Source organism: Henckelia pumila, chromosome 2, assembly GCF_033568475.1.
Source record: "Henckelia pumila isolate YLH828 chromosome 2, ASM3356847v2, whole genome shotgun sequence".
Classification (NCBI taxonomy): domain Eukaryota; kingdom Viridiplantae; phylum Streptophyta; class Magnoliopsida; order Lamiales; family Gesneriaceae; genus Henckelia; species Henckelia pumila.
In genome coordinates this window covers 82,989,569-83,061,657 of record NC_133121.1, presented here as the reverse complement: position 1 = coordinate 83,061,657, position 72,089 = coordinate 82,989,569, and the positions used below count along the sequence as shown (strand labels likewise).

Below are 72,089 nucleotides of genomic sequence, written 5' to 3'. Positions count from 1 at the left end.
TGGACCATGTCTCCGGTGGAGTAAAGATCATCCACCTGGGTTGGTTATCGGTGATCATATTGCTCCATTACGTACTATGAATCAAATGAGTAATGAATTATTGCATGCAGCATTCATATCACAGCTAGAACCTAAACAATTTGATGAAGTCTTACAAGATGCTAGCTGGATTGAAGCAATGCAGGAGGAACTAAATCAGTTTAAAAGAAACAAAGTCTGGAATCTAGTTCCTCGACAGGATAATCAGAACATCATAGGTGCCAGATGGGTATTTCACAATAAATTGAATGAGCATGGCACTGTGATAAGAAACAAAGCTAGAGTGGTTGCTCAAGGCTTTAGACAAGAAGAAGGTATTGATTTCGATGAGTCATTTGCTCGAGTAGCAAGACTTGAAGATATTAGAATATTTCTTGCATATGTGATAAGTGTGTTTAGTATGCATTATTTTTGGTGTTATTTTATATTTATTGCGCATTCATTTATTTTATTTTTGTTAGTTTTGTTAGTATTTTATTTTATTTGCATGCATTATACTCTCTTGGTTGGATTTTGTAGATAATGAAGATTTTTGGAACTATCTTTGCGGAAAAGGCACGCGCGCGCGAGGTCTACTCCTCGCGCATGCGCAGAAGCAATCTCCAGAATCATTTGAGCCAAGGCGCACGCGGCCGAGCTCCTATGCCTCGCACGCGCAGAAGGAATGGACAGAAAGTTTAAGGGAAGCCGCGCGCGCGCGAGCTTCTTCCTCGCGCGTGTGCGAGGCGTTCACGAGCCGCTGTTTTATTAAGGTGCGCGCGCGCGAGCATGCCATGCACGCGCTCGTGTTCGAGACTGTGCACTGTTCATGAATTATAGGTCAACGAGGATTCTAATTGGCGCGGACCATATAAATAGAAATTTTATGATCTTTTTGAAAACTTTTTGTCTTTTTGAGTACGCGCGAAGCTGACGGCGGCTGGGAATAATTCTTCAGATTTTCTTCTATTCTAGTATTTTTTATTTTATGATTTTAGACTTGGTTTATTTAAATCGTGTTTATTAGTGAGTAGTAGTTTTTATTTGATCAAGTCCACGTGATTGGGCCAGACAATTTATATATAAAACTCGTTTGTTTATTTGAGATTTTAGGACTTGATTTGATTTTATTGTTTATCGAATTTATATTTGTCTTGTGAATTTCCTGGCCAGTTATTTGCTTGCATGTTAATTGATTCCAATTCGATAGAGGATGTTTCGATTTTGATCACTTCGATAATCAACATAGTGTAAAACTGACTAGAAATAGAATTCGGTTTCATTATGCGGTTTAGGTGTTTACTGAATTTTCACAGTTATTCATGCATCCAAATTTGATTAGAATGACGAAAGATTAGTTCATCAATATTTGAATAGGTTTGATTGTTCTAGAAATAGTCCTTCGAACAAATTAGGAAAATTTCCGTGAATTAAGATTAAATCTGATGTCTTAGATCGCCTGCTTGTTATATGAATTGTCTGGTACCTACGTGAGTCCTTGATCGAGCTTTTCCCATATTTAAATTAATCCAAATTTTCCAGCTGCATTTTATTTAATTTAATATTAATTGCAATTTTTAATTATTAGTTTAAAATCTGAAATCACTATTTTTGATTAGTCTAGATTAAGTAGAAATAAATATATTCTGGTAGTCATAATTATACAGTCCCTGTGGGTTCGACATTCAAATTTTATTCACTATCTATAATTTGACCTGGTACGCTTGCCAGTTGATTTTTAATCACACCGATTTAGCCGGTCAATATGCTGCCTACAAGAACTTTAAAGTCTATCAAATGGATGTGAAGTCAGCCTTCCTAAATGGATTCTCCAAGAAGAAGTCTATGTTGAAAAACCACCAGGTTTTGTCAATTCACCAACTCTTGATCATGTTTTTAAACTTAAAAAAACACTTTATGGCTTGAATCAAGAACCAAGTGCTTGGTATGATACATTATCAAGATTTCTGCTAAATCATGACTTTGTTATTGGAACAGTCGATAAGACTTTCTTTAAATTTACCAAAGGAGATCATATTTTGCTTGTTCAAATCTATGTGGATGACATTATATTTGGCTCAACTAATCCTCAATTATGCGAAAAATTATCTAAGCTTATGCAGGAACAGTTTGAAATGAGCATGATGGGCGAGTTGAATTTCTTCCTTGGATTACAAGTGAAACAACTTAAGAATGATAAATTCATCAATCAAGCCAAATACACCAAAGAACTTATTAAAAAGTTGGCATGGAAAATTGTTCAACAATGTCTACTCCTATGAGTGCTTCCATAAAACTTTACAAAGATGAAGCAGGAGCACCAGTAGAGGTAACAATGTATCTAGGACTTGTCGGTTCACTATTATACCTAACTGCAAGTATGCCTGATATTATGTTTGCAGTATGCTTATGTGCAAGATTTCAAGCATCAACAAAAAAGTCTCACTATATTGCTGACAAACGAATAATCAAATATCTTAAGGGTACTCCTAATGTGGGTCTTTGGTACTCCAAAGAATCAAAATTTAACCTAGTTGTCTATTCAGATGCAGACTATGCAGGATGAAAAATTGATCAAAAAAGTTCAAGTGGATCTTGTCAATTTCTGGGAGATAGACTAATCTCATGGTTCAGCAAGAAGAAAACATCGATTGCTACCTCAACTGCCGAAGCTGAGTACCTAGCAGCTGGCAGCTGTTGTGCACAAATATTATGGACACAACAACAGCTTCGAGACTATGGAGTGCAATCAAATGAGGCTCCCATATTTTGTGACAACACAATTGCTATTGCAATCACTCAGAATCCAGTAATGCATTCAAGGACCAAACATATCGATGTACGACATCACTTTATAAGAGAACATGTGTTGAAGAAAGAGATTCAGATGATCTATATATCTACTGATCAGCAGGCAGCCGGAATCTTCACCAAACCATTACCGGACGCTAAGTTTTCTAATTTTCGCAATATACTTGGATTAATAGATTTAAATTAAAATTAGCACAAATTTAGGGGGAATACTGCATGATTTCATAAAGATGTTCAAAACATTGAACACATACACACAAGATGAATACATATGTTTAAGAATGCTGATATGCTACACGAGCTGCAGCTATATGCTGATATGCTGCACGAGCTGCAGCTATTTTGATTTTCATTTCACGACTCCATTCAATCATCCATAGAGTGAGTAAGTCCTGGACATTGCAGACATCATCCTCAAATAAAATGTTCTGCATCTCATCTCTCTCTGTTAAAACCATCAAAAGTCTCACTGTAGCAGGTTTGAGCACATCACGAGTGTTCTGTGTTCGCAAAAGAAGCTTGCATCGATTTAATCCCTCAGCATAACGTGGTTCCATGACAGCTAAACCCCGAGGAATGTTGTGGAAAATTGTCTCCAAGAAAGACCATATTCGCATTCCTCTTACAATCACCCTGTCTCTATATCTATTTTTCTTGATCTCGCACTCCAAATTATTCATATTAATATTTGAATTTGACATTTTGCTTGAAATGATTTATTTTGTTGCTTGTTGAATTATTTATAGGTGAGAGACAAAGAAGGTGAATGTTCATTCATGTAAACAGTCACCTATACACAGTATCAATGCTAACTTATCTAAACAGATCTCAACACAGAGACTCTGATAAGTTTATCATTCTTGGTATCTGTGCTTCACGCATTTAATAAAAAGCTGCAATGAGCTACTTATCAATAGTAATTTTCAAAATATTACATTAATATTTTTTTAAATCAAAATTACCTTACGTGCTCTTAACTAATAGCATTGCTTACAACTGATATATTTCAATCTCGGAGCCGCAAGATAGTTGTCTTCTCTATTTCTCTGTCTACAGCATCACTCCATTCAAGCATCCAATTTGTCACATTGAAAGGACTGGTTGCATCGTGTTGATCATCAAAGAAATAAAATTGCTCTAAGCTCATCTTCTCAATATACATCATCAAAATAAGGCAACCCGATGGTTTGAATATATCTCGATTGGATTGAGTTCCCAACATTCACCTGAACCGACGAACTCTAGCAGAAAACCTTAAGGCCTTCTCAACTGAAAATAAAGAAGGACTAGATGACATATGATGACCAAGTGCTTGCACCTGATCATATATTTTTATCACCCGTGCAAGTACTTTATCTTGATAATATTTCTTTTGAAATTCAAAGACTTGAAACTCCATATGTTTATTATCCTCTAATATATCTGTTCCCATTTTTACACTAACCTTCGTGTGTTATTTATAGGCAGATTAGACGGAACATAATAAAGCCTGAGAACTCAAGGGTCAGCATCATGTCCAATCAGTAACCGTTGCACATTTATTACAACACAGTCGTTGAGTCTTACAAAATTAACTCTAATATTTTGTCTTATCATTACCTTCATTTATGTCACATCAATATCTATTTGTTGATATTCTATGGAATTTCGTGCTTGATAGAAAATGAAAATTCACTAGAAACAAAAGATCGGATATTTTATTTTACAAAACTTTTTTGTTAATATGTTCTAAATAGATAAATTGTTCAAAATGTCTAGTTTCTTCATTCACATTAACTGATGAGTTCTATGAATAGTTGAAATCAAACCGATTAGCAAATAAAGTACAAAAATTAGTAATTCTTTAGATGTTCACTTAAAATTTCCAAGATAGCTAACATCTTTATTACAGGAAGGATTAACTATCATCTTTTACAACAAGGCATCAAAGGCTAGTTCAACCTTATGTATCTCTCTGTCTACTGCCCACCGCCACGATCGAACAAACGTAGAAAGTTTTACTGTCGGAGACCGATAAAAACCTATATCATCTTCCTAGATTCTCTTCAACTCATGACGCTCTGTGTAGAGCAACAGTAAAAGGGTTCCCTCAGAGCTGAAAATGTCTCGCTGAGTTGCCCACAACAAATCCTTATATCTTTGCTTTAAAGCCGTAAAGAGACAGACAGCTTCAGCAGATGTCGGTAGCACATCTCCAGATAGATGAAGACGCAATCGTTCAACAGTCTCGCAGTCTGCGCAAACCTTTGCAGCAACTCGTTCCAACAGATGTCGGTAGCACATCTCCAGACAAATGAAGACGCAATCATTCAACAGCCTCCCTGTAACACCCCAAAATTAACTTAATGGACTTTATTTGAGATAATCACGGATTTTAGAAGTCGAGGGCCGATTCGATTATGATCAGGGACTAGAATGCAATTTTTGGAATTTTCAGGGACTAAAATGCAATAAATGGATTTATTAGATATTTAAGCATGTATTTGACTCATTATTCACTTCATCCCCTTCCTCCATCTCACCTCCCACCAAGGAAACCGCCCCATTTCTTTTCCCAAGCTTTGGGATTTCCATTTTCGATCGATCCGTCCGATAGAATTGATTTCTGACTGGATATCTATGATCACAGCGACGAGTGCTCCGTTTGGAAGTAAGTATATCTTAATTCTGAGAAGTTTGAATTTTTGGACATTGTTAGAATTGATTTATATTCGGAGAGGATGATTATGAGATATCTGTGATAGTATATCTAAGGCGGTTCGAAGAAATAACGACGATTGGAATTGATATGATTTTTGTTGTGAAATTTCGAAAATGGAGCTTTTAGATTTGAAGGATTTGAATTGTTTTGATGATATTGAGATGATTATGAGTATTTTGGATAATTGAATTGTTGTCTATGTTTCCGGTTTGATCAGTTTATAGCCGTTATGCCGTCAGTTTGAGTTTTGGATATCGTTTCGATGTTTTGATCGTATCGAGTTTGATTGAGCTTTTGATGTCGATATTGATCCTTATGACTTCTTCTGATAGATTGAAGTGAAGTCAATAGAGTTGCGAGATAGCAGCTTTGGTCAGTTTGGAAGATTGAAGTCGGTACAACATCGATTTTCTTATTTATCAATCGAATAAGTTTGATTGAGTTTTGAATGAATTGATTGGATATTGATTATTATCCTTATTATTGATTTTCAGATTGAAGTACCTTCGAAGTGAATAAGGTAAAAGGCGACTTAGATTTGAATGGAATGATTAACTCGAATAGGACTTGATTCGAGTGTTCCGAATAAATCACATACTTGCATGATTGAATGCTTATTTGAAATCATGATTGAATGTTTATTTGAAATCATGATTGAATGATTATTTGAATTGATGAATGAAATCATGATAGAATTCTCAATTGAATCGATGATTGAAATGATATTTGAAGGCATGAGATGACATATGCATTCATATTGAGCCGATTGATTATTCATTTTGAATTAGACGTTCTGGTGATTATAGTTGAGTGGCCTTGTAGGCAAATTACTACATGTGCGGAAATAACTCTCTATAATGCTCCGGAGTCTAGAGGATTAAAATATGCCTCGTCCACCTCGAGAGGGTAGTCGGTGTGATTGTTGGATATTTTAACCTCGGGATCCCAAACAGAAGAAAGAAAGAAAGAAGAATTCCATTTGATTATCTGAGTCTGATAATCCAGAAGTTTTAAAGACATGAATATAATTTTAATTCAGTACTTGAATGAATTACTTGAATTATATCTGAAGTTGATATACGAGGTGAATTGATGCATATCATGTTTGATATGTTTATTTGATATAGCATGTTGTCTCTTGTACTGGGAATTGTATTCTCACCAGATTATCCGACTGTTGTCTTGTTTTTGTATGTGTGCATGGAAACAGGTGGGGCAGGACCGAGTCAGAGATGACAAGGATAGATTGAGATCGAAGATTAGAAGTGAGACTTCGGTTTAGAACGGAAGAGCATGTCAATCTAGTCTTTTGTTTTAGGTTGTATTTGTGTCGAACCTAGAACCGATGCATGTTCTCTTCGCCGAAGAAATGTATAACTCTAGAACTACCATGTATGTTGAATGATGTTTAAGCATGGTTGCATGTTGTTGTTTATGAATTATGAGCATCTAGATTGAGTTGAATTGATGATTGGAATAGAAGTGCATGTTCTAAATTTTCAGATTTTCTGGGCAGACCATGCGCTTGATCGCACGAGTTCGTGGGATCGAGCGCGGCCCCTTTTTATTTGAGGCAGAGACTTGCACAAAATGGTTCGCTCGATCCTGGCTTTTTGTCGGATCGAGCGCGGCACATATTATTTTCTCGGCAGAGAGTTTCAAAATATGGTGCGCTCGATCCTGCACTTTTATAGGATCGAGCGCAGCACTGTTCATCAGAAAAATAAATTTTTTTTTGTTATTTATTTAATGTCTTATCTTTTGGCCTTTGATTGATTATCGATAGGACTAACTCTTGATTAGATGATTAGAATCGGGGTCTCACATTAAGTGGTATCAGAGAAATAAGTTTCTGGATTTTATTTCTAGAAGTGAGCGGGGTAGATCGAGTCCGCTTGAATTTAATTTCTCGCATGTGATTGATTAATTCTATGATTGAAGAATATGCGAGTATGCTTTATGATTGAGAATTATTTGAACTACTTGGATATGTGATTTAAATTTTAAAGCATGAATTAATTGAGATACAAACTGTTTTGGGTTACTGGTTACATTGGTTACTCTTGAGATCGAATGAGTATGTCGAGCTGAGGTTGTTGGACACCGGATAGATGTATTTGAGATGTTGTGTCCTAATCCTCTTGAATAAGATTTTCTACTCGGCAAGTTTTGAACATGATTCAACTAGTAGCGAACTCGATTGTACAGAATTGTTCTGTGACTGAACTGATGGATGTCACTCCAAACTGATGGGAGAATTACTGATGAGATTTCAGTCTTTTAACCCTTCAACTCTAAGGAGTTCTGAGAATGAGTTTGGGTGTGAAAGCTGATTAGAAGAGATCGATCAGTTGTTTGATTCTCTAGACTTCACCGACGAACGATGGATTCGGTTAATTGGGTACCAACTGCAAGGCATTGTAAAAAGTTGGAGGTTATCGAAGAAAAAAGCCTTAGGGAACAAGGTTTGGTCGTGTTGTGGAGTTTTTTAATCCGAGTTTATGCAACAGACTTTAGTACTTGCTCTTATCGAGGATTCATAGACTCTAATTGCTCATGACGATGACGAAGCAGGGCAACCGAAGTTGATTTCAGACAGTTGCCAGATTCAGATCCGAGACGATAGACAAATGGATTTCCTTCGGTAAGAATTTCTGAATTAAGAATTCCTTTCTTATTGTTTGTTGATTACCGTTTGTTACAGAAAGGTACGGAGGAATGTTTGATGTATGTAGATGATGTCTTCAATCAGCCCGTGTTGGTTGATTTAACAGAGATGTTAAGTTTGCTGATGTTGTTCTAGTTGAGATTCCAGATTTGCCTCCGAGTCGAGAGGATGAGTTCAGCATTAATTTTTAGATCAGACATCATCGACTGATAATCTGAAGGGAAGAGGTTTCAGAGATTGAATTCGGAATGAGGTACGACCGATTTGAATTTTAATCGTACAGATTGAATTGGAATTGCATCTACAATGTTTATGAGTCCTTTGAACCGAATCTTCCAGAGATTTGTAGATGAGTTCTTGAGTATTCTTATCGATGAATCTCTTATCCTTCAAAGAGCTGTATTGATCTTTCAGATTCTTTAAGTATTGTTCGCAGATTTTCATGTCGATCAATTATGCTATTATTTTGACGTCTGAATCTTGTGAGACCGAGTTGTATTTTCCTCGATCTTTTATCTAGGAATAATGGAATTTTATTGAATACCTCAAGACTAGAGCTGTTATGAATTGATCTGGATCGACGTCCTTATCTGAATTTGAAGATTTTTGGATTTAGCGAATTCTATCGCGAATCCTTTGAAGAATTCTTATTGTTAAGAAGACGATTACTCAGAAGATTATGTTCTTCTGTTTAGTTTATAACTTTGAGACCAGTTCTTATTGAATTGAAGGAGATATTGACCAGCACCTCAGTATTATTGATTTCTTCGGTATTGATGACCTTTCGGTGCTTTGTACTCCTTCTTATTGAGAGTTGAGACTTATTCTTGTTCAGAAGAACTCCTTGTTATCTTGAGCATCGAAGAAGTTGAAGACGCTCGAGATGCAATGTTAGTTTCCGATTTGAGTCTCACAGAGATCTTCTTGCTTGGAAGATCTAGCATCTTTTTATAATCTTGGAAGATAGAAGTTTTGATTGTCGCAGTCCGAACTGATTATGAGTTGGGAAAGAGAGTTATAGAGGATGATTAATCTAACTGCGAATTCTATTGTTATCCAGAGAACTGATTGTAATAGCTAAGATTTTAGGCTGAATGATCTGATCTTATTTTATCTACTTCAGTTGTCCTCTTTGATAGGTGATTGCTGCACTTCTGATAGAGTCTGGAACAGATGGAACATTTATCTTGATTCCTTCATTCGACTTCGAACTAGAGTTGATTGAGAAGATTGAGAACTCTTTGGAATCTGATTCGACCTTTCAGAATCCGGTGAAGATAGATCAGATCTGAGTATAATCTGAGTTTCAGGTTTATATTGATGCCTTATTAGCGAATAACTTTTGTTGTGCCAGATGTTTCGGTTTGAGATAGAGTATCAGGAGATTGGCACTTTGAAGTTTATTCAGAGTTCTTCCAGATGATCGGAAGATGTTTGATGAATTGAGGAATCAGATCGAATAGAGGATGAGGAAGCATGAAGTTCGAAGTATGGCTTCTGATATTTTGAACTGTCAGCAGTCAGAGAGAGAACAATCCAAATTTCTGTTGTACAGTCTATTCTGATTCAAAATGGAATTGGGATCACTATTCGATGATTTTTGTAGCAAGGCTACTTTTTGAGTCCGAGATGAGATGTCATCTGAGTATCGTTGATCGAGTAATGGAATATTCCGTTAAGAATTCTCGATTCTAAGAATTCTTGATTTATTTTGTTGAATGACTGTTGTTACAGAATAGTATGAACGAACTCTCGAAGCTTTACCGTTGATGTATTGGATTGTAACCTGAACTGGTTGATGTGCCAGTGTTTATTGAACGACTGAAGTTGTTCGGAATGAACTTCTAGATTGGTCCTGATTGTCAGAACAAGTTTGACACTGAATGAGGATCCGAATTTTATCTTTAGGAAGTTCGTGAAGAGAACTTTCTCAAAATCGTTTCCGAATTGAGGTATGACCGTTTTTAACTTTTGACAGGCCATTTGATTTGAAGAATAATCCTATATTGTTGAAGAATTTTCTGTTGACCGAATCTCTCAGAAGTATTAGTTGAAATTAGGAATTGTTATTGAAGAATTTCTTGTTTTCTGGTTATGAGAATTGTACTGATCGTACAGAGCTTTCTTCAATATTTTCAGAATTGTACGCCGATCAGTTGTTTGCTAAATTCAATGTTTGAATTCTGATTGGACCGAATGAATTTCTTTGATCTTATTATCTGATGATGGAATTTCTGATTATCCGCTCTCGTGTATTCTAATTTTCAGTGCTGATGATCTTTCAGTGCTTGGATTTCTTCTTATTGAGATTTTGGAATTATTCTTATTTCATCTACTGTCTGATTTTGATTGATTGATTGATAGAATCCGTTTCAGTTTTCTGTACAGAATGATTTTTTATGAAGAACAGAGGATTGATATCTGGTCAGAGGTTTTCAGATGTCATGAATTGCCGAAGTCTGTCAGTCTAGACAGAGATCCTTGATGTAATTGTTCTTTCGGCATAGACATATAAGAGACTTTTTATTGTTGATTCAACTATTTTCGATTCGATACCCTCAGAACGACGTACAGCCAGATCAGTTGAATCGAACTTTAGAGGAATAACCATGAGTTGTAGTGCTCGACTTAGCACTAGTTGGCAGAATTCTTGATTTTTTTTAATGGAAACTTCGTACAACGATAGCGATCAGATGATTATTGAAAGAACTTTCTAGAAGTTGTACGAGGAGAGATGAAGATCTCCTTCCTTTTGATATGAACTTTCTGTGTCACAGGAGTTAGAACGAAAGAAGATTCGAATTGTGACTGAAATTAGAAGGATTTTCTGACGAGGATGAGTTGAATTTTGATAGACGGACGGAGTGTTGATGAATTAATCAACTAGAGCTTCTGACATTCTCTTTTTGTTGAGATGCCGAAATGATTGAGACGAACGATTCAGAGTTAGATTGGAAGCAGATTCTGGAATTAGTTCTGAGATGTAAATTCTTATTGCAGTCCTTGATTCAAGCCTCGACCTTGTGATAGAATCATGTTTGATTTCGAGGAAGAAATCGATTCTTAGAGGGGGAGAATTGTAACGCCCCAAAATTATCTTAATGAACTTTATTTGAGATAATCAGAGATTTTAGAAGTCGAGGGCCGATTCGATTATGATCAGGGACTAGAATGCAATTTTTGGAATTTTTAGGGACTAAAACGTAATAAATGGATTTATTAGATATTTAAGCATGTATTTGACTCATTATTCACTTCATCCCCTTCCTCCATCTCGCCTCCCACCATGGAAACCGCCCCATTTCTTTTCCCAAGCTTTGGGATTTCCATTTTTGATCGATACGTCCGATAGAATTGATTTCTGACTGGATATCTACGATCACAGCGACGAGTGCTCCGTTTGGAAGTAAGTATATCTTAATTCTGAGAAGTTTGAATTTTTGGACGTTGTTAGAATTGATTTATATTCGGAGAGGATGATTATGAGTTATCTGTGATAGTATATCTAAGGCGGTTCGAAGAAATAACGACGATTGGAATTGATATGATTTTTGTTGTGAAATTTCAAAAATGGAGCTTTTAGATTTGAAGGATTTGAATTGTTTTGATGATATTGAGATGATTATGAGTATTTTGGATTGTTTAATTGTTGTCTGCATTTCCGGTTTGATCAGTTTATAGCCGCTATGCCGTCAGTTTGAGTTTTGGATATCGTTTCGATGTTTTGATCGTATCGAGTTTGATTGAGCTTTTGATGTCGATATTGATCCTTATGACTTCTTCTGATAGATTGAAGTGAAGTCAACAGAGTTGTGAGATAGCAGCTTTGGTCAGTTTGGAAGATTGAAGTCGGTACATCAACGATTTTTTTATTTATCAATCGAAGAAGTTTGATTGAGTTTTGAATGAATTGATTGGATATTGATTATTATCCTTATTATTGATTTTCAGATTGAAGTACCTTCGAAGTGAATAAGGTAAAAGGCGACTTAGATTTGAATGGAATGATTAACTCGAATAGGACTTGATTCGAGTGTTCCGAATAAATCACATACTTGCATGATTGAATGCTTATTTGAAATCATGATTGAATGTTTATTTGAAATCATGATTGAATGATTATTTGAATTGATGAATGAAATCATGATAGAATTCTCAATTGAATCGATGATTGAAATGATATTTGAATGCATGAGATGACATATGCATTCATATTGAGCCGATTGATTATTCATTTTGAATTAGACGTTCTGGTGATTATAGTTGAGTGGCCTTGTAGGCAAATTACTACTTGTGCGGAAATAACTCTCTATAATGCTCCAGAGTCTAGAGGATTAAAATATGCCTCGTCCACCTCGAGAGGGTAGTCGGTGTGATTGTTGGATATTTTAACCTCGGGATCCCAAACAGAAGAAAGAAAGAAAGAAGAATTCCATTTGATTATCTGAGTCTGATAATCCAGAAGTATTAAAGACATGCATATCATTTTAATTCAGTACTTGAATTATATCTGAAGTTGATATACGAGGTGAATTGATGCATATCATGTTTGATATATTTATTTGATATAGCATGTTGTCTTTTTTACTGGAAATTGTATTATCACCGGATTATCCGGCTGTTTTCTTGTTTTTGTATGTGTGCATGGCAACAGGTGGGGCAGGACCGAGTCAGAGACGACAAGGATAGATTGAGATCGAAGATTAGAAGTGAGACTTCGGTTTAGAACGGAAGAGCATGTCAATCTAGTCTTTTGTTTTAGGTTGTATTTATGTCGAACCTAGAACCGATGCATGTTCTCTTCGCCGAAGAAATGTATAACTCTAGAACTACCATGTATGTTGAATGATGTTTAAGCATAGTTGCATGTTGTTGTTTATGAATTATGAGCATCTAGATTGAGTTGAATTGATGACTGGAATAGAAGTGCATGTTCTGAATTTTCAGATTTTCTGGGAAGACCATGCGCTCGATCGCACGAGTTCATGGGATCGAGCACGGCCCCTTTTTATTTGAGGCAGAGACTTTCACAAAATGGTGCGCTCGATACTGGCTTTTTGCCGGATCGAGCGCGGCACATATTATTTTCTCGGCAGAGAGTTTCAAAATATGGTGCGCTCGATCCTGGACTTTTATAGGATCGAGCGCAGCATTGTTCATCAGAAAAAATAATTTTTTTTTTTGTTATTTATTTAATGTCTTATCTTTTGGCCTTTGATTGATTATCGATAGGACTAACTCTTGATTAGATGATTAGAATCGGGGTCTCACACTCCCACTCTGCGCAATCCTTTGCAGCAACTCGTTCCTCAAAGTCTCTCCTTCGAGACTGTGTCATAGCAGCATTGAACTCAGTTAGCATATCTAAATGAGCCAATTTTTTATCTTATGCGAGTAATTGAAAACACTAACTTTGTTTCAGACGTGTATTTATAGGAAGTTTCAAGAAGATAAAGGGTCAGCAGTCCTACATCTCAACTGTTTGTCTTATATCGGTCTAAAGTTGCAACTCATCATTATGGGATTTGACGACTTATCCCAAAAACCTCCTTATTCTCTTTGTCATCAGAATTGAACAGACATTGGATTTCGTGTTAACTATCATTATTCATTTTTATGATTTTAATATATCGACCGCTCAAATTAAATTTTAAAAGAAAAAATTTCAATATTTGAATTCAAATTTCAAATTTCAAAATTTCTTTTGTCATGATATTTCTTTTATCTCACACAAACATATATATTTGCAAACACTCATATTGTCGTAAGTATAGTTTGTGCTAACTATATTGTGATTTCTCTCTCGTTTTTATTCATACCACCTAATCGTGCTATTTCACGTGTCTCTGAATTTTAGAACAACACAAAGATATCAATCCCGAAGACATGTTTAGGTATTAACTTTGAGGAGATTTACTCTATCAACAACCCAAAAATATCAGAGATATTTCGTATGCCGGAAGCTTCAGGACTCCGAAAATTTCTTGGTCATTTTTCAACCATCAACTACAAGCTGGTCAAGGAATTTTTCACTTCCGCACAAATCAATCATGGAAGCATTACTTGTATTATCCAGGAGCGAAGAATTGAATTCAATCAGCCATTCTTCGATGAATCATTCGAGTTGCCCACCAAGGGTTTGACAAAATGCGCAGATTTACCCAATGGAAATGCTACTCATTGGGCAGCTTAGTTCACTTTGGATGGTGCACCCATCAAATTCAATGGACTCAAGCAAAGTTTGAAGCCCACATATCGCCTGTTAGCTAATATTGTGGAAAATCGGTGCTCGCCAAAGCAGGCTCTTATGACAAAATCACTCTTGAAAAGCTTCAATATATGGTCATCTATTTTATACTCCACACTTTGTGAGATGATTCGAGAAAAAGGAAAATCTGAAGGGTTTTCTTTGCATATTTGTCATATCCTTGGACTACTTGGTGTTGATTCATCATAGTTTGAGCCATTGCATGTCTCAAAATGGCTCAATGTGGTTACCATTCCTGTGTTTCTGCAAAAGAACAAAGTCACAGCTGACCATCTAAGAGTCATTAAGCAGGAAATCGGATCTGAACAGCAGATGGCTACTGTTGGTACACTAAAGAAGCGCTCCAGAACTAGTAGACGCATTGCATATTGATTTCGATGAAGCCGGAGATTCTATTGACAATTCTCCATTGGTTCAAGTTTTTGGCAGCCCTTCTCCCTCTCCGAAGAAGAAAGAGGTTTCTAAAGCACCTCAACCGAAGACAAAGAAGCTAAAGCCTCTGTCAACAGTGAAAACTCCAACTTCACATATCACTACCTCGTCTGTAGGAGTATCCGCACCCTCAGCACTGATCATTTCTTCATCATATGATGAACCTACTTCATTCAGTGAATTTCCAACATCATCAGTCGCTCAAGTACTATCGCCTTTACAGTAGATACCTGCACCAACTGACAGTACTATATTTACAATTGCGCCAATTTCATCTTCAATGCTTACAGATTCTACTCCATCTACTGACGAGATGACCACTTCTATTGCTCCACAAGTCAGCTCATCTTTTCATCCGTCCAAAAGCATTACCATTATTGAGCCATCTGCTCAAAATACTGGTAGTAAAACCATAGCCGATCCTCTAGACAAAGGCAAAGACGTTTTTATACCTCCATCTAAGGCGCCATCAGTTGTTAAAATAGAAACAATGCTCATTATTTCCAGCATTCTCAGAGCAGTTCGATTCCGATTACGAGAATTTGATGAGTGATTTCTCTACCGATCACAAATTTCATATTCTCAAATTCTTCAAGAGAACAAGTTGGAATACTTGGCCAAATTGGAAGATAAGATGTTTGTTCTTACTGCTGCTTCTCATCTTGAAACAGCTCTCAACAGATTCAAACTTGTTGATGTTCAACTTCGTGATAGCCAAACTTGTTTATGGATTTTTGAATAATGAATTAAGAAGAAACAATGGGCAAAAATTCATTTTTAATGATAGACAAATCCAAATCCGATCTCCATAGTTAAAATTACATTTCAAGATGTTTTGAAGCTTCTGTCCAAATTTCGGCTCGATCCGACAACTAGAATTAGATATATGATTTTTTCAAGAAAACTGCGCATTGGAAAGTACACAAGCACGGACCCAGGAACGGACCTGGAACGGGGTCCGTTCATATCGCAGAAAATTAAGATCTTGGGCACAAAGTTGCTCGCTCGGGATTTTCTACCGCTTGAGCGAGATATCGCGCATATCATAAAATCAGAATTTTTGGCAATTAAAAGTCTTATTTTGCGGGCTTTATTTTATGGGCTTTCAAAGCCATATAAAAGGGGACTTAACAGCAGATGAAAGGGGGTTCGAAACGCAGAGATCGTGAGGCGTCTAGGAGGATTGGAGATTGGAGATATGCTCCGTCTTCTTTAGAATTTCTTCTTCCTTTCTTCTTCTTTTTATTTTTGAATTATTGTTTCTAATTATTGAGTAGTTTTTATTCAACCGAGACGGTGTGATTGGGCCAAAAAAGTCTATGTAGAAAACTTGGTTGTTTGTTTGGGATTTTTCAGATTTGGTTTTATATTATTGATTATTAGATTTATATTTGTCTTGTGAATGATTTGGCCAATTGTTTGCTTGCATGTTAATCGATTCCAAGTCGACAGAGGAGGAATTGATTTCGATCACTCTAATAATTAACACGAGGTAAAATTGACTAGAAATAGTATTCAATTTCATCGTGCGGTTTTAGGTGCAAACTGAATTCTCATAGTTCCTAATGGATTTGAGTTTGATTAGAATTATGAAAATTAATCCGTCAATATTTGAATAGATTTAATTGTTCTAGAAATAGACCTTTAAACAAGTTAGGAGAATTCACCGTAATTTAATATTAAATCTGAGTCCTGAATCAGGTACATGTTTCATGATTTGTTCGGTACCTGCATGTGTCTTGGTTGACTTATTTTAATTAGAATTATTATTGAGTTCCAGTTTCTAGTTAATTTCATTATTATTTATTATTTTAAATTCTTATTTTATTCAATTCATACTCCTTTCTATTATTTTATCTAGATTAAGTAAAATAATCAAATCTTGAGAATTGACAACAGTCCCTGTGGGATCGATACTTGGACTCTCTGTCCATTTTACTATTACTTGACCTAGTATAACTGCTAGTAGAAACCGATTTTAGCGATCAAGTTTTTGGTGCCGTTGTCGGGGATTGTTTAGTTAATATTAGGATAGATTATTTGCTTGAGACTAGACATTTTTTTTTCTTATATTACTTTTATTTTTAATTATTAATTTTTTTTTCTTACTTGTGAGGTACTTGGAGATGGATCATCGACAAGTGTTCACAAGGTTTGACCAACAATATTCGGAACCATTTTATGCTGTTTGGGGGAGATTCAATAATTTGGCAGACATATTTCACCACCATGATTTTTCAAACTACACGCTAACTCAAATTTTCTATGGTGGATTGGATGAGAAAACAAAAAGTTGGGTAGATTATTGAGCTTTGGCCACTGGAAGTCACTTGTTCAACCGAGATTACGACAGTGCGATGCACTTGTTAAATGACATGGCAGATTTCAAATATCATTGGTATTGTGATCCTTCACTGCAGGGTTGGAGTCACCAATATCCTCCAACACCCCACTACCCAAAGTTTTCAAAGCAACCTCTTGAGCATAACGTGGAGAATGGAGCATACTCTGAAGAATTTTTTAATCAGTTGCATGACATTGTTAATAAACAATCAGAGATCAACCAGAAATTTTCAAAAACTCACATCAATTCTTTGAGTTTCTTGGATGAACAAATGAAGCTTCTGATGCAATTCGTTCCTGGTATCAACCAAGAGAATGAAGCGATTTGTGTTGATCAATTTGCATGGGAATGTGATCCTGCAACCTTAATTGAGCCAGATCAAGAGGAAAATTTATTTGAGGAATTTGAATGCGAAGATGAGCCAAAAGTGACAGTGGAGGAGGAAGAAATATACAAGAAGAATGCTTTGACCTCGTCAATGATCTTTAAATGGACACCACTAGAAGATCCATTATTGCCATTAACTCCACCTCCACAGTATTATATCCTCGATGAGCTTCAGTCTAGATTAGGAGTCTCCTTCCAAAATAATCAGTTCATACCGAGTATTGTTGAGGCGACGTGCTTCCCATGTCAATATCACAACAAGCTTGAGGGCATAGGAAATCAAGACCCATACATAGAGTCGTATGATTCTTACTAGGGGCGGCAGCCGCTCTTCGATGGCTGCTACTGGAAAGTCGGGCAATAGACTATAAACTTAGCGCTGACTGGGAGGCAACCCAGCTTTTTTTTTCCTTTATCTATTTATGTTATTTTATTTTCTATTTTTTTTTTGTTAATCCACGGCCTTACCCGTCTCCTAGTCGTATCACACCCAAATTAACACAACTCAACTCAAACAAATAAATATGTAGTAGCGAGATTAGAGATCGTTCCCACGAGGAAGGTGCAATTTATTGTGTTCTTAAAAATACTGAAAATAAATGAAAATATGGTTTTTGAATTTTAATTTAACTACCACGAATTAAAATCAATTTAAAATAAATATTATTAACTAGCATGCAAGAATTAATATTATGGAAAATCAATAAATTAACAAGTCTTGGTATCAGTCGACTACACCCTTGAAGTTATTCACTCGATCATCGATTCTCTAAAAATAATTAATTAACATTTGAATATTCATCATTGGAAATTTAATTCCTATCTCACCTTAATTTTAGTTAATTAGATACAAGCGTTCTAAATTAACCCTCACCAATGAATTAACCAAAATACAAGAGATTAAGCTAGGTTTAAACCCAAGGTAGCATTCAAACTAGTGAAATTGATGAATCTAGACAACACATACACAAGCGGATGTATTTAATCTAGTCAATCGTTGTTCCTATGAATTAACAAATTCACAAGAGGAAAATTATTAATCATAGTTGCTTTACAAATTAGATGGTTCAAAAAATTACAGATTTGATATCTAATTTAGCAGTAGATTGTATGAGAAAATTATCAGATAGTCAGCTAATAATCAAACACACAAACATAACAATTAATTTCAAACAACTATTGATACTCAAATAAAAATTAAACAATGAAAATCTGAATCTCACAAGATAAATAAAACTTCAAGAGTTTGTCTTCCTCAACCAAGAATAAAACTTAGAAGAATTCAAGAAAGAAATTTAATCTAAGAACAAGAAAGATAAAACCTAGCCGCCAAAGAGTTTCTCTCACGTTCAGCTGTCCTAACCGCCTCTCTATCTCCGCGTGTGATCCCCCTCATCTGATGTTTTATCTTCTATTTATATGGCTTTGAAAGCCCACGAAATAAAGCCCGAAAAGTCAAGGATTTTAATTCCCGAAAATTCCTATTTCTGAGTCTGCGCGAAGCCTCGTTCGATCGGTTAAATGTTGTGGATAGAGAGAAACATTCTATGTCCAAAAAAAATATTTTTCCACCCCAGATCTCGCTTGATCAGTAGAAAGTAACCGATCGAGCGAGCAACATTTTGTCCAGCGCGCAACGATTCTAAAAAATTTATATCTAGAGTTCTAGCCGTCGGATCGAGCCGAAATTTGGACAACAGCTTCAAAACATCTTGAACTTCATTTTGAATGGTGGATATTGGATTTGGATCTTTCAAACATCAAAAATAAGTTTTATATCATTGCTGCTCCGTAATTCATTCTTGCACAATAGATTCTCCATCTTTTCCTCTCAAATTCATCTACCTTTTGCTCATTCTCCTTCTTCTCCTAAATAAAACCAAAAACAATAGTTAGGAACTATGCAATGAATTTAATCAATGTAAATTCTCCTAATCATACAAATTAACTCAAATAAATATAAGACAATATCACCACATCAAAATCCCCCATACTTAAACCTTGCTCGCCCTCGAGCAAGACATGTAAAAATAATATGAACACAAAAAAAACATAAGCAAGGATGAATTATAGACATCACAGCCTCAGAGAAATTCCAACATACAAAACAAAATTATGAACTCTCTCGATTTTCCATAATACACCATTAGTTAAGCGTGAACGTGTGTGTGTGTCATGTTATTCCAATTACATGCAACTTCAAAAGAATCCGTTTTATGACTGCTTAACGACCTATGACAAATCAGTGTGAGTATCACAATCAAAGGATCCTTCCTCCTAACAATCCCTAAACAAAAACACGACTTTCTTGAGATTTATTACGCACCACCGGATTTTGTACCTGGTTTTCTGAAGCCCCAATAATTACCCGCAAACTTAGCTATAACTGTGATAGTATTAGAATTTCAATCCCCTCGTCTATAGCTCGGATGGAGCATCAATCCCATTGAACCCGCAAACTTAGCCATGGAAAAGTGATTAGAATTTCAATCACTTTTCAAGCCCGGATGGAATTGTTATTTTAAAATTTTTCAAAATTTTAACCCCATTTTATCCGCAAACTTAGTCAAGAACAAGATGATTAGGATTTCAATATCTTGCTCATAACCCGGATGGATTTAATTTTATTTTTCTCGAAAATTTCATTAAAAAGTTTTAACAGGTGCGCCCAATATCGTACATGCAATGTCATAAAAATCATTAGAACTCAAAAGACACTATCAAGATCAACAAACACATATTGTCGTGCAATGGTCCAACAGATACAAACATCATCAATTACTTCGCTACATTTCACTGGTCTAACATGTGTGATTAAGATTATTCACAATTCAACCTACGGTTCTCATGTCCAATCAAGAGGAAAAATTTTCACAAAAATAATTTTTTAACAAAACTTCATCATCATAGGCTAGTGAATTTCAATAGTCATATTCATCACTAACTATGAGCTCTAAAAATATTTCTTTCTCTAAAATCGGCTACATCCTCTCAATGACTAGCTAAGTCCTCTCCCCCATACTTAAGATCTTACATTGTCCCCAATGTAAGTAAAAATAACACTAAAGAAAAACAAAAAAAATAAAAGATATGGAAAAAAATACTCCCCTTGGGTTGCCTTCCAAGCAGCACCTGATTTTTAGTGTTCAGCTTGACCCTCAGAAGCACTCCTCAAAGAGCGGCTGATGCCCAAAATAAGTGTCATATGACACCACAAATGGGTATTTGTTCCATGTGCCCTCAAGCTTGGCTAGATGTATACAGTTTAAGCTCGTCACCTCAACAACACTCCATAACAGCTGGTAAACATGGGAAAAGAACATCTCTGTGGGCTCTCGGAAGCCAACATCTTTTGAAACTGGTATTGATGGAAGGGAAGGATCTTGGGAATGTGTGTATGATAATACTATCGATGAGCTCAAATCGATAGACTCTTGAACTCTGTCATCCTCAAACTTGAGTGGCAACATATTTCCATCATACCCTATTTCTTCCAGAACATCTTTCGACTGAGGTTCAATAAGAAGAGAAGACTCAAACACCTCTAAATTTTCAGCATGATTTGATTCGCACTCCCAATCCTGGTTCTCTAAGTCATCATCATCGAACCAAATTGGGTTGGTCACTGCTTGAGTATCTTTCTTCACTTCCTATTCTTGGTGTTCATGGAGAATTGATCTCTTGATATTCTCTATTTTCTCCAAAAGGTGGCATCTAGAATTGATTAAATCTTCCATAGCTACCTCAGTCGATGCCACAAACTTGCTCCTTATATCCTCTAGTGGATTTAAGATCAATTGAGAACAACTTCCCTCATCCTTTTGAAGCTCGAATGGTTGGTCTGTAAAATCTAGGTATTGAGTATCTTGTGGGTATTGATGGCTCCATACATGTGGTGTAAGATCCTAACATCGGTGATAGTCAAATTCTGCCATATCATCCAACAGGTTTATCATACTATCATCATCTCGGCAAAATAGTGGAGTACCGGTTGTGAAAGCTCCATCAATTACCCATCTTCTTGTCACTGCATCCAAACCCTCAAGAAAAAAATGTAAGGATAGAAAAGTTAGAAAAATCATGATACCGGAAGATGGTTGCCAAATCCTTGAATCTCTCCCATGCTGCGTAGAATGACTCTCCGTGTTGCTGGATAAAACTTGTGAATACTTGTTGATTTGACATCTCAAAGAATTACACCATAAGAATTCTTGCAAAAACAGATTAGAAAACGATGAATAGAACGAAAACAAAAACACAAATAAATTAAACGCCTTCCCCGACAATGGCGCAAAAATTTTGTAGCGCTTAGTCGTATCGCGCCAAATTAACCCAACTCAACTCAAAAAAATAAATATGTAGTAGCGAGAGTAGGGATCGTTTCCACGAGAAAGGTGCAATTTATTGTGTTCTTAAAAATACTGAAAATAAATGAAAAGAGGGTTTTTGAATTTAAATTTAACTACCACTAATTAAAAGCAATTTAAAATAAATATTATTGACTAGCATGCAAGAATTAAAATTATGGGAAATAAATAAATTAACAAACTTGGTATCAGTCGACTACACCCTTGAAGTTATTCACTCGATCATTGATTCTCTAAAAATAATTAATTAACATTTGAATATTCATCATTGGAAATTTAATTTCTATCTCACCTTAATTTTAGTTAATTAGACACAAGCTTTCTAAATTAACCCTCACCAATGAATTAACCAAAATACAAGTGATTAAGCTAGGTTTAAACCCAAGGTAGCATTCAAACGAGTGAAATTGATGAATCTAGACAACACATACACAAGCGGATGTATTTAATCTAGTCAATTGTTGTTCCTACGAATTAACAAATTCACAAGAAAAAAATTATTAATCATAGTTGCTTCACAAATTAGATGGTTCAAAAAATTACATATTTGATATCTAATTTAGTAGTAGATTGTATGAGAAAATTATTAGATAGTCAGCTAATAATCAAACACACAAACATAACAATCAATTTCAAACAACTCTTGATACTCAAATAAAAATTAAACAATGAAAATCTAAATCTCACAAGATAAATAAAACTTCAAGGGTTTGTCTTTCTCAACCAAGAATAAAACTTAGAAGAATTCAATAAAGAAATTTAATCTAAGAACAAGGAAGATAAAACCTAGCCGCCAAAGAGTTTCTCTCACGTTCAGCCATCCTAACCGCCTCTCTATCTTCGCGTGCGATCCCCCTCATCTGATGTTTTATATTTTATTTATATGGCTTGGAAAGCCCACGAAATAAAGCCCGAAAATTCAAGAATTTTTATTCTCAAAAATTCCTATTTCTGAGTCTGCGCGACGCCTTGCTCGATCGGTTAAATGTTGCGGAACATGCTTTGTCCAAAAAAAAATATTTTTCCAACCCAGATCTCGCTCGATCGGTAGAAAGTAACCGATCGAGCGAGCAACATTCTGTCCGACACGCAATGATTTTAAAAAATTCATATCTGGAGTTCTAGCCGTCGGATCGATCCGAAATTTGGACATCAACTTCAAAACATCTTGAACCTAATTTGCAACAGTGGAGATTGGATTTGGATCTTTCAAAAATCAAAAAAAAGATTTTTATCATTGCTTCTCCGTAATTCATTCTTGCGCAATAGCTTTTCCATCTTTTCCTCTCAAATTCATCTACCTTTTGCTCATTCTCCTTCTTCTCCTAAATAAAACCAAAAACAATAGTTAGGAACTATACAATGCATTTAATCAATGTAAATTCTCCTAATAATACAAATTAACTCAAATAAATATAATACAATATCACCACATCCTCTCCTTTATATGTGCAGTATGTTGCCCCGTTAAGAGAAGTTGATGTCGGAGTTCTACAGCCGGAGAAGGAGGACGAATCTACAACTAGGGGAGTGTTATTTTTGTTTTCATTTTGTTTTTGTTCGTCTTGCATTCTGTTCATTGTTTCTAAAGCATTGAGGGCAATGCTTTGGATAATTAGGGGGGGGGGGGGGGGGAGTCTAGTTTATATTTCATTGTATTTTGTTTTTGTGTTGCATATAGTTCGTTTTGTCTGTTTGCATTTCATCAGTTTTGTCGTTGTTTGCTTGTGTGTTGAGTAGGATGATGAATGGGAGCCAATGATGATATGAAGTTATGATTTTTGTGGAAAAAACAAAATTTTGTTGTAGGTTGACCCGTGAATATTTTTAAGCACTTATGTTAGATCAGTGAATTGTAGCAAAAGATTTGATGAAGTTTCTGTCTGTTTGATCATTGAACGACAATAAGTGTTTTGTGGGTCTTAACTGTGTTCTGTGAACTTTTATGAGTCTCTAACTTTGAACTTATGATCTTGGGCGCACCAAATTTTTTGAAAAAAAAATTTTGAATAAAAAATAGTTTTAAAAACTCAACTCCATCCGGGTCATGGACGAGGAATTGAAATTCTAATTACCACGTCCAAGGCTATGTTTGAGGATGAAATGGGGTTGATGCTCCATTCGGGCTATAGACAAGGGGATTAAAATTCTAATCCTATCATAGTTATAGCTAAGTTTGCGGGTAATTATTGGGTCTTAAGAAAGTAGGGTGAAAAATCTGGCGGTTCATAAAAATAATCTCAAGGAAGGTGTGTTTGTTAGAGGTTGTTGGATGAAATGGACACTTGAGAGTGAAACTTGCACTGATATGTCATAGGTCGCTAAGCAGTCTTGAAACGGATTCTTTTTAAGTTGCATTATTTTGGTGTTTCAATCTCCTAAAAAACTGAATCGGTATTTAATTAAAAATTTTGTGGAAAATATATATTCACTTTATCTACAAATAACACAAGTATTTTGGTGTTTCAATATTCTAGGAAACTGGATTCTTATCTAGAATACACGTAGTTTGTCAGTTTTGACATTATCAAAAATTGATTTTACAAAAGCATCCTTATTAAATTTATCAAATGTGTACAAACGAAGGACAAAGTTGACAATACACAATGGAAAAACTTTGATCTTGGTTCATACTTTTATAATTGGTATAGAGGTATAGATATGTTTGGATCCTTTTTTAAATACGAAGTTGGACTGGGAGTCGAGTTGTTTGTTAAAAATCTTAAATATAGGAAATTATTTTAAAAATGGAAAGTTTAGAATTTCTTAATTGCTATGCTATTTAAAATGGTGATGTCAAGAAAACTTACAATATAGACTTACCATATAGTTTTAGTGTAGTGACCCTTCTTTGAGTCACCTACTAACAAGCATGCAATCAACTTAAAAAAAATACTTAATTATCAGAGTAAAACTTATGGAAACAAAACTCATAATATACATAAACCAGCAGAAAAAAATCGTTACTAAAACCCAAATCTGTAGTGATACAACCATATCGAACTATATACAATAAAAACTAAAAGATATTATTATACAGCTAACAACTCCTACGCTCTAGTCCTGCCTCGAATCTCATGCTCTGTCCAACCTGGAACCTGTCCCGTCGAATGGGTTGTCCAAGATAATACCAAGGACGTGAGCGATTAACGCCCAGTACGTAAACATGAGTAAACATATAAATATGATGCATGCATATGATGACTGGACATCGGGTAATCCATCAAATCATGCTCAGACTAGGCTCCTACATGAGTGTCGAAACCTCTCGGATCAACCTCTGGGTACAGCCACACTGGTCTAAAACACCATAGTAGCAAGACATATCCGTCTCCGCTACACTACTAGTGCTAGACCATATACCGGTGTAGAGCTGAGCGGCCCTACTATCATAGGTATGTCAAAGAAAATAGGCTCAACATGTATGTGCACATGACATATGAATATAAAATCAGTAAAACATACATCATGCCACTTAAAAATGCAACATATAAACATGCATACTCGCTGGCTATCTCAGTCAATATTTATGTACCTTCTACGTAATAGTTCGAGTCTATGTAAGGACCTAGATTTCAAGATAACAATCAAATATTTATTGTATCACTAATTATTATCTACAAGCCTTAACTAAGCTAGCAGATACTACTATTTTTTAATAGGATTCCTGGACCATACCTTCGTCCGTAATTAGCCCGTTGATGTGTTCAAAATTATGCCAAAGCTTCGAAACAAACCCAACAATTAAACAAACTAAACACTGATGTCCGGCAGTGGCGGTGGCACGACGACGAGAAAATGGCGGCTGTCGGCGTCGGGTTTCGTCCAGTCGCACAAAAAATAGGTGAAATGGGTGTCAATGGAAAAATCTCTTCACGAGGAGTCCAACGGTATATTTACTTTTGAGTATCGGTAACCGTCGGTGGAGTTACGACGACAAGAAGATGTCGGTAGAGGAGAGAGAAAAAGCAACGGGAAATGGAAAAGAAAACGATGAAGATGTTGATGATGTGGCGGAGATGATAGATATATTTTGTATATATCTCAATTAAACCGTGTAAACGTGTTTAACTATGTGTACTCTGATATTCATTTGGGATTCAAACTTGACCCGATTAAAATTATTTCCAATCATGTGTGCTATAAAAATCAAATATGTAATTTAATATCGTCTGTAAACCGATATTTCTGAATACATATTTTTAACACACAATTCAATTATTTTTCATCTCATTTAATCCCTTGACCATATATTTAGTAACCCTTAATCACGAGTAATATTTAATTAACTTAAAACAGGGTACGGGTTACTACATTCTCCCCAACTTAAGAAATTTCGCCCTCAAAATTTCAGTCTGGGTAACAATCAAGGAATTAAACATGCAAGTTTATTCATCAGCAAGTACTGTACATGCCAAACGTATATTCAAAAGATACTGTACATACTATACATATCAGTGGAATATACATCAAACAACTCAGGATGTTCCGCTCGCATATGATTCTCGAGCTCCCAAGTCGCTTCTTCTACACCTCTGTGTTGCCATTGCACCATAACCAATGGTATAGTCTTGTTCCGGAATACTTTCTCTTTCCTGTCAAGGATTCGAAGTGGTCTTTCCACGTATGACAGATCTGGTTCTAGCTGAACATCAGTAGGTTGAATAATATGTGTGTGAGGCCTCGATTCTAATCAACTAATCTTAGGATAATGCAATTAAACAAAAGGATTAAAGAAATAATATTTTTTTAAAAGGGGTGCTCGCTCGATCGGTAAGATCTTACCGATCGAGCGGCCAAAATAATCCAAGACTCTGCCAGGAAAATAAAAAGGCTTACGCTCAATAGGTAAAATCTTACCGATCGAGCGGACAAGAAATGCCCAACTCTCTGCCTTGGTACAGGGGTGCTCGCTCGATCGGTAAGATTCAACCGATCGAGCGAGATGCTCTGTACCAGAAAAAAAAATCTGGTTTTCTACTTCCAAAACAATCTCAAATCAAACCATACCACAATAACATAATATCCCATTCAACAAGATATAAAAGGATAAGGTCTAGAGTTATACAATTCTCAAAATATAACATGCATAAAATCCATCTAGTTCGGACTTATTCAAAAACAAAAAGGAGTTCGAATACATAAACGACTCCTAACATCCAAGTCTCACTCTATCCTCTCAACCATCTAGCCATGCTGCCTCTGACTCGGTCCTTCCTCACCTGTTGCCAAGTACACATACAAACAAAGACAACAGCGGGATAATCCGGTGAGAATACAATTTCCAGTAAAAGAGACTAGCATACAATATCACATAATATATCAAAACATGATATATAATTAAATTCCACATAAACTTCAAGTCATTCATTTCACTGCGAAATAAAATGATATGCATGACTTTAAAACTTTTGGATTAACAGACTCAGATAATCAAAAGGAATTCTTCTTTCTTTCTTTATTTGGTTTGGGATCCCGAGGTTAAAATATCCAACAATCACACCGAACTCCCCTTTCGAGGTGGACGAGGTATTTTTTAATCCTCTAGACTCTAGGGCATTATAGTGAGTTAATCGACACTTGTAGTAAATTGCCAACCAAGGCCACTCAACTATAATCTTCAGATCGTCTAATTCAAAATGAATAATCAATCGGTTCAATATGAATGCATATGAAATCTCATGCACTCAAATATCAATTCAATCATAAGTTCAAATAAGCATATAAACATGCAAGTATGAGATTTCTTTTAGGACACTCGATTCAATCTAGAATCGAGTTAATCATCCTATTCCATTTCAAAGTCGTCTTATACCTTCTCATCGTTTCACAATCTTCAATCTGTAAAACAACAATACTCCATTCAATATCTATTCAAGATCTTTGATCGATAAGTAAGAAATCGATACTATACCGGCTCAAATCTTCCAAACTGATCGAAGCTGCAATCAAGCAACTCCAAGGACCTCGAATCAATATAACAGAAGAATTCACAAGATCAATATCGATATCAAAACCTCATCAAACTCGGTATAATCAAATCAATAGAAACGATATCCCGAAACTCAAACTGACGGCATAACGGCTATATTCTGATAAACCGGAAATGCATACAACATAATATCAATCCAAACAACTCATATCAATCATCATTCAAACATTCAAACTCAAATCCAACACATCTCAAAACCCAACATTTTGAAATATGCTTCTAAATATCATAACAATTTCGAACGACGCTCTATTTCAATTCCGTCTGAGAATAAACGATAAGAATAATCTCAAGAACATCATACCCGAAAAGAATCAAATTCCAAATACATCCGAAAAATAAAACATATATGATCGAAGAAAAACTTACGATAGAACGAAGCTCTCCTTGCTGTGATCGCTAAACTACCTTCAGTAAAAATTTCCAACGGACGGATCGACCGGAAATTGAAATCTAAAAGCTCAAAGAACTCAAATGGCGTCTTCAATGGAGGGAAATCGCGATGGGGAAGAAGATATAGTGAATGACCAAGTAAAAAAGAGTCTAGACATTATATAAAACTCCGTATTTGCATTTTAGTCCCTGAAATTTCCAAAAATTTCAAAATAGTCCCTGATCAATAAAAAGTCAGTTCTTGAATTCTGAAATCACTGATTATCTCAATTAAAGTCAATTAAAATAAAAACGGGGCGTTACAATGTGAATCATCAGCTACGTATTTCCGAAGCAATGACACTTGGAATACGTCGTGAATACTGGAGAGATATGGCGGTAACGCCAAACGATAAGCAACATCTCCGATATTTTCCAAAATCTGAAATGGCCCAATGTACCTAGGTGATAACTTACCTTTCAAACCAAACCTCATTACCTTCCTAAAAGGTGAAACTCGAAGAAACACATGGTCACCAGGCTCGAACTGCAATGGCCTACGATGAACATTAGCATAACTAGCTTGTCTATCCTGTGCAGCTTTGATTCTCCTCTTGATCAAATTTATCTTGTCTGCAACCTGTTGTATCAACTCTGGCCCCTCGACTTGTCGTTCTCCCACCTCATCCCAGAATAATGGAGTACGACATCGTTTCCCATACAGTGCCTCAAAGGGTGCCATGTCAATACTGCGATGATAACTATTATTGTAGGCAAATTCTACCAAAGGTAACTGACCCTGCCATGACAAGCCAAAATCCATAACAGATTCTCTCAGCATATCTTCGAGTGTCCGTATCATCCGTTCCGACTGTCCATCAGTCTCCGGATGATACGCAGTACTCAAACTCAAAGTAGTACCCAATGCCTACTGAAAACTACCCCAAAATCGTGAGGTAAAACGTGGATCCCTATCACTGACTATACTCAATGGAATGTCATGTAATCGCACTATCTTCTGGATATATAAACGTGTCATGCGATCATATGAATACTCTCTATTGTAAGGAATGAAATGTGCAGATTTTGTCAAACGATCCACAACGACCCAGATAGCATCTGTGAGGACTCGGGAACTAATCTCTCAAATCATAACGATTAATGCAAGATCAAATAATATTATTTAATCCAATAACATGAATTAATAATTAGCAATCAAAGCCATAAAAATTTTTTTTTTTTTAAACAACAAGCCTCGCTCGATCGGTTGAAATTAGCTGATCGAGCGAGCACAATTTCAGTAACTTTCTGCCCGATGATTTACATTGCCTCGCTCGATCGGTTGAAGTTCACCGATCGAGCGAGAATGCTCTATACAGAAAACTCAGAATCTGCTGTTGCTGTCTTATGCAATATCTAGTATGCTTGAAACATTCTAAGCATCTCCAATTCATACTAGAATGATCTAAATACAAGATACAAGGTAAAACATGCATACAAACTCAAACCTTATCTTGCACAAGTTTTTACAATGTAAGACATCAACCTCAAAAGTTGCACACAAGTATTCAAATTGAATCAAAACTTCCAACAACTAACTTCATACAAGGTTTGACAGCATATATACTAAAGTGACTCAACTAAATTTTACTTGTAGCAACATCATATACATCTAGATTAAAGGCTAGTCTCAAGCTTTAATACAAACATCAAAACATGAAAAGATATTAAAGTCTCAACCAATGTTTCAACAACTCAACATTGGAATCCAAATCTAACATGTTTGACAAAACATAAACTTCTTCTAACACCCGAGTCTCCACTCTAATCTCTCAATCTCTCGCTTCCATGTCAAGTCCGACTCGCTACTCTTCAACTTGATGCAATGCACACATACAAGCAAAACAACAGCCGGATAACTCCGGTGAGAATAAATCTCAGTATGAAAGACATCTATATAAATCAAGTAGATATAATTCAAATAAGAAATCACTATCACAAACATCATTTCCTTATACTCTTACCTGTCGAATATATTTCAAAGAAAAATTCATTCAATAACATAAAGACTCAAAGACAAGTTGAGGGTTAAAGGATTCAAGTCTCACTGAATCGATATTTTTAAAAATCATTTCGTTGGGATCCCGGGAATATAATAAGGCCAAAAATCAAGCCTCCCACCTACGCTCCCGCTCGAGGTGGTCAATCTCGTATTCCCTGGACAGTGAACACTATACTGAGAACCGTGGCAAAAGAAATCAAGTCAGATATCTAGCCTCTCATATACAAGTTCACCACGTCCAATATTTTCTTTTCGATTCTGTTTTCAAGGTTTCGAAAGAATTATGGCTCAAGAGGTTTACTATCAATTCTATAACCAATCTACCATAACTCAACAATTCAGAATAATCTAAACTCATCAATCTAAAATAAATATTCAATCATCAATATCAACAAGTAATCATGTTTAAATCAAACAACTCATATATCAACCAAATCAACTAAGTCAAGTAATTTATTTAGATCCTATATGATTAAGTAAAACAACTAATCATGCATGTATGTGATTTAATAAACTCGAAAACCACCACATTCCCGAGTTATTCTACCTGTCAAGGTTAATGTCGAATCATACCTTGATCTCGATTTCAATCTCTGAACTCTAGTAATTCTTGATCAAAACACAAGTTGTCCAATTTCTGCACTTCAATCAATTCTGTTCATATTTCTCTTGTTAATCCACTTATACTTATTTCAACTTGGAGCCAACTTCAACTCAATTCGGAATCGTCAACTTGACTTCGATACCATTCAACGTAAATCTGAATTGAAGTGTTTTCAAGTAATATATTAGTATTCAATTTCATCTAATCTCACAATTGCTTAAACACTTCAAAACTTGCCAAGATAACCGACATTCAAACCGGTATCGTATCGGTTACAAACCGGCACCGAAAAGTCCTATCTATTAATTCTAACAACTTACACAACCTTCACACATTGATATCTACTTCATATCAATATCATTCCATCACTGCAATTTCGAAATCAACATCTCAATTTTTCAAAAATTCATCAAACTAAAATCGACGGCGTAACGGCTCGAATTCGGTAATTCCAAAAGTATAAACACCATCAATACTATACTTCAAACCCATTTCCATACTCATTACAATCTAATATACACGAAATTATTAGCCCACAAATTCCAGAAATTTCAGAAAATAATCGATAATTCAAAAACATGTCCAAACGACGATCTTTTCTAAATCCGACTTAGATATGCTATCGTCGTATATACTAGAACACGTTTATAAAATCAAATCTTAAATCTAACAATATCACCAAAATTAAACCATTGTAGAATTTAGCCAAACTTACGTCAAAGTGTAGCACTCGAAGCCGTGATCGCAAATATACGATCAATTTGAAATTCTACCGGCCGGATCAAATTCTACAATTTTTTTGGAAGAAGAATCGGCCATGGAATTTGTTTCCTTCCTCTCTCTCGGCTTTGCTACTGTAAGTAGCTTCTCAATCTTATGTAGATTTATATTTCATGAAATGTATACACATCACACGTGTAATCCATTGAAAATGGCCAAAATTGCACTTTGGCCCTTAATGTCTTGACTAATTGCAAAGTGATCCTTGAAACCTTTAATCATCTCTCTATCATTCTTGCTACTGGTGAAGGGAAATTATACACATGAAAAGTGTAATATAAATCTCTTGTTGACAAGTAAAATCCCATTTTTACAGTTTAGCCCCTGAAACTTTGATATTTACAATTTATTCCCTGCTCGAGTTTCTTCTTCAAATTAAATTATCTTTAATTTTAAAAACTCGGAATGTCAATCTTAATCCTATAAATATTCAATTAGAATATTTATTCTTTTAATTTAAGAATCCCGGAATTTAATTCTCAAATATCCGTAAATTCTCAAATTAAATATTTTCGGCTCGAAAATTAAATCTCTAATTTCTATAAATTCCAAATTGAATATTTTCCAAATACGAAATGTAAATCTCTAATTTCGTAATTAATATTCATATTTTCAGGGCCTTACAATTCCTCCCTTCTAAGGAATGATTTCGTCCTCGAAATTGCATTCAATCGTACTACTGAATCTCGTAGACTGTAAAGCTGACTGAAGTAATTATGACTTCAATTCTAAGAGCTTAGATATCTTTTCTAATATCTTATCTTCTTCTTTCTTTCTGATCAAAATCTGTATCTATTATTCATCAAATCATAATTAAATTTCTTTCTGAATCAGATATTGCTCCGGAGAGAGCATTTCTTACTGAACATTCTGTTCAAGTTTCAAATCTAACTCTGTCTAATCTGCTATGTTCAAATTCGGTACGAATCAATCTTCATATTCTCTGTTTTATCAAAGCACATCTGATCTGATCACCGATACTGTTGCAATACCGAATCATCACAAAGAAACTTCTGCTTTTCTTCTCATTTCTTAACCAAAAACACGATATCTATATCAATCGAGTAACGGTTACAGGAATTGCAATAAGAAAGTGGCAAAATCTATCAGTTAGTATCGAATTAGATACTATAGTTCTGAGCATTTTCTCAAATCTGGATAGTCACCTCAGACAATCCATCAATCAAAGGGTGGCATAAAGCAATCAAACACTCAGAACTTCTGAAAATCGATGCCACAATCTACCAACTAAATCTCAAATCTCTATCTCGACAATAAATTTCAACAATTTCCTGTAATTTCATCATATCACTAACTTCTTAACAGCTAGCAACTCATATCAATATTACAACTAATACAGCATATTCTTGAATCAGACGAATCTACTTCAATACAAATTGCAAACTCATGATGATTTGAGTAATTTCGAACTAAAATTTGTCGCAAAATTATTCTTGTTTCGACTTTAGAGTTGCTAAACTGATTCATAGATCACTCAGTCTCTTCTTTTCTGCTTCTATTACTGGAAACATAGGTATTGGTAACTCAATTCTGTCATATTGTCTTCCATTTTCTGTTGTCAATACTGATTTCCAAGTAATTCATACAACATTTCCAAACAACTGAATGGATATATAATCTGTTGTAGTGTGCCTCTTCCAGAATGTGATATCTCATGTCTAGATTATCTGGCACAATCAAATGAATATTCATCTCAAAGTCCAGTATCTCTGATCTGATATCTTGTCTCATATCTCAAGTTCAAAACAAAGTCTTTAATCAGTTGATCAAGAATTCTTCTAATTTTCTTCTTTCTATTTCTCAAGTTCTGGAAAAATCATACAATCAATCCAAAACTCTTATTGATACTCTGAATCAAACTTTCTATCAGTTACGAGCCAACAACATCAAAATATACTGAATATATATATCAATTGATCAACAATTCTGGAAATTCATAATCAAAGAAACTCACTCAAGTCAAGGCCATCCAAAGAGCAAATATTTTGAATGATAAAATCTGCTAAGTGAAAACAACTCACTTGCATCTCTACTTTAAGCGAGTGTATAAATTAAGACTCTATCAAGGAATAAGAGCCAATCAAAATCAATCGAGGTCGAATACAAAACCTCATAATCGATATCAAGAAATTCAAGAGTCATGATCCTATGATATAATCGATTCAGCAACATCAAAGAGAAGGCTCAACTGTAACTGATTTTCATAATTATCTTATCAGATCTCTAAATTCTTCCCAAATAATCATGATTGATCCATAAACTTATTCAATACCCAAAATAAAGAGGAACCTGAATTTGGGAACTCGCACTATATTTCAAGTAACACAATCAACTTCAATTTAATCTTATTTCTTTCAAACTATAATTCAGCTTTTCAGACTCCATTTGCTGATAACATATTTTATAGCCGTTCACTAAGGTTAGCACATAGCAATTACAGCATAAAAAGGCTCAACATACAAATAATGTAAAATAATCAATTACTCAACTATATCTGTATGCAATGCACCCAGATTCATAAATATGCAGGCAGATTAATCAAATCTTATAATTACCTGCAGTCTCTTCATCTGGTGCAGTTTGAGCTCAATCATCTATAGATGCTTGTTGCCTAAGGGTTGGATCTTCATTTAGGTTTCTCCTTGTTCCCCATGGATTAGGACACACTCTCGAAAAATGTCCCACTTGATAGCAACGATGACATTTTCCTAAAGTTCCTCGGCATTCATCTCTAGCATGTTTTCCTCCACAGTGAGTACAATATTCACCGGCATATTCTGCTTTTTGACCCAGACCAAGTTGCTTCGGTCTGCTAGAGCTGGAAGAGTCACTCCCAAACTTCTTGAACTATTGCCTCAAATACTGTATCCGCTCTTCACTTCCACTAACACTACCTCCTGCCTCATATCTGCTCTGTGATGATAAATGTGACTGAGATTGCGGTTGTTCGAAATACTGAGGCACAATTGAACTTTCTTTCTGTCTCATAAAACCGGCTTTAGCTCTTTTAGCCCTGTCAATAGCATCAGCCAATCTATTCGGTCTCCCCGCATATATCCAAGCATAAATTTCCGGATTCAGTCCATTGATAAACAGATTTGTTTGGACTTCTTCATCCTGATTCACGTGAGGAACAAATCGGAGAAAGTTGGAGAATTTAGCAACATACCCGTCTATAGTCATATTTCCTTGTTGCAAGTTAACAAATTCTCATGCTCTATCTTCTCTATAAGATTTCGGCAGAAATCGTTGACAAAATTCAGTCTTAAATACCTGCCAAGAAATTACTATACCTCTGATTTCTCCAGACATTTCTTCGTCGCAAACCACCAGCTTCTTGCTGAATCTTGCAGTTGGTATACAACCAGCTTGATTCTTCGTTCATCAGAGTATTCTAAAGATTCAAACAATTGATCAAGCTCTTCTAACCAACCTTCACAAGCACTGGTATCTTCTGTACCTTTCAAAGTTGGCGGATTATACGTCTGAAATCGTTCATATAGCACCTCCATCCGTGTGAGTGTAGCATCCATCAATTCTGATAGTTTACTACAATACAGATCTGTTCAGTCGAAGGTACTGACTTCACTTACGGAGTACTGTTCGATTCAATCTGGGGTGCTTACATCTCCCAAAGAACCTGACTTACTTTAAAATACGATTCATAAGCAACACAGAGATTATACTATTCAAATCATTAAAATACATATAATCTCATGCTTTGCCATATAACACATGCTTACATTTCTTCATGTTATTCAAAGAAACATATTTACAAGGAATTCAAAAATTCATGTGAATTCACATGATCAGGTAAGCAAATAAGCATATAAGCATATAATTCCTTCAATCAGTAAATCATGTTCGCATACATTATATCAAAGTAAGTAAAGCATAATTCAAGCAATACTAAAAATGCATGCGACTCGATCTACCCCGCTCAACTTCTAACTCATTCCAAGAACTTACTCTCTGATACCACCTGTTGTGAGAACTCGGGAACTAATCTCTCAAATCATAACGATTAATGCAAGATCAAATAATATTATTTAATCCATAACATGAATTAATAATTAGCAATCAAAGCCATAAAAATTTTTTTTTTTTTAAACAACAAGGCCTCGCTCGATCGGTTGAAATTAGCCGATCGAGCGAGCACAATTTCAGCAAATTTCTGCCCGATGATTTACATTGCCTCGCTCGATCGATTGAAGTTCACCGATCGAGCAAGAATGCTCTATACAGAAAACTCAGAATCTGTTGTTGCTGTCTTATGCAATATCTAGTATGCTTGAAACATTCTAAGCATCTCCAATTCATACTAGAATGATCTAAATACAAGATACAAGGTAAAACATGCATACAAACTCAAACCTTATCTTGCACAAGTTTTTACAATGTAAGACATCAACCTCAAAAGTTGCACACAAGTATTCAAATTGAATCAAAACTTCCAACAACTAACTTCATACAAGGTTTGACAGCATATATACTAAAGTGACTCAACTAAATTTTACTTGTAGCAACATCATATACATCTAGATTAAAGGCTAGTCTCAAGCTTTAATACAAACATCAAAACATGAAAATATATTAAAGTCTCAACCAATGTTTCAACAACTCAACATTGGAATCCAAATCTAATATGTTTGACAAAACATAAACTTCTTCTAACACCCGAGTCTCCACTCTAATCTCTCAATCTCTCGCTTCCATGTCAAGTCGACTCGCTACTCTTCAACATGATGCAATGCACACATACAAGCAAAACAACAGTTGGATAACTCCGGTGAGAATAAATCTCAGTATGAAAGATATATATATAAATCAATTAGATATAATTCAAATAAGAAATCACTGTCACAAACATCATTTCCTTATATCCTTACCTGTCGAATATATTTCAAAGAAAAATTCATTCAATAACATAAAGACTCAAAGACAAGTCGAGGGTTAAAGGATTCAAGTCTCACTGAATCGATATTTTTAAAAATCATTTCTTTGGGATCCAGGGAATATAATAAGGCCAAAAATCAAGCCTCCCACCTACGCTCCCGCTCGAGGTGGTCAATCTCGTATTCCCTGGACAGTGAACACTATACTGAGAACCGTGGCAAAAGAAATCAAGTCAGATATCTAGCCTCTCATATACAAGTTCACCACGTCCAATATTTTCTTTTCGATTCTGTTTTCAAGGTTTCGAAAGAATTAGGGCTCAAGAGGTTTACTATCAATTCTATAACCAATCTACTATAACTCAAAAATTCAGAATAATCTAAACTCATCAATCTCAAATAAATATTCAATCATCAATATCAACAAGTAATCATGTTTAAATCAAACAACTCATATATCAACCAAATCAACTAAGTCAAGTAATTCATTTAGATCATATAAGATTAAGTAAAACAACTAATCAATTATGTATGTGATTTAATAAACTCGAAAACCACCACATTCTCGAGTTATTCTACCTGTCAAGGTTAATGTCGAATCATACCTTGATCTCGATTTCAATCTCTGAACTCTAGTAATTCTTGATAAAAACACAAGCTGTCCAATTTCTGCACTTCAATCAATTCTGTTCATATTTCTCTTGTTAATCCACTTCTACTTATTTCAACTTGGAGCCAACTTCAACTCAATTCGGAATCGTCAACTCGACTTCGATACCATTCAACTTAAATCTGAATTGAAGTGTTTTCAAGTAATATATTAGTATTCAATTTCATCTAATCTCACACATGCTTAAACACTTCAAAACTTGCCAAGATAACCGACATTCAAACCGGTATCGTATCGGTTGCAAACCGGCACCGAAAAGTCCTATCTATTAATTCTAACAACTTACACAACCTTCACACATTGATATCTACTTCATATCAATATCATTCCATCACTACAATTTCGAAATCAGCATCTCAATTTTTCAGAAATTCAACAAACTAAAATCGACGGCGTAACGGCTCGAATTCGGTAATTACAAAAGTATAAACACCATCAATACTATACTTCAAACCCATTTCCATACTCATTACAATCTAATATACACGAAATCATTAGCCCACAAATTCTAGAAATTTCAGAAAATAATCGATAATTCAAAAACATGTTCAAACGACGATCTTTTCTAAATCCGACTTAGATATGCTATCGTCGTATATACTAGAACACGTTTATACAATCAAATCTTAAATCTAACAATATCACCAAAATTAAACCATTGTAGAATTTAGCCAAAATTACGTCAAAGTGTAGCACTCGAAGCCGTGATCACAAATATACGATCAATTTGAAATTCTACCGGCCGGATCAAATTCTACAATTTTTTTGGAAGAAGAATCGGCCATGGAATTTGTTTCCTTCCTCTCTCTCGGCTTTGCTACTGTAAGTAGCTTCTCAATCTGATGGAGATTTATATTTCATGCAATGTATACACATCACACGTGTAATCCATTGAAAATGGCCAAAATTGCACTTTGGCCCTTAAAGTTTTGACTAATTGCAAAGTGATCCTTGAAACCTTCAATCATCTCTCTCTCGTTCTTGCTACTGGTGAAGGGAAATTAAACACATGAAAAGTGTAATATAAATCTCTTGTTGACAAGTCAAATCCCATTTTTGCAGTTTAGCCCCTAAAACTTCGATATTTATAATTTAGTCCCTGCTCGAGTTTCTTCTTCAAATTAAATTATCTTTAATTTTCAAAACTCGGAATTTCAATCTTAATCCTATAAATATTCAATTAGAATATTTATTCTTTTAATTTAAGAATCCCAGAATTTAATTCTCAAATATCCGTAAATTCTCAAATTAAATATTTTCGGCTCAAAAATTAAATCTCTAATTTCTATAAATTCCAAATTGAATATTTTCCAAATACGAAATGTAAATATCTAATTTCTTAATTAATATTCATATTTTCACGGCCTTACAGCATCACACTGGCGTGAGGTCATGGGCAAGTGGGTAACAAAATCCATAGTCACATGCTCCCACTTCCACTCGGGAACCTCTAAATTCTGTAATAAACCACTTGGTCGTTGATGTTCCGCCTTGACTTGCTGACATACAAGGCATTTAGAGACAAACTGGTACACACTTCGCTTCATTCCCTTCCACCAAAATCTAGATCGCAAGTCCCTATACATCTTTATGCTTCCAGGATGAACTGTCAATCGGCTTCTGTGAGCTTGAGAAAGAATATCATTCCTTAGTTCCGTATCATCAGGAACCACCACTCGATTAGACAAACACAGTAAACCATCAGATTGGTAATGAAATCCAGATTCATTACCTCCATTGGCTAGACGTGCCAATCTTTGGGTTTTAACATCAGAAATCTGAGCATCTCTGATCCTAGAGTACAAAGCTGGCTCAAACAAAACCGTATACAAACGAATTCCACTCTTTCCTTTCTTGTGCTTGAGCGTGAAACCAAGAGAACAACATTCCTGAATCATATGAGATAAATCACTAGTGTGAAGTGCAGAAAGTCTTACCTGCCGACTCAGGGCATTAGGAGTAAGATTAGCAGAACCGGGATGATACTTAATCTCGTAGTCATAGTCCTTCAATAAGTCCATCCAACGTCTCTGTCTTATGTTCAACTCTGCCTGAGTGAACAAATATTAGATCCATAAGCTATCACATGTCCATGTTGTGTCAGTACACATCCTAACCCTTGACCAGAGGCATCCGTATACACAACATAACCTATCGATCCAGATGGTAAAGCTAACACAGGTGCAGTAGTCAGACGTCTACGCAACTCTCGAAATGATTTCTCACACTCTGAGGACCACTTAAAAGAAATATCTTTCCGGGTAAGTTGTGTTAAAGGCCTGCCTAACTGTTCAAAATTCTCGATGAACCGACGGTAATAACCAGCTAGACCCAGAAAACTACGAATCTCAGCCACTGTCGTCGGATGAGACTAGTTCAGCACTACCTCAACCTTACTCGGATCCACGGATATTCCTTCCTTGGATATAACATGACCAAGAATTACGACCCGGTCAATCCAGAACTCACATTTGCTCAACTTAGCATATAGTTGCTTATCCCATAGCGTCTGCAATATAATTCTCAGATGTTGTGCGTGCTCATCTCTATCATGAGAATAAACCAGAATATCGTCGATGAAAACGATGAAAAATTTATCCATATAATCTCAAAATACTCTATTCATCAAGTCCATAAATACTGCAGGTGCATTAGTCAATCCAAATGGCATCACAAGCAATTCATAATGTCCGTACCTGGTTCGGAAAGCAGCTTAGAAATATCTGAGTCTCTTACCCTCATCTAGTGATATCTCGATCTCAGATCAATCTTGGAATAAATAAAAGTACCCTGCAACTGATCAAACAAATCATCAATTCATGGTAACGGGTACTTGTTCTTAATGGTGACACAGTTCAACTGCCTGTAATCAATACACAACCGCATCGATCCATCTTTCTTCTTGACAAACAATACAGGTGCTCCCCACGAAGAAACACTCGGGCGAATATATCCCTTATCTAGCAGATCCTGCAACTGCTGTTTCAATTCCTTCATCTCTGACAGAGCTAGACGATAGGGTGCTCGGGATATAGGCGTTGTTCATTGCACTAGATCAATACCAAACTCCACATCTCTAACTGGAGGAAAACCAGGAATCTCGTCGAGAAAAACATCAGGGAACTCGCTGACCACTGACAAATCACCAATACCCTGACTACTCATGGACAAATCAACTGCATAGATGAGGTAGCCCTCACCACCTGACCCTAAGGCACGGCAGGCCTTCAGAGCCGACATGAGTGGCATCGAAGGTTGCGCTCCCTCACCATAAAAGTACCAGCTATCACCCTCATCCGGATGAAACTGTACCAAGCGTTGATAACAATCCATAGTAGCATGATACAATGTCAGCATATCAATCCCTAAAATACAATCAAAATCTGTCATAGCTAGAATCATCAGATTGGCAGACAACACATGACCCTCAAACTCGAGAAGGCAACCCATCACTAGACGCTTAGTTACTACCTTCTGCTCCAGCGGAGTAGATACAACTAAATCCAGGTCTAATGATACATAAGGTAATCTATGGCTCTTAACAAACTGACTAGAAATAAAAGAATGCGATGCGCCAGTATCAATTAAGACAAGTGCAGGAATACCACATAACAGAAAGGTACCTGCCAAAATGCGATCGCTCTCCGCTGTAGCCTGCTCCTGGGTAATAGCAAACACATGTCCTTGAAATCGTGGGCGTACGGTAGAAGAACTTGATGGTGCTGACGGTTGACGCGGATGAATAGAAGCCTGAGATCCAACAGTATGAGATCCAGATCCACTAGCAGCTCCTGTCCAATTAGGACAATCTCTCCGGAAATGACCCTGCTCACCACAGATGAAACAAGCACCTGATGCCCTCCGACATTCTCCTATACGATGGTCCTTACCGCAATGATCACAACAAACTTCCTTCTTCTTTTTCCCAAAGAGGAAGAATCCTTGAGATCCTAAAGAAGAAGAAGGAGAAGTAGAAGACGAACCTGATTTCTTGAATGATTGAGCTTTGGGTCCAAGTGATCCACTTGGCTGAGAAGGCATCAGTACCCTCGCACGTCTGATAATGTTCTCCACTAATCGACAACGATTAACCAGAGTTTCATAAGATGTTGGATTATCACATATCACCACTTGAGCATATATCTCCTGATTAAGCCCTTGTAAGAACAAATCATATTTATACTCATCACTGGCATTGATGTGAGGACAATACGGTAACAGATCTAAGAACCGCTGCTGGTACTCGTCGATAGTCATCGACCCTTGCTTCAGTGAAAATAACTCCATAGATCTTTCCTGACGAATAGCTGGAGGAAAATATAATTTTTGAAACTACTGGAGAATGTCTTCCCATGTCACTCTACCTCTCTATGTGCGTTCCTGAGCAGATTTTGCATCCCACCACTTCCGTGCTCGTCCTTCCAATACAAATTCCAGTACTTCCCTCTTCTGCTCCTCAGTACAAGCAAATGCTCGGAAAGTACTTTCAATCCTAGTCAGCCAACTCTCTGCAACCTCGAGGTTTTCACCTCCCACCAAGGGTTTCGGCCCAACCTACACTTATTAATAGTATAACGTCGTCTACCCTCGTGGTGATGATGATGATGAATATCTCCTCCTTGGCCAACACTACCATGACTTTCATCACCTCTTCCAGCCATATCTGAAAAGAATAATGCACATTAAATCCCAAATGCACATTTAAATCCCAAGACTCAATTCCCAAAGATGAAGCATGCTCTGATACCAAAAATTTAGTGACCCTTCTTTGAGTCACCTACTAACAAGCATGCAATAAACTTAAAAAAATACTTAATTATCAGAGTAAAACATACGGAAACAAAACCCATAATATACATAAACCAGCAGAAAACAACCGGTACTAAAACCCAAATCTGTAGTGATACAACCATATCGAACTATATACAATAAAAACTAAAAGATATTATTATACAGCTAACAACTCCTGCGCTCTAGTCCTGCCTCGAATCTCCTGCTCTGTCCAACCTGGAACCTGTCCCGTCGAATGGGTTGTCCAAGATAATACCAAGGATGTGAGCAATTAACGCCTAGAAAGTAAACATGAATAAACATATAAATATGATGCATGCATATGATGACTGGAAATCGGGTAATCCATCAAATCATGCTCAGACTAGGCACCTACATGAGTGTCGGAACCTCTCGGATCAACCTCTAGGTACAGCCACACTCGTCTAAAACACCGTAGTAGCCAGACGTATCCGTCTCCGCTACACTACTAGTGCTGGACCATATACCGGTGTAGAGCTAAGCGGCCCTACTATCATAGGTATGTCAAACAAAATAGGCTCAACGTGTATGTGCACATGACATATGAATATAAAATCAGTAAACATACATCATGCCACTTAAAAATGCAACATATAAACATGCATACTCGTTGGCTATCTCAGTCAATATTTATATACCTTCTACGTAATAGTTCGAGTCTACGTCTGGAGCTAGATTTCAAGCCTACAATCAAATATTTATTGTATCACTAATTATTATCTAGAAGCCTTAACTAAGCTAGCAGATACTCCTATTTTTTAATAGGATTCCCGGACCATACCTTCGTCCGTAGTTAGCCCGTTGATGTATTCAAAATTATGCCAAAGCTTCGAAACAAACCCAACAATTAAACAAACCCAACACTGATGTCCGGCAGTGGCAGCGGCACGACGGCAAGAAAACGGCGGCTGTCGGCGTCGGGTTTCGTCCAGTCGCACGAAAAATAGGTGAAATGGGTGCCAATGGAAAGATCTCGTCACGAGGAGTCCAACGGTATATTTACTTTTGAGTTCCAGTAACCTTCGGCGGAGTTACGGCGGCAAGAAGATGTCGGTGCAGGAGAGAGAAAAAGCAACGGGAAATGGAAAAGACAACGATGAAGATGCTGATGACGTGGCGGAGATGATAGATATATTTCGTATATATCTCAATTAAACCGTGTACACGTGTTTAACTGTGTGTACTCTGATATTCCTTCGGGATTCAAACTTGGCCCGATGAAAATTATTTCAAGTCATGTGTGCTATCAAAATCAAATATGTAATTTAATATCGTCTGTAAACCGATATTTCTGAATACATATTTTTAACACACAATTCAATTATTTTTCATCTCATTTAATCCCTTGACCATATATTTAGTAACCCTTAATCACGAGTAATATTTAATTAACTTAAAACATGGTACGGGCTACATTTAGTAAGTGCGGAAGTTTTGGAACTTGGAAATTTCTGACTCTCCGACCCAACACAAATGGAAATGGGAAGATGAATTGAACTTGTTGGTGTGTGAATCAACAAAATTTCTCTAGTCATTTCGAATGTCATTCTTGAATTATTTTTTATTAAGTTCACATGTATTTGATATGTACTTAATTTTCAATACTTGATACGACAATGAATGAATTTATTTTAATAGATGACCAATTTCCAACCCTTCATTTCTTCGTAAGGTGTTATTGTATTTTTCCTTTAACCATTTTACGTTTCATATATATTTTGCGGCAAGGGTAGACCAACATTCTTGATAATGTCTTCTAAAGTAGGGATGACAATGGGGTGGTTCAAACCCCCTCCTCATACCCACCGCGATCCCCGTAATTTCTTATCGGAGATTCCTCATCCCCATCCCCATCCCCGCGGGGACCAACTCAACAACCCCGTCCCCATACCCGAATATATATATATATATATATATATATATGATATTAGTAAATTTTATTGTAATAGAATATAAAAATTATTATTAAATTTTACGATAAAATAAATAAAATATTTTGGAAATTTTTTATTATAATATAACATTATAAAATTAATCAAAATATTTTAAATAATAAATATTGATATCAATCAAAATTATTTTAAATAAAATACTATGTATGTAACATGAATGAAATTCAAATAATATTTTTATGTTATAATAAAATACGTTATCATAAGGGGATATATTATATATAAATGCATAAAAATATATATAAACCAAAGAATAATAATACTTTTAATTTTTTTTTTATAATATATTAGATTTAATAAAATTGACAATTAAAATATTTGTGTACTAAATTATTATTATTATTATTACTATTATTATTATTATTATTATTATTATTATTATTATTATTTTTATTTTTATTATTATTATTATTATTATTATTATTATTATTATTATTATTATTATTATTACCGGGGCGGGTTCGGGGATGGGAGATGATCCCCATACCCGCCCCAATATGTTGCGAAGATTTTTGAAGATCCTCGAACCCGAACCCATACCAGAAAATTCTTTCCCGGACCCGCTCCATTTTGTGTTTTCCAGCGGGTACGCGAACCCGCTGGGAAAATTGTCATCCCTATTCTGAAGGTCTTGTATTTTTCGTTTTAACTATTATACGTTTCATATTTACTTTAAGGCTAGAAAATTCATTGGAATGATGGGAACGACTGAGATAAAATGTGACGACCCGAGTTCTAATATCTCATTTAATCAAATCATCATAATTAATAGTCAAAGAATCAAAGAATAAACAAAGTAAAATTTTTATTTTTTTTTTAAATCAGAGCACCTCGCTCGATCGGTAAAAAGCTACCGATCGAGCGAGAACAAAGGCCCAACTCTCGGGTGCAACAAATGTGGCCTCTCTCGATCTGCAACCATTCACCGATCGAGCGAGACACAATCTTCGAGTTTTCTGTCCCTGCAATAATGGCCTCTCTCGATCCGTGATAGTTCACCGATCGAGCGAGAGCATTTTCCAGAAAAACCAGCAGAAATCAAATTGTTGTCAACATGAATTCATCCATTCATTTATCATCTCCTATCAACTCATACAAAGCCTATCCCAAATCATAAGCTAACATGCATTCTAACATGATAAAGTTGATAGAATTGAATCATAATAAATCCTTAAAATCAACTCCAAATAGACTCACATAACAACATGGAATAGTGTATACAACAACAAGTCCAATTCTAAGAACTTATTTACATTATCACAAGTCTTGTATACAATATTAAAACGTCAAACTCATAGCCAATATGTCTTGGTACAAATAGCTATATCATGTTCATGTGTTTGGACTCAACACTATCATTGACACCACAAGAAACCATCTATACTCGGATCATCACGATATTCTCTCATCCCCTTGTTCTTCATGTTCGCTTTTGCCCGGTTCCACTCCCGCCTATTGCCATGACACATACAACACAACAATAGCCGGATAACTCCGGTGAGAAATAGATTTCCCAGTAAAAGCAACTAAACATGCATATAAAACATATATCAAACTCATGATATAAATAAAGACAATGCATGTTTTAAAACAAGGTTCATCTCTTATCTCGTCGGTTGGGATCCCGAGAAGAAGATATCATATCTAACCACCGACTCTCCCAATCGAGGTGGGGCTACTTATCTTACTTCTCTAGACTTTGAAGCCACTACATATGCATTTCAGACGCTAGGCTACGTCAAACACCTAGGCCATACATATATAATCCCTCAAATCGTCTATTCGAACGTTTCCGTTCATTTCAAAATCAAAGAATAAGTCTTTCAAGATGAATGCAATATATATCATCACAAGAGCATTCATTAACATCTAATACTCATTCAATAAATCATAAAAGAGCATAGAAAAGCAATTAAGCAAATAAGTATGTGATTTAGGGAACTCGATACAAACCATCTCGAGTTATAATCCCATTCAAGTAGTAGTCCACTTTTACCTTTCAAATGTGAGGTTTCAAGGTGTCTTCTATCTTGTCAAAATCTGTACAAGACAACCACCAAACCTATCTCAAAATCTGCTCAATTTTCAACCCAAACTTCAAGGCAAACGCTACCAACCTTGTGCTTTCTTCTATCGGTTTCTAAGTTGACGTTCTCGAGCTCCATATCCCTTGTTTACAAGCTGAAACCACAACATAATGGCCAACGAACATCAGCTTAAACTTATCTCAATAGCAGCTCAAGCATAAGATAGTAAACAGCCTCAAATCAAAAGTTTCGACGGCATATCGGTATAAGTTCGGCAACCGAAATTTAACTATAACAATTCTATAAGCATATACATCTTTTCATCAGCTGAATATCAATCAAAACCCAGCATATCAGAAAGTATAAATATCGAGTAGTGGCTGGAACATCATAAGAAATTGATACAACAATCATTCCTCAACCCAACTTCAACAAAACACAACATAGAAGTTCAACCACAACACTTTCATACAAAAGTCTGATCTCTGTCCATTTCGAATTCTCAAATCATGATGAACTAAAATAAAACTTACATCAAATCGGAGGTCTCGTTGCAAGGATTCCAGAACATTTTTCGAAAACAAAATCGGATAACCGGATCAAAAGATACGGTGATTGGAAGATGATGAAGAAACTATTGAAATTCCTTGTTCTTGCTCTCGGTTCCTTTTCTGAAGCAATCTGATGGAAATGTGTTGTATCCCACGTTCCAACTCACATGCAAGACAAGTGTCCCCATAAAATCTGAAAATTGCACTTTGGCCCCTCAATTCTTCCAAAATTGCAATTTGGTCCTCAATTTCTCAATTCATTCAATTTCAATCCTAATCAATTTAAGAATATTAGAATTTAAATCAAAACTTCAATTATTCCCAAATTAATTATTCTCGGATTAAAATTAAATAATTTCGGGCATTACAATTCTCCCCCACTAAGACTTGATTTCGTCCTCGAAATCTCAAGTAGTTTCAACAGATCATATAATAGGAAGAACAGAAAGACTAAAGGAGACTCACATCATTGAAACATCTCTAGAAATCGTTGTCGCATATCTGATTCTGTCTCCCAAGTAGCTTCTTCTATACCATGACGACTCCACTGAACTTTCACAAGCGGAATAGTCTTCGTTCGAAGTTGCTTCTCCTTACGATCAAGAATCTGAATTGGCTTTTCAAAATAACTCAAGGTTTCATCGAGTTCAGCTTCATCGGATTGAAGTACATGAGATTCATCAGCAAGATATTTTCGAAGCATCGATACATGAAAGACATCATGTATTCCAGATAAAGCCGGAGGAAGAGCTAATCGATAGGCAAGATTGCCTATTTTCTCCCGAATTTCATACGGACCAATATAGCGTGGAGACAACTTTCCTCGCTTGCCAAATCGTACGGTGCCTCTGAACGGAGAAATCTTTCGAAATACACGATCCCCCTGTTCAAAAGACAAAGGTCGACGTCGAATATTGGCATACTTCGCTTGTCTGTCTTGAGCTGTCTTCATTCTTTTCTGAATAAGCTTCACTTGTTCAGTCATATCTCGAATCATATCAGGTCCAACCTCAGGTACTTCAGAGATATCATCCCAATAAAGAGGAGATCGACATTTTCTACCATACAGAGCTTCAAACGGAGCCATTTCAATACTCGATTGATAGTTGTTGTTGTACGAGAATTCACAAAGTGGTAGTGATTCTTGCCAACTAGTGCCAAAATCAAGCACTACAGCTCTCAACATGTCCTCCAATGTCTGAATGGTACGCTCAGACTGTCCGTCTGTCGGTGGATGATACGCTGTGCTCAAGTGTAGCTGAGTACCCAAAGCATTCTGTAAGATGTACCAAAAATGAGATGTAAATCGAGGATCATGATCTGATACAATAGACTTCGGCACTCCATGTAATCTGACAATTTCTCGGACATAAAGTGTTGCCATTTGATCATGTCGATATGTCATACGATAAGGAATAAAATACGCTGACTTCGTTAATCTGTCGATAATCACCCAGATAGCATCGCAACCTCTGGAAGATCAAGGTAACTTCGTCACGAAGTCCATGGAAATATGATCCCATTTCCATTCTGGCACTGATAAACTCTGTAACAAACCAGGCGGTTTCTTCCTTTCAGCCTTCACTAGTTGGCAATTAAGACATCGAGACACAAAATCAGTAATATCAGACTTCATTGATTTCCACCAATATCGAGTCTTCAGATCATTGTACATCTTCCTCCCTCCAGGATGAATGCTATATCGACTACAATGCGCCTCTTTCAGTAGTTGTTGTCTCACATCAGAAATATCAGGCACTACAAGGCGATTGTGAACATAAAGAAGATCATCTCGAACTTGATATTCAGATACATGCCCTGACCAGACTTTCTCAATTGAATTCTGCACACTCTGATCAAGTTTATGAGCTTCTCTGATTCGCAACAATAATGCTGGTTTAACTTGAATTTGATAAAGTCACAGAGGATGATAATTCGTATCAAATACCAATCCAGATAGACAACAGTTTTCAATCAAATTTGATACACCAATCGTCGATAAGGACAAAGAACATACCTTTCGAATCAATGCATCAGTTGCTGCATTTGATTTCCCCGGATAGTACTTAATCTCACAATCAAAGTTTTTGAGCAAATCAAGCCACCTCCGCTGTCTCATATTCAATTCTGACTATGAAAACAAATATTTCAGACTCTTGTGACCAGAATAGATTTCAAACTGTTCCCCGTACAGATAATGTCGCCAAATCTTCAAAGAAAATACAATGGCGGCCAATTCAAGATCATGAATTGAATATCTGGTCTCATGAGGCTTCAAGTGTCTCGAGGCATAAGCAATCACATGTCCTCGCTGCATCAAAACACACCCCAAACCTTGATGAGATGCATCACAATAAACAGTGAAACCACCAGTACCTGAAGGAATCGTCAAGACTGGTGCACTGGTCAGTCGTTTCTTCAACTCAAGAAAACTGGATTCACAAGCTTCAGACCAGATGAATGGAGCATTTTTCTGAGTCAACTGAGTAATCGGCTTCGCAATACTGGAAAAATCTTTAATGAATCGACGATAATACCCAGCCAAACCCATGAAACTACGTATCTCAAGAACAGATGTTGGTCTCGACCAACTGATCACTGCCTCGACTTTACTTGGATCAACAGCTATACCATTTCCGGATATAATATGTCCAAGAAAAACAACATGTTTCAGCCAAAACTCACATTTCGACAGTTTAGCATACAGTTTCTCAGATCTCAAAGTCTTCAACACAGTTCTCAAATGCTCAGAATGATCAATCAAATTCTTCGAATATATTAGAATATCATCAATAAAAATAATCACAAAGTCATCGAGATATTTCTGAAACACACGGTTCATTAAAGCCATAAACACAGCTGGAGCATTCGTCAGACCAAACGGCATAACTATAAACTCATAATGGCTATACCTGGTTCTGAAAGCGTTTTTCAGAATATCAGAATCCCTAACTCTCAGCTGATGGTATCCAGATCTCAGATCGATCTTGGAATACACGGAATAACCCTGCAACTGGTCAAATAAATCATCAATACGAGGCAAAGGGTATTTGTTCTTTACCGTTGCCTTGTTCAGTTGCCGATATTCAATGCACAATCTCATTGAACCGTCTTTCTTTCTGACAAACAACACTGGAGCACCCCAAGGAGAAACATTGGGTCGAATGTATCCCTTGACCAGTAAATCTTCCAACTGCTCTTTCAACTCTTTCAATTCAACTGGTGCCATTCGATAAGGTGCTTTAGAAATCGGTGATGTACCTGGCATCAGTTCTATGTTAAAATCAATCTCACGGTATGGAGGTAATCCTGGAATCTCATCAGGAAAAACGTCCGCAAATTCACTAACCACTGGCAAGTCAGCCAGGTTCGGGCTAGCTTTCAAAACATCAACTGCATAAACAATAAATCCCTCCGCTCCTTTCTGCAAAAGTCGGGTCATGGATAATACAGAAATCAGAGGAATCTTAACACGAGAACCCTTACCATAAAACTTTCATTCTCCAGCCATCTCAGGTCTGAACCTCACCACTTTCTGAAAACAGTCCACGGTAACTCTGTACTTGGTTAGCATATCAATTCCGATAATGCAGTCAAAATCAGACAAACCAAGCACAATACAATCTACCTCTATTTCATTACCATTGTACTGTAATAAACAATTTTTAACTGTCTGAATTGATATAAGACCTCTCCCCAAAGGAGAAGAGACAGATACAACAACAGGTAAAGATTCAGCAGGCAAAGCATGTAATGACACAAATCGTTCAGAGATAAATGTATGGGATGCACCTGTATCTATCAATACATATGCAGGATAACCATAAAGAGAACAGTTACCTGCAATAACATCATCTGGTGCTCCCTGTGCCTGTTCCTCTGTCAATGCAAAGACATGAGCCTGTTGTCTCGAAGGCTGGCTACCTGTCTGACTCCCTCCTGGCCTTGGTTGTTGCTGTGGGTATGGTGGTTGGAAGGAATGGACAGATGAGGCTTGCCTCCCAGGTTGAGCCACTGATCGTGATGACTCTGTACCTCGTGACTGTTCGGAACCTCTCTGAGGACACACTCTCGCAAAATTTCCTGGCTGATGGCATATATGGCAACTCCCAAATACGCCTCGGCACTGATCAGTCAGATGACTTCCACCACAACTGTTACAAACCATGCCAGACTTCGGTTTTGACCCACTCAAACTCAAAGAACTGCTCCCAGATCTCTTAAACTGCTTTCCTCGAGCTTGCCAAAATTTCTTCTTGCCACTGCTACTGCCACCACTTTCGAACCGAGGAGGTTGTTGTGAAATTGGAGCTGAAGATTGTGGTTGTCTCGGAGGTTGAACAGAATACAAAGCTCCTCGCTGTTGTATCAAACCATCTTCTGCTCCTTTGGAACTATTCAAGGCATCAGAAAATGTATTTGTTCGCCTTGTGTTCACCAAAGTAAATACCTCTGGATTCAGTTCATTAATGAACTGATCAGCCATAGCCTCATCACTGTCGGCAACGTGTGGAGCAAAACGTAGTAATGTAGAGAATTTTGCAACATATTCTTCAATATTCAAATTTCCCTGCTTCAAATTAGCAAACTCTGCACCCTTATCTTTGCGGTAAGACATCGAAAAGAATCGTTGATAGAATTCAGTTTTGAAGACTGTCCAGGTGAGTACTGTTCCTCTACGCTCCAGAGCCTTCTTAGTCGTGAACCACCAGCTCTTCGCAACCTCATGCAATTGGTGCCCAATCAGTCTGACTCTCCGCTCATCACCATAGTCGAGTGAATCAAACAACATCTCCATATCATCAAGCCATCCTTCACATTCGACTGCATTCTCAGTACCCTTCAGTGTAGGCGGATGATATGATTGAAAACGTTTGAGCAGTGTTTCCATCGGAGTAGCTGACATATCAGTCATATCTCGAGAAGTACTACCCTGTTCATTACTCGGAATTGCAGTAACTTGAGGCACTGTCGGAGGTACTACTATTTGTTAAGGCAGAGGATGCACTGTCTGCTCTGGCCTAGGATTAGGAACCTGTGGTCTGAGAGGAGGTCGGCCTGGTCGTCGAGACATATCTGATTATCAAAAGGGTTAGGATACCAGAATCATCAAATCTATTTCAGTCCTCCTCTGATCATCTTACCTCTGATCAAGACTCGGTTCTGATTCACTCGTAAATAAATAATCGAGGTATTCAGATAGCACATGCTTCCAATCAACTCAGATAATTAGGTAGCATGTCGTAAACAACAGATCACATGCTTTTATCATGTCAGATAGTGCAATAAGCATGCATCTTTAATCATCATAAATCCTACTTTCAAATAAAATAAATACAACATCATGTAATAAAATACTTGAAAGTAAAACATGCTAGCATTTATAACATGTAAGTCAAGCATGTAATAAATCATAGAATAATAAACAAGTAAGGAGGAAGACTCGATCTACCCCACTCGCTATCTATCTTAGTCCATAACTTTCTTGCTCTGATACCACTTGTTGTGACGACCCGAGTTCTAATCTCTCATTTAATCAAATCATCATAATTAACAGTCAAAGAATCAAAGACTAAACAAAGTAAAAATTTTTTTTTTTTTTTAAATCAGAGCACCTCGCTCGATCGGTAAAAAGCTACCGATCGAGCGAGAACAAAGGCCCAACTCTCGGGTGCAACAAATGTGGCCTCGCTCGATCTGCAACCATTCACCGATCGAGCGAGCCACAATCTTCGAGTTTTCTGTCCCTGCAACAATGGCCTCGCTCGATCCGTGATAGTTCACCGATCGAGCGAGAGAATTTTCCAGAAAAACCAGCAGAAATCAAATTGCTGTCAACATGAATTCATCCATTCATTTATCATCTCCTATCAACTCATACAAAGCCTATCCCAAATCATAAGCTAACATGCATTCTAACAAGATAAAGTTGATAGAATTGAATCATAATAAATCTTTAAAATCAACTCCAAATAGACTCACATAACAACATGGAATAGTGTATACAACAACAAGTCCAATTCTAAGAACTTATTTACATTATCACAAGTCTTGTATACAATATTAAAACGTCAAACTCATAACCAATATGTCTTGGTACAAATAGCTATATCATGTTCATGTGTTTGGACTCAACACTATCATTGACAGCACAAGAAACCATCTATACTCTGATCATCACGCTATTCTCTCATCCCCTTGTTCTTCATGTTCGCTTTTGCCCGGTTCCACTCCCGCCTATTGCCATGACACATACAACACAACAATAGCCGGATAACTCCGGTGAGAAATAGATTTCCCAGTAAAAGCAACTAAACATGCATATAAAACATATATCAAACTCATTATATAAATAAAGACAATGCATGTTTTAAAACAAGGTTCATCTCTTATCTCTTCGGTTGGGATCCCGAGAAGAAGATATCATAGCTAACCACCGACTCTCCCAATCGAGGTGGGGCTACTTATCTTACTTCTCTAGACTTTGAAGCCACTACATATGCATTTCAGATGCTAGGCTACGTCAACCACCCAGTCCATACATATATAATCCCTCAAATCTTCTATTCGAACGTTTCCGTTCATTTCAAAATCAAAGAATAAGTCTTTCAAGATGAATGCAATATATATCATCACAAGAGCAATCATTAACATCTAATACTCATTCAATAAATCATAAAAGAGCATAGAAAAGCAATTAAGCAAATAAGTATGTGATTTAGGGAACTCGATACAAACCATCTCGAGTTATAATCCCATTCAAGTAGTAGTCCACTTTTACCTTTCAAATGTGAGGTTTCAAGGTGTCTTCTATCTTGTCAAAATCTGTATAAGACAACCACCAAACCTATCTCAAAATCTGCTCAATTTTCAACCCAAACTTCAAGGCAAACGCTACCAACCTTGTGCTTTCTTCTATCGGTTTCAAAGTCGACGTTCTCGAGCTCCATATCCCTTGTTTACAAGCTGAAACCACAACATAATGGCCAAAGAACATCAGCTTCAACTTATCTCAATAGCAGCTCAAGTATAATATAGTAAACAGCCTCAAATCAAAAGTTTCGACGGCATATCGGTGTAAGTTCGGCAACCGAAATTCAACTATAACAATTCTATAAGCATATACATCTTTTCATCAGCTGAATATCAATCAAAACCCAGCATATCAGCAAGTATAAAGATCGAGTAGTGGCTGGAACATCATAAGAAATTGATACAACAATCATTCCTCAACCCAACTTCAACAAAACACAACATAGAAGTTCAACCACAACACTTTCATACAAAAGTCTGATCTCTGTCCATTTCAAATTCTCAAATTATGATGAACTAAAAGAAAACTTACATCAAATCGAAGGTTTCATTGCAAGGATTCCAGAACATTTTTCGAAATCAAAATCGGATAACCGGATCAAAAGATACAGTGATTGGAAGATGATGAAGAAACTATTGAAATTCCTTGTTCTTGCTCTCGGTTCCTTTTCTGAAGCAATTTGATGGAAATGTGTTGTATCCCACGTTCCAACTCACATGCAAGACAAGTGTCCCCATAAAATCTGAAAATTGCACTTTGGCCCCTCAATTATTCCAAAATTGCAATTTGGTCCTCAATTTCTCAATTCATTCAATTTCAATCCTAATCAATTTAAGAATATTATAATTTAAATCAAAACTCCAATTATTTCCAAATTAATTATTCTCGGATTAAAATTAAATAATTTCGGGCATTACATAAAATTATTATTTTATTTGCATTTCCAAAAACAAATTTATCCTTGTGTTTTTCTTAGATATTTATTTCTAATATTTTTATACTCGGTGCGGCAGGAAGATGAATTTGTAATCAGAGATAAATTAAGCATCATGAAAGGGAAAATCACAAAAAAGCCCTCAAAAATTAAAGCGGTGGAGAAAAAAAATTTTATGCAAGATGAAGGCTTTCGAAATTTAGCGAGATGGGCTTTATACATTTGTTAAATTTGTGTTGGCGGATGTGCCTGTAGAAACTGATCCATTCATTATGGATCCACATCTCCTCTATATAAATCGAGGGGTGGCCAACATGTTGTGAGTTGATCCGTGCTCTCTTGGTGTGACGACCTGGTTCTTAATCTCTCAAATCAAATACTAATCTCTAAAACATAAATTAAGGCCAAGCATCAAAGCCTCAAAGAAAAGAATTTTTTTTATATATAAAAAGTGACCTGCGCGTGCGCAGTTCAATGGGGCAGCAACCCCTTGGGCTTGGCCTGCGCTGCTAGCGCGTAGGCCAAGCAGCCAGAAAAAAATTAAAACTCTGCTGCTGACAAATACTCACCAAGGTCATTCTTAACCATTCTACCAAGTCATTCATGCAACCAACATGGTATAAAAGTCATAATCAAGACAACAACATATACATTAACATCTCAAGACAAGAGTAAAACATCTAGTTCAAGTGTGATTACAAGATCAAGTAACAACACTCTAGACTAAGGTTCAAGTCTAATAGTTCATAACTTCAACTCTTATTCTTAACATAAATGACAGCAACTTCAATTCTACACCGGATCACCACTCTACTCTAGCTCGATCTCATTTCTTCACGGTCTTCCCGGACTCGTTCCAGTCCCACCTATTGTCATGCATACATACAAACAAGACAATAGCCGAAAAGACTCCGGTGAGAATTTAATCCCAGTATAAAACAACATAAACATGCATAAACTCAAGTAATTCAACTTGAAGCATATTAACATTCATTCAGCAAATAAGACTCAAAGCAACTTAAGACATATTAACTCAACATGCTATAAATCAAGTTGCAAACTATAAAATCAAGCAAGACATGTTATCAACAACTACAACTCATATTAAGTCAATAATTTAATATCAACTTTTCAAACAATCATGCAATATTTCAACTTAACAAATAATAGAAACTCATCTATTTAAATTGAAAGCAATGCATGATTTAAAATCGGTTATCATATCGGTATCGGTTCTCTTTTTGGGATCCCTGGGAAAGAAACACGTCAACCCATCCACCTACTCTCCATTCGAGGTGACATTGAGTGTTTATTCCCAGACTTTGGTCCACTATATTGATCGTCAAATGTTAGGGATGACTCAATCACCCAACCTTCAAACATTAGGGACAACTCAATCACCTAAATTCCTCAATATACGTCCAAACGTTTTATCATTTTATCTGGGCAACTCAGCCCTCAAAACTCGAAAGAAAGTTGGCCCAATATGAATGCAACAAACTCAAACGCATCAAGTCAAGACCAACAATACGAACTAGATCAAGTAAGTAATCATATAAGCATCTATTAACAATAGAAGCACAAAGTATGTGGTTTTAGAAAGGGATACTCAATAGATTCATATTGAGTGTGCAAGTCCTTTCTTTAAAGGTTGTCTTATACCTTTCAATCTTGGTTTCAAGTTCTTCAACTCTTCAAAATCTGCCCACACCAAACTCTTCAAACCTAGTCAAGCAACACAACAAGTCCCTTGTCACAATCTGCTCAACCATGAATCAGTCTTCAAGTCATAAAGTGCACAAACTTTGATTAATTATTTCTCGGTTCGACGCTAAACTTTCCAAGATCGATGTCCCCTGTTTTCAATCTGAAAACACATCATATATATACAAGAACATCAACAAGAAACTCATCAATGTCCAGCTAACTCAAAGATATCACAAATCAACTCAATTCTTGACTCGACGGCATTGCGGTTAAAAGTCGGCAGCCGTAACTCTTTTCTATCAAGTCTATCATTTATATCAACTTCATATAGACCTAAAACCAGCAATAATATAGCATATACCAACATAATCGGATGGTAATAATTTCGAATAAGCTGCTGAAAATCTGTAGCAATTACCAACGACACTTATTCTTCGATCTAACTTCAATATCGTCAAATATATATCAATCCTATTCACTAAACACACACATATCAGCATGTATACCAACAATAATTCAAAATATCATAAGCATATAATCTCGAATAAAATCTGGAATTGCATAGCAAACTCAATCGTTGTCCGTTCTTCGATTCAATTGCGATATATCAAGCTATAGAAGCTTAAAAACACCACACTATGATCAAGTCTTACTTCTGCCCCATAACATAATTTCGAAACATCATAAATCTCATCAAAACTTACATAAAATGATAGCCCTTCTCGCAAGGATTTCGGAACACTTTTCGGAATTGAATTCGGATGAACGGATCAAAAGTTATCACAATTTGAAAATCAATTCCAAAGAAGAGGATGAAGCCTCTCGATTTCTTGGGCTGAGAAAGATGATATTCTGCTGAAACATACATGATACACGTTTAAACTCATATTCAAGACAAGTGTCCAAGTCAATTTTTTATATTTGCCCTTTGGCCCCTCAAGTCTTGCTTATTTGCAAATCGGTCCTCGACAAATCTTTTTAATTCAATTTCAATCCTAAATAATTTAAAAATATTAGAATTTAAACAAAACTCTAAATATTCTCAAATTAAATATACTTGGATTAAAATTCAATTATTTTTGGATTAATTCAATTAATCTCGGGCCTTACACTTGGTCTCGCACCCCCACCCCATGTTGAAAAATTTGTCATATCTTTGTGGCAAGAATTGGGAGGAGTGAAGTTTGTTCGACATGAAGGCAGACTTTATGTTCTTCCCCACCCCATCCCCATCCCCATCACCATCCCCGCAGGGACTAACTCCCCATCCCCATCCCCATCCCCATACCCGAAAATATATATTTATATATAAATATATATAGTTTTGTTATAAGATTCAAATAATATTTTTATGTTATAATAAAGTACATTATCATAAGCGGATATATTATTTATAATGCATAAAAATTATTACTATTATTATTATCGGGGCGGGTTCGGAGATGGGGAGAGCATCCACATACCCGCCCCAATATGTTACATGGATTTTTTAAAATCCCCGAACCCGAACCCATACCCAAAAATTATCTCTCGAAACTACCCCATTTTGGGTTTTTCCCGCGGGAAAAATTGTCATCCATATTCTGAAGGTCTTGTATTTTTCGTTTTAACTATTTTGCGTTTCATATTTACTTAAGGATAGAAAATTTCTGGTAATGATGTGAACGATGCTGAGATAAAATTATTATTTTATTTCCATTTCAAAAAAAAAAAATTATCCTTGTGTTTTTCTAAGATGTTTTATTTCTAATATTTTTATGCTCGGTGCAGCAGGAAGCAGAATTTGTAATCAGAAATAAATTAATCATCATGAAAGGGAGAATCACAAAAAAGCCCTCAAAAATTAAAGCGGTGGAGAAAAAACTTTTTATGCAAGATGAAGGCTTTTGAAATTTGGCGAGTTGGGCTCTATACTTTGGTTGAATTTGTGTTGGCGGATGTGCCTGTAGAAACTGATCCATTCATTATGGATCCACATCTCCTCGGAATAAATCGAGGGTCGGCCAACTTGTTGGGACTTGATCCGTGCTCTCTTGGTCTCGCACAAGAACCCGCACCCGCACCCCATGTTAAGAATTTGTCATATCTTTGTGGCAAGAATTGGGAGGAGTGAAGTTTTTCGACATGAAGGCAGACTTTAAGTTCTTCCCCATCCCTGCAGGGACCAACTCTCCATCCTCGTCCCCATACCCGAATATATATATATATATTTTAAAAAAAAATATTGACATCAATTAAAATTATTTTAAATAAAATACTATTTACGTAACATGAATGAGATTCAAATAATATTTTTATGTTATAATAAAGTACGCTATCATAAGAAGATATATTATGTATAATGCATAAAAAATATATAAACCAAAGAATAATAATACTTTTTATTTTTATTTTTATAATATATTAGATTTAATAATATTGAAAATTAAAATATTTGTTTACTATATTATTATTATTAATTTTATTATTATTATTATTATTATTATTATTATTATTATTACTATTATTATATGTTGCGGGAATTTTTGAAAATCCCCGAACCCGAACCTATTCCCTAAAATTCTCCTCCGAACTCGACCTGTTTTGGGTTTTCCCCGTAGGTGCCCGAACCCGCGGTTTAGGGTAGAAAATTCCTCGGAATGTTGTGAACGATGCTGAGATAAAATTATTATTTTATTTGCATTTCCAAAAATAAATTCATCCTTGTGTTTTTCTCAGATGTTTTATATCTAATTTTTTTATGTTTGGTGCAGCAGGAAGAAGAATTTGTAATCAGAAATAAATTAAGCATCATGAAAGGGAGAATCACAAAAAAGCCCTCAAAAATTAAAACGGTGGAGAAAAAACTTTTTATGCAAGATGAAAGCTTTCGAAATTTGGCGAGGTGGGCTCTATACTTTGGTTAAATTTGTGTTGGCGGATGTGCCTGTAGAAACTGATCTATTCATTATGGATCCACATCTCCTCGATATAAATCGAGGGTCGGCCAACTTGTTGGGACTTGATCCGTGATCCCTTGATCTCGCACCCCCACACCATGTTGAAGAATTTGTCATATCTTTGTGTCAAAAATTGGGAGGAGTGATGTTTGTTCGACATGAAGGCAGACTTTATGTTCTTCCCCATCCCCATCCCTGCAGGGACCAATTCCCCATCCCCCGTCCCCATACCCGAAAAAATTTATATATATATATATGATATTAGTACATTTTATTGTAATAGAATATAAAAATTATTATTAAATTTTATGATAGAATACGCAAAATATTTTGGTAAATTTTTTTATTATAATATAACCTTATAAAATTAATCAAAATATTTTAAATAAAAAATTATTGATATCATTCAAAATTATTTTAAATAAAATACTATGTACGTAACATGAATGAGATTCAAATAATATTTTTATGTTATAATAAAGTAAGTTATCATAAACGGATATATTATATATAATGCATAAAATATATATAAACCAAATAATAATAATACTTTTAATTTTTTTATATAATATTAGATTTAATAAAATTGACAATTAAAATATTTGTATACTAAATTATTAATATTATTATTATTATAATCGGGGAGGGTTCGGGGATGGGGAAAAAATCCCCATACCCGCCCCTATATGTTTCAGGGATTTTTGATAATCCCCGAACCCGAATCCATACTCAAAAAATCTCCCTCGAAACTACCCCGTTTTGGGTTTTTCCCGCGGGAAAAATTGTCATCCCTATTCTTAAGGTCTTGTATTTTTTGTTTTAACTATTTTGCGTTTCATATTTACTTTAAGGTAGAAAATTCCTCGTAATGATTTGAACGATGCTGAAATAAAATTATTATTTTATTTCCATTTCAAAAAAAAAATTTTATCCTTGTGTTTTTCTTATATGTTTTATTTCTAATATTTTTATGCTCGGTGCAGCAGGAAGCAGAATTTGTAATCAAAAATAAATTAAGCATCATGAAAGGGAGAATCACAAAAAAGCCCTCAAAAATTAAAACGGTGGAGAAAAAACTTTTTATGCAAGATCAAGGCTTTCGAAATTTGGCGAAGTGGGCTCTATACTTTGGTTGAATTTGTGTTGGCGGATGTGCATGTAGAAACTGATCCATTCATTATGGATCCATATCTTCTCGATATAAATCGAGGGTCGGCCAACTTGTTGGGACTTGATCCGTGCTCTCTTGGTCTCTCAACCGCACCCGATGATAAAGAATTTGTCATATCTTTGTGGCAAGAATTGGGATGAGTGAAGTTTGTTCGACATGAAGGCAGATTGTTATGTTCTTCCCCATCCCCATCCCAGCGGGAACCAACTTCTCATCCCCGTCCCCATACCCGAATACATATATTTATGATAAAATACTTAAAATATTTTGGTAAAATATTGTTATTATAATATAACCTTATAAAATTAATCAAAATATTTTTAAAAAAATACTATTATGTAACATGAATGAGATTCAAATAATATTTTTATTTTATAATAAATTGCGTTATTATAAGCAGATATATTATATATAATGCATAACAATATATATAAACCAAAAAATAATAATACTTTTAATTTTTATTTTTACAATATATTAGATTTAACAATATTGAGAATTAAAATATTTGTATACTAAATTATTATTATTACTATTATTATTATAATTATTATTATCGAGGAAGGTTCGGGGATAGGGAGATCATCCCCATACCTGCCCCAATATGTTGCGAGATTTATTAAAATCCCCGAACCCGAACCCATACCCGAAAATTCTCCTCCGAACCAGCCCCGTTTAGGGTTTTGCCCGCGGTTAACCGAACCCGCAAGAAAAATTGTCATCCATATTCTGAAGGTCTTGTATTTTTCTTTTTAACTATTTTGTGTTTCATATTTTAATTTAAGGGAAAATTCCTGGGAATGATGTGAACGATGCTGAGGTAAAATTATTATTTTATTTTCATTTCCAGAAACAAATTTATCCATGTGTTTTTCTTAGATGTTTTATTTCTAATATTTTTATGCTCGGTGCAGCAGGAAGCAGAATTTGTAATCATAAATAAATTAAGCATCATGAAAGAGAAAATCACAAAAAAGCCCTCAAAAATTACACCGGTGGAGAAAAAACTTTTTATGCAAGATGAAGGCTTTCGAAATTTGGCGAGGTGAGCTCTATACTTTGGTTAAATTTGTGTTTGCGGATGTGCATGTAGAAACTGATCCATTCATTATGGATCCACATCTCCTCAATATAAATCGAGGGTCGGCCAACTTGTTGGGAATTGATCCGTGTTCTCTTGGTCTCGCACCAGCACCCCTGTTAAGAATTTGTCATATCATTTTTGCAAGAATTGGGAGGAGTTAAGTTTGTTCGACGTGAAGGCAGACTTTATGTTCTTCCCCATCCCCATCCCCGTGGGGACCAACTCCCCATCCCCGTCCCCATACCCGAATATATATATATATATATATAAATTTTCAGCTGCCCAACCAATGATGCCCAATTCATCCCCGACAACTAAAACCCGGTAGTGGGTTTTAGAGATACGAAATTTTTTTTAAAAAAACTACAAAAACCCGTTAGCGGGTTTTAGTAGTCGGGGACGAGTTGGGCAAAAATGATTGGGCAGCTGAAAATTACTCATATATATATATATATATATATATATTAAATTTTATTGTAATAGAATATAAAAATTATTATTAAATTTTATTAAAAAATATAAAATATTTTGGTAAAAGTTTGTTATTATAATATAACCTTATAACATTAATCAAAATATTTTAAAAAAAATACTATGTACGTAACATGAATGAGATTTAAATAATATTTTTATTTATAATAAAGTACGTTATCATAAGCGGATATATTATATATAATGCATAACAATATATATAAACCAAAGAATAATAATACTTTTAATTTTTATTTTTATAATATATTAGATTTAACAATATTGACAATTAAAATGTTTGTATACTAAATTATTATTATAGTTATTATTATCGGGGAGGGTTCCGGGATAGGGAGACCATCCCCATACCCGCACCAATATGTTGCGGGATTTTTGAAAATCTCCGAACCCGAACCCGTACCCGAAAATTATCCACCAAACCCGCCCTGTTTTGGGTTTTCCCCGCGGCTAACTGAACCCGCATGAAAAATTGTCATCCATATTTTGAAGGTCTTGTATTTTTCGTTTTAACTATTTTGCGTTTCATATTTACTTTAAGGGTAGAAAATTTCTTCGAATGATGTGAACGATGCTGAGATAAAATTATTATTTTATTTGCATTTCCAAAAACAAATTTATTCTTGTGTTTTTCTTCGATGTTTTATTTCTAAAAATTTTATGCTCGGTGCAGCAGGAAACAGAATTTGTAATCAGAAATAAATTAAGCATCATGAAAGGGAGAATCACAAAAAAGCCCACAAAAAATAAAGCGGTGGAGAAAAAACTTTTTATGCTAGATGAAGGCTTTCGAAATTTGGCGAGTTGTGCTCTATACTTTGGTTAAATTTGTGTTGGCGGATGTGCCTGTAGAAACTGATCCATTCATTATGGATCCACATCTCCTCGATATAAATCGAGGGACGGCCAACTTGTTGGGACTTGATCCGTGCTCTCTTGGTCTCGCACCCGCACCCCATGTTAAGAATTTATCATATCTTTGTAGCAAGAATTGGGAGGAGTAAAGTTTTTCGACATGAAGGCAGACATTAAGTTCTTATCATATATATATATATATAATATTAGTAAATTTTATTGTAATAGAATATAAAAATTATTATTAAATTTTATGGTAAAATAAATAAAATATTTTTGTAAAATTTTTTTATTATAATATAACCTTATAAAATTATTAAAATATTTTAAATAAAAAATATTGGCATCAATTAAAATTATTTTAAATAAAAAACTATTTACGTAACATGAATGAAATTCAAATAATATTTTTATGTTATAATAAAGTACGTTATTATAAGAAGATATATTATATATAATGCATAAAAATATATATAAACCAAATAATAATAATACTTTTTATTTTTATTTTTATAATATATTAGATTTAATAATATTGAAAATTAAAATATTTCTGTTCTAAATTATTATTATTATTATTATTATTATTATTATTATTATTATTATTATTATTATTATTATTATTATTATTATTATTATTATTATTATTATTATTATCGGCGGGGATGAGGAGAGCATCCCATACCCGCCCCAATATGTTGTGGGAATTTTTGAAAATTCACCAAACCCGAACCCATACCCAAATTTCTCCTCCGAACCCGCCCCGTTTTGGGTTTTCCCCGCGGGTACCCGAACCACCGGTTTAAGGGTGAAAAATTCCTCGGAATATTGTGAACGATGCTGAGATAAAACTATTATTTTATTTGCATTTCCAAAAACAAATTCATCCTTGTGTTTTTGTTAGATGTTTTATATATAATATTTTTATGCTCGGTGCAGCAGGAAGCAGAATTTGTAATCAGAAATAAATTAATCATCATGAAAGGGAGAATCACAAAAAAGTCCTCAAAAATTAAAGCGGTGGAGAAAAAACTTTTTATGCAAGATGAAGGCTTTCGAATTTTGGCGAGGTGGGCTCTATACTTTGGTTAAATTTGTGTAAGCGGATGTGCCTATAGAAACTGATCCATTCATTATGGATCCACATCTCCTCGATATAAATCGAGGGATGTCCAACTTGTTGGGACTTGATTCGTGCTCTCTTGGTCTCGCACCCGCATCTCATGTTTAGTATTTGTCATATCTTTGTGGCAAAAATTGGGAGGAGTGAAGTTTTTTCGATATGAAGGCAGACTTTAAGTTCTTCCCCATCCCCATCCCCGCAGGGACCAACTCCCCATCCCCGTCCCCATACCCGATATGATATTTGTAAATTTTATTGTAATAGAATATAAAAATTATTATTAAATTTTATATTAGAATACACAAAATATTTTGGTAAATTTTTTTATTATAATATAACCTTATAAAATTAATCAAAATATTTTAAATAAAAAATTATTAAAATCAATCAAAATTATCCTAAATAAAATATAATGAACGTAACATGAATGAGATTCAATTAATATTTTTATGTTATAATAAAGTAAGTTATCATAAACGGATATATTATATATAATGCATAAAATTTATATAAATCAATTAATAATAATATTTTTAATTTTTTTTATATAATATTAGATTTAATAAAATTGACAATTAAAATATTTGTATACTAAATTATTATTATTATTATTATTATTAATAATAATAATAATATTATTATTATTATTATTATCGGGGCGGGTTCGGGGATGGGGAGAGCATCTCCATACCCGCCCCAATATGTTGCAGGGATTTTTGAAAATTCCCGAACCCGAACCCGAACCCATACCCGAAATCTCCCCCGAAACTACCCCGTTTTTGGTTTTCCCCGCGAGAAAAATTGTCATCCATATTCTGAAGGTCTTGTATTTATCGTTTTAACTATTTTGCGTTTCATATTTAATTTAAGGGTTGAAAATTCCTTGGAATGATGTGAACGATGCTGAGATAAAATTATTATTTTATTTGCATTTCAAAAAACAAATTTATCCTTGTGTTTATCTTAGATGTTTTATTTCTAAATTTTTATGCTCGGTGCAGCATGAAGCAGAATTTGTAATCAGAAATAAATTAAGCATCATGAAAGGGAGAATCACAAAAAAGCCCTAAAAAGTTAAAGCGGTGGAGAAAAAACTTTTTATGCTAGATGAAGTCTTTCGAAATTTGGCGAGGTGGGCTCTATATTTTGGTTAAATTTGTGTTGGCAGATGTACCTGTAGAAACTGATCCATTTATTATGGATCCCCATCTTCTCGATATAAATCGAGGGCGGCCAACTTGTTGGGACTTGATCCATGCTCTCTTGGTCTCGCACCCGCACCCCATGTTAAGAATTTGTCATATCCTTTTTGCGAGAATTGGGAGGAGTCAAGATCTTCACCATCCAAGTTCCAAATCTCGTTCGTGTCGTGGTTAGCTCGTTCCCAAAGATCCGGATCAATTCCGTCTTCATTTCAAGGCAAGTACAAATTTAAAAGATTTTGAAACCCATCCAAGCTATTATGTATTTTTATATGAATTGATGTATGTTGAGATATGTATGCATGATTTTCATGAATTTCAAGAGCACGAAGTTATAATTTTATGAGATCGGGAAGCATAGGTTGTTCTTGTCAAGTTCTTGAGTTGATTCAAGAGATTCATGTTCTTTTAAGATTTTAGTGTTTTGAAGTTAGTTAATTCATGTTCAACTACAATAAAATGAGTTTTGATGATTTATGTAGTTAGGATTTTGGGTAAAAGAAGTTTATGTTTGAAGTTTGAAGTGTTGAAGTTGTGTTCAGTGGCTCCAAATTACCGACACTTGTTATGATTTTGAGGATAAAAATTAGTTTACGGATCCAAATGATATGAGGCTAACTTTGTTTGAAAACTAACTTATTTATCTACAATTTTTATGTTTTGAGTTTTGTCAAAATCATTTTGGAAGATTGGTCAAAATCGCCCCGAATTGTGTCGCGTGTTTTGAATTCCCGGCAGTGACACATCTGTGAAGAATGAGCATAATGTTTTACTAAAAACTCTAATTGAGGTGCGATTTTCGGTATTAAAAATCCAAGATCAAGGGTTACAACTTTCATGTTTACGACTTTTTCAAATTCCAAATTAAAAATAGAGTTTCAGAGCCAGAAAGAAGACTCATTTGCGCAGGTCATGCGCGCCCGCGCCGAGAAGTGGAGCGACCGCACCGGACCTTCGAATTTCAAGTTTATTTTATGTTATTTTAGTGTACTAATTTCATGGTTATGATCTTTTAAGTTTTCTAAAATATGTTTAAGAGTTTCTATGCAAAAATTTCATGTTTTAAAGTCAAGAACTTAGAGAACGACTTATGAAGGCCGATTACGTTATGTGATGCATGTACATGTTTAAGGTTCATTCATGAACCCTATGTTCAGTATGAAAGTATGATTTTTAATCATATATGACATGCATAAATTATTAAGTAAGGTTTTATGTTCATGAAACAAAAGTTAAGACGATAATTATTAAGTTTCAATGATGCTTCACAATGAATGACATGTCATGATAACACAATGAAAAAATGATGGAATGATATGATAAATGATGTATGATGAAGCATAAAGGATTTTGATGTCTTATGTGTCTTTGTGGCGGCAAATACGGGATTGGTACTTCGGGATGGGCGCCGGAGGGACCTTTCCAAATCTACGGGACTGGCACTTCGGGATAAGCTCCGGAGGGGCCTTTCCAATCGTGAGTTAAGTGATGGAAAGACACGGGACTGGCACTTCGTGATAATCTCCGGAGGGGCCTTTCCAATTACTTGTTGATCAACATGAATGATGAGATAAGTCCTATCAGACAGTTGCCACATATTTCACATAATTCGTCAATTAAGAATGAGTTTATGTTTATGTTCATGTTTATATTACGTCATATTATATTCAAAAGAAATTTTAAAACTCATGATTTGTATTGCATATTCTTGTTGAGTCTTTAGACTCACTATGCTTGAATGGGGCAGGTAATGAGGATGACAACTATGCATACGTCGATGAGTTTGATGTCGGACATGATGAGGAGCCAAGAGTCGAGCCGGCGAGAGATGCATGAGTGTATTTGTGTTGAGTTTAAGGAAACTGAATATTATTATGTTTGAGTGAAGAAAACAAGTTTTATGTTTGAAATTGTCGTGACTTGGTTTGTAAAATATTTGAAATGTTTTAAGTAAGGTTGGATGTATGCATACATCTTTCAAAAAAGTTTTTTCTCCGCGTTTATATTAAGGTCATATTAGTTGAGTAATGTCCTCAACGGTTGAAGGCGTTACAGAAAATCCTCGAACCCTAACTCATACCCAAAAATTCACCCCCGAACCCGCCCCTTTTTGGGTTTTCCTCGCAAGTACCCGAACCCGTGGAAAAAATTGTCATCCTTATTCTGAAAGTCTTGTATTTTTTGTTTTAACTATTTTGCGTTTTATATTTACTTTAAGGGTAGAAAATTCCTCGAAATAATGTGATTGATGCTGAGATAAAATTATTATTTTATTTGCATCTCCAAAAACAAATTTATCCATGTGTTTTTCTTAGATGTTTATTTGTAATATTTATATGCTCTGTGTAGCAGGAGGCACAATTTGTAATCAGAAATAAATTAAGCATCATGAAAGGGAGAATCACAAAAAAGCCCTAAAAAATTAAAGCGATGGAGAAAAAACTTTTTATGCAAGATGAAGGCTTTCAAAATTTGGTGAGGTGGGCTCTATACTTTGGTTAAATTTGTGTTGGCGGATGTGCCTGTAGAAACTATCCATTCATTATGGATCCACATCTCCTCGATATAAATCGAGGGGCGGACAACTTGTTGGGACTTGATCCGTGCTCTCTTGGTCTCGCACCCGCACCCAATGTTGAAGAATTTTTCATATCTTTGTGACAAAAATTGGGAGGATTGAAGTTTTTTCGACATGAAGGCGGACTTTATGTTCTTCCCCATCCCCATCCCCATCCCCATCCCCATTCCCGATAATATATAAATATATATATATATATATATATATGATATTAGTAAATTTTATTGTAATAGATTATAAAAACTATTATTAAATTTTAAAATAAAATACATAAAATATTTTGGTATAATATTTTATTATAATATAAACTTATAAAATTAATCAAAATATTTTAAATAAAAAATATTGATATAAATCAAAATTATTTTATATAAAATATTATGTACGTAACATGAATTAGATTCAAATAATATTTTTATGTTATAATAAAGTACATTATCATAAGTGGATATATTATATATAATACATAAAAATATATATAAACCAAAGAATAATAATAATTTTTATTTATATTTTTATAATATATTAGATTTAAAAAAATTGACAATTAAAATATTTGTATACTAAATTATTATTATTATTATTATTATTATTATTATTATTATTATTATTATTATTATTATTATTATTATTATTATTATTATTATTATTATTATTATCGGGGCGGGTTTGGGGATAAGGAGAGCATCCCCATACCCGCCCCAATATGTTGCGGGGTTTGAAAATACTCGAACCCTAACTCATACCCGAAAATTCTCCCCCAAACCCGCCCCATTTTGGGTGTTCCCCGCGGGTACCCGAACTCACGAGAAAATTGTCATCCCTATTCTGAAGGTCTTGTATTTTTAATTTTTACTATTTTGCGTTTCATATTTACTTTATGGGTAGAATTTGTCATATTTTTGTGGCAAGAATTGGGAGGTGTGAAGTTTGTTCGACATGAACGCGGACTTTATGTTCCTCTCCATCCCCATCCTCATCCCCGCGGGGACCAACTCCCCATCCCCGTCCCCATACTCGAATATATATATATATAATATTAGTAAATTTTATTGTAATAAAATATAAAAATTATCATTAAATTTATGATAAAATACATAAATATTTTGGTAAAATTTTATATTATAATATAACCTTATAAAATTAATGAAAATATTTTAAATAAAAAATATTGATATTAATAAAATATTATTTTAATTAAAATACTATGTACGTAACATGAATGAGATTCAAATAATATTTTTATATTATAATAAAGTACTTTATAATAAATGGATATATTATATATAATGCATAAAAATATATCTAAACCAAAGAATAACGGGAAATGATCAATAAATCCCTAACAAAAACATGAGATTTGCTCTCAGACCCCATGTCAGAAATATTGTGTTGTAACTACTCCCTGACAAAACACTGGCATGTGTTTAAACTCCCCATTTAAGTTAAATTACGAAATTGCCATTAAAAAATATGGAAACACATTAAGACCAACTTGAACAATAAATAATATTTTAATAATAATTCTCTCACCTTCCAATCTTCCGTCTCCCCAACCTCATTCTATTTGATCCTTCACAATTAAACTAGCAATGATTTGTACATTTAAGTCGAATTTTGGTGCCAAAAAATGAGGCAAAAATAGTTTAAAGTGAAGAACGGCAGGATTTTTGAAATCTTTGTGAAAAACCGTCATCGAAACAACAACTTCAGGTATGATTTTTTTTTTTGCTGGAAAAATTAAAAAACTTTTTAGATGTAATTTCATCTTGATGATTTTTTTCTTTTTTTTAAATATTTTTCAATTAAGTGATTCTTTGAGGTTTGTGTTTAATGTGCAGTGAAGTTTCATACATCGTTTGAATTATACATATTTGATGGACAATATTTAGGTTTTACGTATCTCAGTGGGTTTATGGTTCATCTCAACCAATTATAGATTGATTATCTGAAATTCGTTATTGTTCTTTATTATAACGATTTCATTGCCGATTTTTATAGTTTAGTACTGATTATAAAAATTATATAGATAGTCTTTATAGTATTCGAATCTGCTACTTAAAAATGTGATTTTGTGATATTTTTTGTTTTGGAATGTGTTATGAATAAAGTCATGATTTTCAATTTTTTTTATCTTATTGTATTGAATGCATGTTATGTTTTTATTGATTATGTTGAAAATAAAATCTGAAAGTGGTTCTTACAACCCTGCACTTTTTGTTGTTATGAATACAATAACATATATTTGTGATCTCAATCTATAGTGGGTTTATTTGATGGATATATTTGTGAGTCTCGACAAAAACGTGCAAAAAATTCTTCGGAATTCATTATTATGCAATACATACCACCACATCATAAGATGTTCGTGTTTCTAAACGATAACGATAATGTCCTTATTAATTATAATTCATTTTTATATGTGAATGAAACTCACAATGATCGAATTGAGATCAGAGAGCAAACATGAACATCTCAACATTTTTTTAGAGGTAATATGTGTGTGTGTGTGTGTGTGTGTCTTCATATTTCAGTTTTGATCATGGTCTATGTTGCATATTAAGATTGAAATTGTGTTTTAATATTATTGTTTTGTATATTTGATCAATGTTTTAGTACTAATATTATTTACATTATGTACTTTGTATATGAGATTTTATCATTACTATTTCATCTTATTGATATTTTTATTTTATATTAAATTGATAAAGATTCGTGAGGAAGACACAGAATTAAAGATCACAAATTCATGCATTGAAAACAAGCTATATAACAGATGACATCGTAGAGCCGATACATATTAGTTCGTGAACATGGTGAAATAAAAATTGAGTTGTGAGATCTCTTATCATCCTTCTACTATTCAGAACAACTTGCAAATTGATTATAGGGTAGAGTTAAACAATCACAAAGTGTGAAAAGACAAAAAGTTGGCGAGACATGATATTCATGCCATATATAAAGAAAACTAAGATTGATTATGATGGTACTATCAGTGTGACGACCCGAGTTCTAATCTCTGAATAATCAAATCATCAAAAAGAATAGACAATAATCAATGTCTAAACAAAATAAAAAAAATATTTTTTTTTAAAAATGGGAGCACCTCGCTCGATCGGTAAAAATCTACCGATCGAGCGAGCACAATGCTCAAACTCTCGGGTGCAGATAATAGTGGCCTCGCTCGATCTGCAAGAAATGACCGATCGAGCGAGCTACTTCTTTCAAGTGTTCTGTTCCTGATATAACAGCCTCGCTCGATCGGTAGGAATTGCCCGATCGAGCGAGCACAGTTCCAGTAGAAAAATAACAGAAACGTTTGCCGTCATGAACAAGTTCTTTCCTTGAATAATCAATTCCTATCATCTCATACAAAGCCTATATCAATAACATAAGCTAACATGCATTCTAACATGATGTAATTGATAGGAATTGACCATCACAAGACTTTAAAATCATAACAATAAAGGCTCATAAACATGCAAGAAGCAATGTTACACATTCAAGATCAAGCTACATTATAATGTCTCAAGGATTTACATATCCCCATTAAAATCCTATGAACAACAACAAGACCACAACTTAATCATCAACAAGTCTTGGTGCAAGTAGCTCTAACATGCTCAAGTTTAAGACACTCAACAACATCATGACAGCTCACACAACCATCTAGACTCGGATCATCACGCTATCTTCTTATCCCTTGTTCTTCACATTCGCTTTTGCCCGTATCCACTCCCGCCTAATGCAATGACACATACAACAAAACAATAGCCGGATAACTCCAGTGAGAAATAGATTTCCCAGTAAAAGCAACTAAACATGCATAACAAACATATATCAAGATCATGATATAAAGAACATAACTTCAATGCATGTTTTAAAAACAAGGTTCTCTAACAAATCTCTCGTTTCATCGGTTGGGATCCCGAGAAGTAGATATCATAACTAATCCACCGACTCTCCCGATCGAGGTGGGGCTACTTATCTCACTTCTCTAGACTTTGAAGCCATCATATATGTAAATCAGACGCTAGGCTAGAACAATCACCCAGGCCATACATATACAATCCCTCAAATCGTCTATTCGAACATTTCCGTTCATTTCAAAATCAAGGAACAAGTCTTCAAGATGAATGCAATAACTATCAATCAAACCACATTCATTATCATCAAGACTCATTCAAATATTCATAGAAACCTATAAAAGCACATAAGCAAATAAATATGTGATTTAAGGGAACTCGATACAAACCATCTCGAATTGTAATCCCAATCAAATAGTAGTCCAATTTTACCTTTCAAATGTGAGTTTAGGATGTCTTTTAGCTTGTCCAAATCTGTACAAGTTAAGCACCAAACCTATCTCAAAATCTGCTCAAGTTTGAACCCAAACGTCAAAGCAAAACGCTACCAACCTTGTGCGTTCTTGTATCGGTTTTGGAGTCAAGATCAATGA

General features: G+C 35.2%; 2 protein-coding genes and 1 non-coding gene across 3 annotated transcripts in view; 2 read left to right on the top strand and 1 right to left on the bottom strand.

Moving 5' to 3' along the window:
- The window catches only part of LOC140877811 (uncharacterized), a 3,976-nt gene extending 1,676 nt beyond the window's left edge, over nucleotides 1-2,300 (top strand). Inside the window, exons 4-5 of the mRNA XM_073281393.1 lie at nucleotides 1-353; nucleotides 2,017-2,300. The exon at nucleotides 1-353 is cut by the window's left edge and continues 419 nt beyond it. Coding sequence (XP_073137494.1) covers nucleotides 1-353; nucleotides 2,017-2,300 — 637 coding nt within the window. The remainder of the gene's footprint in view (nucleotides 354-2,016) is intronic.
- A 19,404-nt stretch (nucleotides 2,301-21,704) lies between these two features.
- LOC140885850 (small nucleolar RNA R71) lies at nucleotides 21,705-21,809 on the top strand. The gene has a single exon (XR_012151264.1). It is a non-coding gene; the product is annotated as a small nucleolar RNA R71 (small nucleolar RNA).
- Nucleotides 21,810-38,114: 16,305 nt separating this feature from the next.
- LOC140877810 (uncharacterized) lies at nucleotides 38,115-39,994 on the bottom strand. Its single transcript, XM_073281391.1, has 3 exons — nucleotides 39,779-39,994; nucleotides 38,817-39,281; nucleotides 38,115-38,231 (listed from the first exon to the last, which is right to left on the bottom strand). The coding sequence occupies exons 1-3, from the start codon at nucleotides 39,992-39,994 to the stop codon at nucleotides 38,115-38,117; spliced, it is 798 nt and encodes a 265-aa protein (XP_073137492.1).
- Nucleotides 39,995-72,089: the final 32,095 nt, after the last annotated feature.

What these genes read in the sequence shown, in the direction of transcription:
- LOC140877810 (XM_073281391.1), bottom strand. Translation starts at nt 39,994, where the DNA reads ATGGATAAATTTTTCATCGTTTTCATCGACGATATTCTGGTTTATTCT. An exon ending in TGGATCCGAGTAAGGTTGAG is followed by an intron (nt 39,282 to 39,778) that starts GTAGTGCTGAAC and finishes CATATGATTCAG; the next exon opens with GAATGTTGTTCTCTTGGTTT. An exon ending in CCGAGTGGAAGTGGGAGCAT is followed by an intron (nt 38,232 to 38,816) that starts GTGACTATGGAT and finishes AATCTCCATCAG; the next exon opens with ATTGAGAAGCTACTTACAGT.